The sequence below is a fragment of the Gossypium arboreum genome, chromosome 4 (assembly GCF_025698485.1).
Source record: "Gossypium arboreum isolate Shixiya-1 chromosome 4, ASM2569848v2, whole genome shotgun sequence".
NCBI classification, from domain to species: domain Eukaryota; kingdom Viridiplantae; phylum Streptophyta; class Magnoliopsida; order Malvales; family Malvaceae; genus Gossypium; species Gossypium arboreum.
The window spans coordinates 18,836,717-18,908,805 of NC_069073.1; the positions used below are offsets into that span (position 1 = coordinate 18,836,717).

General features: G+C 36.2%; 2 protein-coding genes, 1 long non-coding RNA gene and 3 other non-coding genes across 6 annotated transcripts; 1 reads left to right on the forward strand and 5 right to left on the reverse strand.

Moving 5' to 3' along the window:
* Window positions 1-23,020: 23,020 nt before the first annotated feature.
* On the reverse strand, window positions 23,021-25,299 carry LOC108470950 (protein VAPYRIN-like). The gene is made up of 2 exons (XM_017772485.2): window positions 24,089-25,299; window positions 23,021-23,771 (listed from the first exon to the last, which is right to left on the reverse strand). The coding sequence occupies exons 1-2, from the start codon at window positions 25,082-25,084 to the stop codon at window positions 23,352-23,354; spliced, it is 1,416 nt and encodes a 471-aa protein (XP_017627974.1). The 5' UTR covers window positions 25,085-25,299; the 3' UTR covers window positions 23,021-23,351.
* A 226-nt stretch (window positions 25,300-25,525) lies between these two features.
* On the reverse strand, window positions 25,526-29,211 carry LOC108472615 (probable methyltransferase PMT23). The gene is made up of 8 exons (XM_053027041.1): window positions 28,316-29,211; window positions 27,662-27,811; window positions 27,253-27,523; window positions 27,053-27,163; window positions 26,739-26,916; window positions 26,287-26,541; window positions 26,014-26,208; window positions 25,526-25,921 (listed from the first exon to the last, which is right to left on the reverse strand). The coding sequence occupies exons 1-8, from the start codon at window positions 28,775-28,777 to the stop codon at window positions 25,732-25,734; spliced, it is 1,812 nt and encodes a 603-aa protein (XP_052883001.1). The 5' UTR covers window positions 28,778-29,211; the 3' UTR covers window positions 25,526-25,731.
* On the forward strand, window positions 25,796-26,745 carry LOC128291763 (uncharacterized). Its single transcript, XR_008281629.1, has 2 exons — window positions 25,796-25,932; window positions 26,035-26,745. It is a non-coding gene; the product is annotated as an uncharacterized LOC128291763 (long non-coding RNA).
* Window positions 29,134-29,206, reverse strand: TRNAK-CUU (transfer RNA lysine (anticodon CUU)). Its single transcript has one exon. It is a non-coding gene; the product is annotated as a tRNA-Lys (tRNA).
* A 36-nt stretch (window positions 29,212-29,247) lies between the features above and the next one.
* Window positions 29,248-29,320, reverse strand: TRNAK-CUU (transfer RNA lysine (anticodon CUU)). Its single transcript has one exon. It is a non-coding gene; the product is annotated as a tRNA-Lys (tRNA).
* Window positions 29,321-67,387: 38,067 nt separating this feature from the next.
* Window positions 67,388-67,494, reverse strand: LOC128292059 (small nucleolar RNA R71). The gene has a single exon (XR_008282044.1). It is a non-coding gene; the product is annotated as a small nucleolar RNA R71 (small nucleolar RNA).
* Between the last annotated feature and the right edge of the window lie 4,595 nt (window positions 67,495-72,089).

Below are 72,089 nucleotides of genomic sequence, written 5' to 3' on the forward strand. Positions count from 1 at the left end.
TTATGGTGAATTTATAAAGTTGGAATAGGGGATCCAGAAATCGCTCAGGCCCTATTTCACCAAAACTCAGATACCCTATAAAATACAAAACCTTTACCTGTTTTTCTTATACCATATGAAAATAGACACAACGGGTTTTAATTTCATATATTATTCACCATCAACCCATGTCTCTACAATTTCTTGTGATTTTTCAAAATCCCGTTATTTCTGATACTTGAATCTGTTTTTAAGTTACTTTCACATTTTTCTTAGTTTTCATGTGATAGTTACTACTTAATCATACATACTATTAAACATGTATATCATCAGCCACTCTATTAGCTAATCACTAGCAAGTATTTACAAATCATTCATTGATCATATCATATCAAAAGAAACCAAGTTCCTATACATACCATACACAAAACGAAACGTCTAACTATACCAATATGATTTCTTCGATAGTGTGATCGGGTCTCCGACGTTTCCTTCGATCCCCGAGTGGCTTGATAAAAACTATAAGAAAAAGAAAATAAAGAGAGTAAGAACTAGGCTTAGTAAGCTTACAAGCAAATAAATTACAACATTCAACATAATGAATAATTATACATAATGTCACCTAGCCTCATAAACTTTCTTTACTTCACATTTTCTACCTTCTTCTTTACTCACTTACCTTCTTTCTTACCTGACCTTTCACTATTCATAAATATAATCTACCTTCCCTTTTGCTGATAATTCACTGTAATTTAACGTGTACAATGACCCGTTGAACCACTCGGAATACTAAGGATACTAGGGTCGTTCCTGTCTATCAATATCCTACCAATGCCATGTCTTCGACATGGACTTACATGAATTAATCCTGTCTCCAATGCCATATATATATATAATATGGGCTTACATGGCTCATTCTTGTCTCCAAAGCCATATAACTGATATGGACTTACATGGCTCATTTCATCTCCGTCTCGTCTGTCAACCCCAATATCTTAACATTCCTAAGGTTCAAACGGGCTTCCTAATGCTTTTCTCTCGTCACTTCGCCTTTAATTCGACTTTAAATATTCAAAGAAAATAAGTATATAAATGCTGAAAATTGACAATAATAATGTAAAATAAAAGAATATTGCATTTATTTACTGTAAACTTACCTCGATACAAAATGTAACTAAACTTTACAATTTAGTCCTTTAATTTTTCTTTTCCCCGATCTACTCCCGAATTTCGCTCTTCTTGATCTATAATAGCAAATTTAACTTATTTAATATTCACATTTATCAAAACAGTCCTTGACCCAAACCTTGGCAAAATTACATTTTTGCCCCTAAACATTCACATATTTTCACTTTTTCCCCAAGGCTCGTAATTAAACTTCATCCTATTTTCTTATGTTTTATGACATGCTGATCATTTTTCCCTTCTATGACAACATCAAATTCACACTCTAACATGTACTTATGACTATTAGGTATTTTTACCGATTAAGGCCTTTTACTCGTTTTCACTTAAAACCGAGTAGCACAAGTTGTCTAACATAATTTAAAACCTCATATTCTATCATAAAACATCAAAATAAACACTTTTCACCTATGGGTATTTTTCCAAATATGAACCCTAACTTAAATTATTGCTAGCATAAGCTTTATCGAGCTACCAAGACTTCGAAAACGTAAAGAACATTAAAAACGGGGCTTGGAATCACTTACTATGGAGCTTGAAAGCTTGAAAAAAACCCTAGCTATGGAGAACCCTTGAAATTTCGTGCTAATGAAGAAGATGATGAATTTTGTGTTATTTTTCCCTTTTTATTTCATTTAATATCCAAATGACTAAAATGCCCTTCCTTATTAAACTTTCAAAAATTCCATCCATGTCCTATTTTGTCCATGAACTTAGAAATTGGTCAACTTGTTATTTAAACCCTCCTAATTAATATTCCAAAGCAATTTCATACTAAAAACTTCTAGAATGCAAGTTTTGCAAATTATTCGATTTAGTCCCTAATCTCAACTTAAGCACTTTATACATAGAATTTCATCACGAAATTTTCACACAATCATGCAATCATATCATGAACCTCAAAATAATAATAAAATAAATTTTTATACCTCGAATTTATGGTTTCGCAACCACTGTTCCATTTAGGCCCTATTTCGGGATGTTACAATACTAAACGCATATGTAATTACCATGATATAACTTATAAATATACCAATTCAAATTATCACTAGCCATTCCAATGGCTAGATTACAAGCTATCATTTACAAGCCAACAATCGACCAAGTTAACTTATACATGCCATTATACCAAAATAAGTTTACTGTTTATACAAAATGAGCTAGTAGATAGTGTGATGATGCTTTGACCGATCTCCAACCTTTGCGAGCTTCTGAGCACTATAAAACAGAGAAAAGAAAACCTAGTAAGCATTTAATGCTTAGTAAGTTCGTATAACAGAAATTAAACTTACCAATAACATTCATTAAAATAAGCATTCAATAATATGCTTTCCCACAATTTGGCAATTTTCCTAATCACATACACTCAATTAAGCAAGTTAGTAACATAATTCACATGTACATCAAATAAACATGGATGAGCTCATCAAGGTATTTCAGAAGCATTAAAGACATAATTCTTTTAATCTCATAATTTCTTATATCAGGAATTTTATCCGTTGAATTATTAAAATAACGATGGATACTCAGGTAGTACACACAGGGTGTACAAAACTATAAACCGTTAATTCATAATCAAGGGTACCCATTAGGGCACAAAATCAGGGAGAACACTCTCGAGCCATATATCAGAATACTCAGATGAGCCATGTAACATGACACTTATCCAGGCTAAATAAGAAACTCATAAGAGTTTTAATCAGAGAGCTCATAGAGCTTTACAGGTAACTCCGAAGAGTTATTATCAGGAAGCACTGGATAAGGTAATAGAGAGTTCAAACTAGCGATGTCAAGAAGCTCATAAGAGTCTATATTAGGATGATCACGTAAAGCTGCGTTTGTGTCCGTATTGTATTCTGGATCATAACCGACCGAATCATGTAATAGGACACTCACAAAGAGCTGCGATAATGTGCAACACATGCAAAATCACTACCGATCAGGTTGCTCACAGGAACTATATAACAGGATGCTCAAAAAGGCTATAATAGGATTGCTCGTCTGGGCTATATTCTGTCCGCAATATACGCAGGACCATATTCAATGCGGGAAATCATATCTCCATCAAATTTCATTATTCAAACAGAACTTTTCATTTATCAAGCAATATCAAGCATGTGATTTAATTCATACTTTAAACATTTATATAATTCACCCAAATACAACATTGAATTCAAACATATTAACATATATAAATAAGTTACACGAACTTTCCTTGACACTTGTTGATATTCAAAAGTCTACTAATCCAGCACCTTTTCTTTTCTTCGATCTAACTTCAAATTTGAGTTATCCAGATCTATATAAATGAATTTAATTATTAATTTAATACAATTCACATTTGATTGGATTCAATTTAGACCCTAGGAAAAATTACCCTTTTGCCCTTATACTTTTCGTAAATTCCAATTTCATCCCTAGGCTCGAAAAATAAATTTCATGCAATTTAATCCTTATTCCAAGCCTAATCGAATTTTTCATATAACATCTACAGCACATGTATTTCAAAAAATTCAGAATTTTTCCATAACTTTTACATCTTTTCAATTTATTCCCTAAATTACAATTTCATGAAAATTCACTTTACAAAAGTTGTTTATTTATCAACAAGTTTTCATTTTCTACCATTAATTTCAAATTTTCAGCATATTCATCTATGGTAAAATTTCTATACTTAGATATATTTTCAAATTAATCCCCAAAATAGATAGATTAATCTATCCCGATCTCAAAATATAAAAATTACTAAAATGGGATAAGAAAACATATCTAATTCTCTCCTAGGGTTTCCATAAAATTTTGGGGATGAAGATGACAATAATATAATGATATTTCTTTTTAATTATTTATCAACCTTTAATTTTTTTCATTTCCAATTTCATCATTTTCTTTTTCTAATTTTCTATGGATGAATCACCAAAAATATCTACTAACTTTTCTTTAATGGTCTAATTACCATATAAGGACCTCAAGTTTTGAATTCCATAGCTATTTGATACTTATAGCTACTAGAACTCAACTTTTTGCATTTTATGCAATTTAGTCCTTTCCCTAATTTAACACATATTCGGTAAAATTTTCTTATCAGAATTTTTCATATAACATCCATATCATAATGCAGACCATGCAATAATATTAAAATAAAATTTCTTCCTAGCTCGGATTTGTGGTCCTGAAACCACTGTTCCCAGGTAGCCTCTTCTATACCATATGCCAAAGAACTTTTACTAAAGCCCCCTTTTTGTTTCTTAACTCTTTCATCTCACATCTAAAATTTTAATTGGTTCCTCACTGTAAGTCATGTCAGGCTGAATCTCAACTTCTGTTGGAGAAATAATATGTAAAGGATCCGAAGATACCGTCGCAACATAGAGACATGAAAAATGTTATGAATTATGTCAAGTTCTGGTGGTAATGCTAACCGATATGCAACAGGTCTGATTCTTTCAATAATCTCATATGGTCTGATAAATCATGGACTCAAGTTTCTTTTTCGGCCAAATTAGAGAACTTTCTTCCAAGGTGATACTTTTAAAAATAATTTATCACCGACCTGAAATTCTATTTCTTTTCGTTTAAGATTGATATAAGATTTTTGAAGATCAGAGGCTACTTTCAAACTATCTTGAATTACTTTCACGTTTTCTTCAGTTTCACGGACTAAGTCATCTCTGTGTATCTTGTTCTCACCAAGCTTTGTCCAATATAATAGAGTTCTACATTTATGACCATACAGAGCCTCATATGGTGCCATTTTAATACAAGGCTAGTAACTGTAATTGTAAGAAAATTCAACTAAAGGCAGATATTTTTCCTAGTTATCTTTGAATTCCAAAATACAACACCGAAACATATCTTCCAAAATACGTATAACACGTTCGGATTGTCCATCAGTCTGAGGATGGAATGCAGTGCTGAAATGTAATCATGAACCTAGGGCTTCATGCAATTTGTTCCAGAATCAGGACGTAAATTGAGGATCTCTGTTTGAAATAATGGAGACTAGCACTTCATGCAGTTTGACAATCTCAGAAACATATAATTCAGCCAATCTATCCAAAGAAAAATCCATACGTACCAGAATAAAGTGTGCAAACTTTGTCAACCGGTCGACGATTACCCAAATAGAATCTTTCTTCTTTGGAGACAGGGGTAACCCTGATATAAAGTCCATAGTAACTCTTTCCCATTTCCATTCTGGTATTGTAACTGGATGTAATAATGTCAAATTTTTATGCTAAAAATTTATTTTATTAGGTGGAACCATTCGGTGAGTTATGTTGGAATACCTACCGCTCTTGAAGATATACGACTTCTATTTGACCAACGGTCAAAAATGCATGTAAGTATTAAATGAAATATATACATATAACATAGTTGTTTCGTATTTAGTATTTAGTATTATGTATATAACTAATATCTTTATCACATTCATATAGTTTTAATGGAGTCCATACGAGGATCTGGCAATTCGAGCAGTAATTCCAGATGAATTCTTTCAAAATTTGAACATTTGGCATGTTAAGGTCCCATTAATCAAATACACTACTGTCGAAATGCACCAAACAAATAGAGTGTTGCGACAATTTAGATTCTGACAACCAATTCCCGTGACACTTAAAGTGCCCGATGATGAGCACAAAATTGACTTACGATAATCGAATACACATTTTTCGCTATTTTTCTTGGAATATATCAAAATGTGGAAAAATCGATATAAACATATACCTACTCGCGAATCGGTCATCGTTTCAAAGTTAGTATACGTGCAAATTATTGACGATCCATATATATGCCATTGTTTAGGATCCATGGCAAGTCATATTTGCTCTTGAAAGAGTAGAGGCGTCGGCAAATCCGTGTCGAAAAGGAACGATGGAGCCCTTTAAATCTAAGGAGAAGGGATGATAGGGTGGACCCATCAACAGTGCCCACATAATCACCGGGCCCAACGCCTCAAGCGAAGATGCCCACACCACAGCCCCTTCAGATTATGTCAAGTGCGTATCCTAGCCCTTATATGTATCATAACCCAATATGTTTCCTTTTCCAAGTCCTATGCCAGGTTGGAATGCATGGCCTGGTGCATTTCCTTTCCCGATTACTCTAACTCAACTAACGCTATATAAGCCATTGTCCCAAGAGGGATCGCACGAGGTACCATCGGAGAGCTCATCTAATTTCCAATCCCCATCGCCTTATTAGATTCAAACACCTCCGCCGTGGTGATGCAAACACCTCCGCATTCTTTGTTCTATCAAGGTGGGTCATTCTTTCAACACCCACACCCACAAGCAAAACAACCACAACCCCCGCTGAAAGTTGAACCAAGAAGGAATCCAGCACATAACCGTCGACCACCCACATGTGGCACTGATTTCGACTGGTACATGCATTGATTTTTTTAATATATTTGTAGAAACTAGTTTTATATTGTTTCATTTAAGAAAATAAAATTTGTTTTGAATATTTTAATGGTCAATTTGTAACACTAATAATCCTTATCCATCGCCAGAACAGGGTTACGAAGCATTACTGGACTTATAGAATAAATAAGAACATTTTATAACATTTTAATAAACATATCATAAATCAATCATAAAATACTTATATTTTCCCTTATATGAGCCCTCGAGACCCAATATGCACTTTAGAAGTGAATCGGGACTAAATTAGAAACTTAGAGAATTTTTTGCAAAATCTTAAAATTTTCTTAAGAGCAGAAGACACACGCCCATATGACTAGGTCATGTGGCTCACACGGCCATGAGACACACCCGTGTCTTAGACCGTGTGGGCATTTGATATGAGGCATACAGTCGTGCCCATACCCGTGTAACTCTCTAACTTAAGTCACATGGCCAACCACACGCCCTTGTGATAGGCCATGAGTCTGGTGCAGGGGTCACGCAGCCAGACCACATGCCTTTGTGCTAGGCCGTGTGCAAAAACCTGGGCATTTTGTTTTGAAATTTTAAGGTGCAGGGGACACACGGCCAGACCACATGCCCATGTGCCAAGCCGTGTGTCACATATGGCTAAGACAAACGCCCGTGTCTCTGCCATTGTGGACGAAAATAGGTCATTTTAAAGCCACTTTTCTCACCCAATTTTGGTATTAACTTATGCACGACCATATCTAACATAATACCTTCCATTCAAGCCAAAAATCAAGCTTCATATCTACCATATCATCATATATATTCAATATCTAAACTTACCAAGTTATTCATGTATACATATTTACATATTTAACTAAATTTTCTAACTACAACCATACCTCAATATGCCTTTTGATTAACTATCATTAATTCATTTTAAACTCACCTCATGCCTGATTAGTCCATACATATATAAGTTGATTAAAAACATAAACAAAGTGTAACTCCTAATATTTACACAAACCAACTTTACTTAAAATCATTCCAATCCCTATACATGCCATATAAACCATAGTATGTATGGAAAAATCTACCGGAGCAAGTTAGATAGTGCGATCTGATCTCTCGGCTTCTCAAAAGTCTACAAAGAACATTAGACAACACAAGTGAGCTTAAAGAAGCTTAGTAACTTCGTTGGCTTTAAACACAAATCTTACCGAACATACTATAACAAATTATTCAAACAAATCATTCAATATACAATTCCTACCAAACACAAGTTCAATCGATGAATTCACTTATTTTAGATCATTATCGATAATAACTTTAAATCTTCAATCATTAATTCCAAATGTCACTTACCAACTTTTGTCAAATTAGAGAACGTCTTACGGATATGAGTACATCGTATACGGAAACCCGAATGCTGCACAGAAGCACATAAGTGCTAAACGGAAACCCGTGAGGGTTGAACGGAAGCTCATAAGAGCTTAACGGAAACCCATAAGGGTTAAACTGAAGCTCAAAAGAGTTGAATTGAAACCCATTAGGGTTAAATGAAAACTCATATGAGTTAAACAGAAGCTTGTAAGAGCTAAACAGAAAGTAAACACGAAGTTTGCAACAAATTTTGAACCTTGATTTACTTGGGTAAATTTGCCATCAATTCTTCCTTTGCTGTATTTCGCCACAGAACGATTGTACTCAATCCTACGTTCCATTCGTTTTGAGCATTCAATTCAAATTCATAATTTTAACAACATTTTACTTTCAACATTAGATATAAATAAATAATACCATTCATCAATTTTATATTTAAACATTAAAGTTTAACCATACGAACTTACCTGGGTTAAATTGTGGAATTTGTAGTAGTTCAGGGACTATTATGCTAATTTCTCTTTTTCACGATTATCTAAGGGCTCTTGATTTGGAGCAAAAGTATGAAAATTAGCTTAAAAAACCCTCTTATGGCATTTTGCTGAAGTTTTAGAAGAGAAAATGTCTAGAATTCTCTTGTAATTTTAATTAATAAGTTTAATTTTACAAAATTTCCTATTTTACCCCTTGTTCACACTGATTTTGTTATTTCTTGTACATACATGTTGTCCCAGCCTTCTATTGAGTGTATAATTACCTTTTTGGTTGTCCCTTATTTACCACTTAAGCTATTTAATCACTATTTCTTTAATTAGCAAGTTTTGTACCTTTTTCAATTTAGTCCTTTTTATTTAATTACCTATCTAAACGTTAAAATTTTCTAACGAAACTTTAATACTAACTTAATGACACTCAGTAAATATTTATAAAATATTTACGACTCAGTTTATGAAATCGAGTTCTCGATACCTCATTTTCAAAACTAATTTACCTAATAAATTCTTCTAAAACACAAATCATTATTTCAAAAATCTTCCTAAAATCACATTTAACTTTTAAATACTAAATAATAAAATTTTCGAACTCACTCGTCGGATTTAGTGGTCTCGAACCATTGTTTTCGACACTATTGAAATTTGGGTTGTTACATAATTATTTTTGTATTTTATCCTGTTTAATAAAATAGAAGTTCTTTTGAATAAAACAATAGAAATAATGCAATATAGTTTCATTTAAGAAATTATCAACTATTTCGAGTTGGACATGTTTGAATTGTATGACCCAGGTTCTTACACCATCCGCACAACTTTTATTGGTTTGTTCTTTCTCGAATTTCTATATTATCACGTATTCTACTCAAGTAAAGTCGACTTTTTGGTTTGCGATGCAATTCTCTATCCAATAACAACTTAAACGGAGCAAGTGATACATATCGCCACTTACGTTCATCTGGGACCGGTGAGAATACGTGTCTCCACACATTGTATATGTATTATATTTTGTACACTTTGTTGACATAGCTCATAGGATCCAAATGGAAATTTTGACAAGCTGCAATTGCATGAGCGCATAGATAACGAAGTGCGTCAAACATCCCACAGTCGCAAGTCCTATTTCTCAGGTGTACACGATACTGCCCACCGGTAATACCTTAGTTCAGTCTGTCGAACTCTGTCACATGAAACCATAGGTTGTCGTGATCGTGACACACTATGTACATGGTGTTGGCCTGCGCGTTCGCCTTGTTAATTTCTTACAATACCTTCCGGCACTATACATGGCCTTTCTGCATTTGGCCTTTATAACTCGCTGCTTGCTTTGGAAATTGTGCTGCCAAATGGAAATATGTCTCCCACAAAAATAAGTTTATCAAAAAATGACGCATTCTTTTTAGAACTGAATTTATGCATTCAGCCAGGTTTGAGGTCATATGACCATATCGTACGTCGCTGTGGTATACTTGTACCTATTGATCGAAAGGTATGTTACAGAGGTAGTTTGCGCCTTGACCATTAACTAACTGCAAAATAGCCAACATCTCATGAAAACGGTCCTTATTGATCTCGTACCCTGTCAATATAAGTTGGTAGTGAAAAATACATACCACTCTTCCATTCAAAATAAACTGAATATTACAAACGAAATTATATTAGTGAAAATTAAATACCTATGTTGGTCACTTGTTTTCGTTCAGTGGTAAACCGATATTGTCCGTAGTAATTGGACGCAACATGCCTTGGATAAGATTGATGGTGTGTGTGATCCCATAGGCTTCCTTATAGTTCAATTATGTATAGTATTCTAGTTTCTCGATCCGATATAATGTAGATATCAGGTTGGGGGCAAACATGCCTCCTCAACCTAGAAAGAAAGAAATTTCAGTTGTCACTTGACTCCCCTAGTGTTATGTCAAACACAATTGGAAGGATTCTCCCACTGTCATCTTGTGCCACAACTAGCAATAGCCGATGGGTATATCAACCATACATAAAGGTACCGTCAATTTGGACCAATGGCTTGCAGTATACAAATGTATCCCGACATTGCTTAAAGCTCTAGAACAAAAGCTTGAACACTTGGCATCCACGGAGCAAGAGGTCGTTGTAGTACACAGGATCCGTTTCAAGGTCTGTTATGCAACCTGGGACGTACCTCTTCAGCACTTGACACCACTGCCACACCTCATTATATGAAGTATGTAACACCCCTAACCCATATCCAACACCGGGACAAGGGTCGAGGCATTACCGGAACTTTACACTTTCGGTATACTAACTCAGGTCACAAAATTTCATTTAAATTTAAAACTTTTCAATCATGAGCATCTCGTCTCTTGTATAGGACTTCGAGTCCTACAACATATCGGAAGGTAATGCAGGACAAATACAGGCATGTTTGATTAACCTTGGGCTTCTCAGAAAATTTTTTTCTTAACATAAAGGGACACACGCCCGTGTAGATTGGGCCATGTGGACTCATACGCCCGTGTATCTTGAGGCACGCCCATGCCCTTCAACCATGGGCAACACTGACTTATCAACACGGCCATGGAAACAAGCCCGTGCTGCCTACCTGTAGACGAAACTGTCATTTTAACACGGCCATGATGCACGCCCGTGTGGCCTACCCATGTACAACTTTGAGCTAAAATTTTAAGTGCAGGGGACACACGGCCATAGCACACACCCATGGAAGGGAACCGTGTGTCACACATGGCCTAGACACACGCCCGTGTGTACAACCATGTGGACTTTATTAGGCTATTTTCCAAGCCTTTACTCACCTGTTTCTACTACTTGTGTTTAGTGGTTACCAAGTTTGAGAGAAAACATAATTTTATGCTTGTAAATAACCTTAATGAAAATAGTTGTATGGAAACCTCATATCCTTGGTTTCATACATAAATGGTTATTTCCTCTTTAGTATCATGGGTTCCCGTGTTACATTAATCCATCCGAAATTGGCTCATTCATGTGACTCATTACCAATTGATAGCAACCCATCATTAGTAATTAAAACCATGCATAAAATCGTAGGTCATAGCCTACTTAAATTAAGCCAATTTTCATGGCCATATACAAAGAGATAAACATATTTCTACATGCCTTTACATGGCAATCAAATGACACATATAATAAAATACTCAAAAGTACTATACATGCCATTTAACAAAATAAACAGAGTCTTTATACCAAAGCTTGTTTAGTTGATAGTGTGTTGACTCTCCAATTGTCCTCCAATCCTTTCGAGTCCTCGAGCTCTGTGAGACAGGGAAAAAGATAGGGGTAAGCATTTACATACTTAGTAAGCTCGAATAACCGGAAAGTAAACTTATCGAGTAATTAGCATACATCCATATCTAAATCATGAAATCATCCATTATGAAATGATTTCCTATCACATGCACTCAATCAATGAGTTAGTCACATAACAAAGCATCATGTAATTTATATAGATGAGCTCATCATTCATCATCTTGTTAACATACATAATATTATCTCGTTGAGTTTCTAGGAAATCTCGATGGAGTACCCATTATCTGTCAATTCTTATGAATGATCATTTCACATATATGCACTCCCGTGAACCTCACATCCCATGGCAGGATTACCAATCCAAGCTAAATCCTTCATATGATGAACTCGTAAGGTGATGTCGGGTTACCAGTCCAAGCTAAATCCCTTATAGTGACAAACACCCTTAATGAGTTCGGATCTGAATTACCAGTCCGGACTAAATTCAGACCCTAATTGGATTATCCTTCAGGGCTAAATCCGTAATTCACACATATTCTTCGGAAGGCTTGATCATTCAAGGAACACCTATCCGAGCTAGATTCCTTTCCATATTTGAGATCACGGATTACCCGTCTGGGCTTACTGCAACACATGCAGGTTCTCAGTTCACATGTAAGACATGGTTTATCCATCGAATTCCTTTTTAACCTCAACCGAGATAGTTATCAACAAGTCATTACCAAAGGTGCATTTCATGCATTTTCATACCATCAATAAATGCAAATATCATGCATTCATAAATCATACAATTATGTATATTAGGAGTTTAATTTAAGTTATCCAAACTTACTTGGTATTCTTTTCAGGATTGTGTTTCGATTATTCCGAAACCTTGCATTTACCACGATTGACCTCCGGAATTTGTTCCTCGAGGTCTATAACAGCAAAATTAACTCATTAATACACTACATTATGCATTTCAAGTTTAATATCTACCCCTGTTCCAAATGACCATTTTGCCCCTAACCTTTCACATTTTTACGACTTAGTCCCTAGGCTCGGATAATGAAACACATGCACTTTCTATCTTACCCAAGCCTAGCCGAACACTTTTCCTTCTTATGGTAGCCCACATTATCCATTATTTTCTCATTTCTACCACACATTTACATTTTTTGCAAAATGGTCCTTATAAGGGTTTCTCATGAAAATCAACTAGAAAAAGATGTTCAACACACATTAACCTTTCATATTCCTCCATAGTCCATCAAAACACAATCAACTCATGCATGGGTAAATTTTTAAACATGAACCCTAGCATGAAATATGGGTAGAAATGGAGAGATCAAGCTACCGGGATTTCAAAAATACAAAGAACATGAAAAACGAGACTCGGGAGCACTTACTATTGAGCTTGAAAATTGTAGAAACCCTAGGTATGGTGTCCTCCAAATTTCGACACCTATGGGAAGAAGATGAGCACATTTTTGCTCCATTTTTCTATTTTTGTCCATGCAAGCCCATTTTTGTCTAAAAATTTAGAATTTGGGAAAATTGCTCTCCAAGACCTTCTAATTCATAATCTAAAGCAATTTCATAAAAATTTCTTCTAGAAACCAAGTTTTTCAATTTATTCAATTTAGTCCCTAATTTCCAATTGGACATCTTATACTTAGAATTTCTTCATGAAACTTTAACAAATGCATATACTTATATTCTAGGCCTCATAATAACCATAAAATAAATATTTTGATGTCGGATTTGTGGTCCCAAAACCACTATTCTGACTAGGCCCTATTTCGGGATGTTACAAAGCGTCCCACCCACTATGCGTATTTTCCAACCCTTTCTGCTTAGCTATCCAAGCCTTACAGTAAGAGGGCGTGTGTAACACCCTTAACCCATATTTGTCATTAAAACAGGGTTACGGAGCATTACCTAGCAAACAGAACAATAAACCATTCAATTCATACATCAATTCAAATATAGTCTAATTTCATTTAAATACATTCATAGTATCCCTTAATCGAGCCCTCAAGCCCTAAAAATACAATAGAAATAATCAGGGACCAAATCAGAAACATTTGAAAAGTTTAAGAAAATGTTATAAAAATTTAGACTGCAAGGGTCACACGACTAAGACACACGCCGATGTCTCAGGCTGTGTAACAATGAAATAGGGACACACGACAGTGTCCCGGCCCGTGTCCGTACCCGTGTAACTCACTGACTTGTGCCACACGGCCAAGCCACACACCCGTGTTCTAAGCCGTGTAACACTCGAAATGCAAACTTAAAAACCTATAAGGGACACACGACCGTGTCGCTTGGCCGTGTGTCACACACGGTTGAGACACTCGCCCGTGCCTTAGGCCATATGGACAAGAAATAGGCCAATTTTAAGCCATTCCTTTCACCCAAATCAACCTTGAACCTATAAACCAAAAACATCTATGAACAAAACACCAAAACATGACAAAACATGTATAATAGGACCACTTTCAATATACCATAAATCCATACAACCAATATGCTATTTAGGCACCTCAAGCACAATTCATCAAATTCACCCAAAACATATGCATAATTGATCATTGATTTGGCATTTATATCTAGCCTATTTCCATACCAAAACTTACTTTAAATGACCACAATGAAGCTTCATCATCACATACCAAGTTTGGTCATAAAACCTTGCATGAACTTGACAAAATAAACATCAACCATTTAGCATCAAAGTACCACAAACATACCAACCATCATGGTATGAAAATACCATTAATTCCACACTTCAAAACAACATTACAAGTCATAAACATGAACTAGACCTTAAACATAAGTCCACCTATACATGCCATTATAACCATGACCCAAAACGTCAAAATCTACCAATATTATAGCTTGATAGTGTGATAGATCTTCGACAAGCTTCCAACCCGATCAAGCTTCTGATAATCTATAAAGTAAGGAAAAAATAACTATGCAAGCAATGAATGCTTAGTAAGCTCGTATAAACTTTAAACATAATATTCCATTTCAACAATGAACTTTATAGATTAAATATAAACCTATACCTATACCTCAAGGTTTATCCATTACATAATCATCAATTCATAAATGAGTAAGTCTATCAACATCATATGTATTTTTCATTCTTAACTTAATATGATTTTATAAACATTATACACCATCATTATCTTTTTCATAAAACTATGAATTATTTCCTTTACTTACTTTCCCTTCCATTTACTAAGCATAAACTTAAATAACAACATCAACTCACTAATTAGTATATTTATTCACATCATAGGTAAGTTCATCCATAACATACGTAATTTCTCATATATAAGCACATCATTCAATTCATCAATCCCTTTTTTGTCATATCACATTTCAATAATGAACTTACCATTTCATTATCTTTTCTTACCCATTTCATTTGTATAATACCAAAAATAAGCATTAACATCAATAATAATCTCAAGCTTGACAAAAGCCTAATCACCATCATCAATACACAAGTTAGTGCATTTATGTACACAACTCATTCGGAGTCAATCACATGATAAACCATTTTATAAGAAAATACACTTTTTGAATCATACCAACTTTTCATGAACATAAGCATATTCCCATTTTTTCCATTTACCATATCATTGTATATCATTAATATTAAACATGATATAATGTAACTATAGCTTAGCATAAATCTAAGCATCATCCACAATCTCAACTGTTGAATTTATTTATGTTTAGATCAATATTCAATAAATAACAGATCTTTCAAATTCATTAAACAGATTACCTTATCGAGATTTTCCATTCGAAGGATGACTTACGAATAAAAGTACATCGTCAACAAAAGCTCATAGAGCTAGTCCACCCAAACACACCAACAGAAGCTCGTAAGAGCTGAATAGAAGCTCAAAAGAGCTGATCCACCCGAATCACGCCAAATAGAAAGTATAACGCGAGAGTTCGCAACGAATACTGAACCTCAGTTTACTTGGGTAATATGCCGATATCTCCCTCCAATACCATCAACACTCCAAACCCCCGTAATAAACCAAAACACAAATGTAGTTTATCCCACGTTCAATTCAAAACAAACATCAAAATTAAATATTATAACTCAAATAATGATTCATTTCCAACAACGGAATATATATACATATATACATCACGTCATACCATTCATGATTTTAAATAAATATTAAAATTTTAAATGTACGAATTTACCTGGCCAAATCATAGAAATGTCAAAGTAAAGAGGCTATTTGGTAATTTTTCATTCTCCTCAATTTTTTCCATTTGATCTTTATCTAAATTAATAATTTCATTCAATTTATTAATTTAGAAAATAAAAATATATTTTATGTAATTTAGTCATTTTTATATTTTTACAAAAGCGCCCTTAGATTTTTACTTTTATTCAATTTAGTCCTTGAGCCTAAAACATACAAATTAACCATTTTTATTGCAATTTCCCACTAGCCGAATATTCATAGTCTCCAATTCAGCCCATTTTTGCAATAATTTCACAAAAAAATCCTTGTACATTTATTATTTTAGCAATTTAGTTCCTAATTGATAAATTCATCAAAAATCACTTAACAAAATACTTTTAAATAACAACTAATATTTCAAATTCATCATTTAACATAAAAAATAAATAGATTCATCAATGAAAACATTCAAAATCTTTAATAGTTTCAAAATTGAAAATACAAGCTAGCTGGACCTAGTTGCAACGATCTCAAAAACATAAAAATTAAAAGAAACAGGTAAAAAATAGCTTACCCTTCATAAAATTTCCCATGGCTGAACTTGAATACTCTCCTATGGAACTTTCGGCACTCAATTCTCAAGTAAGAAGATGAGCATATTTGTTTTCTTTTAATTTATGTTACTAATTTTCTAATTTACTTTTTAAAAACTAACCAAAATTCAAGCATTTACTTAGCCACAACTGTCCACTAATAATATAATTAGTATAATTGCGATATAAAACCTCCCTAATTTAATACTTCATCCATTTAATCACTCAAATTAAATAGTGATCCAATTTTACATCTTTTACGATTTAGTCATTTTTAATTAAGTAACTATCAAAACGTTAAAAATTTTCAATGAAACTTTAATACCACCTTAATGACACTCCGTAAATATTTATAAAAATATTTACGGCTCAGTTTATAGAAACGAGGTCCTGATACCTCATTTTTTAAAACCACTTGATCTTAGGGTCTTACCACTTGAACTTAATAAATTGCTTAAATAACATAAATTATCAAATCAAAAACCTTTTTAAAATCACATTTGACTCATAAATATTAAATAATAAAATTTAAGAACTTATTCGTCAGATTTGGTGGCCTCAAAACCATTTTTTCTGACACCATTAAAAAAAGGCTATTACAACGTGTACCTCAATTGGCTACGAATATTGGCAATTAAGACCGACACAGAAGTCCTGCAATTCACCTTCACCATTAGTAGTATTAAGCCAGCTATCATATCTGAATCCATCTTGGGATGATATTGTGGAACACCTGTCAACGAAGTACGTTAAATAATGCAACATTAAGTAATAACAATATTATTCAAAAACCTTAAACATCTAGTGATACTGTACCAGTAACACACATATGTGGACTTTTGTACTTCTTTATCTGCCACAACCTTGTCTTTTTACTAACCAAAGCAATGATTTTCCATGAACATGTACCGTCTTGCACTGAACACTTGGCCTCAAACTTCTCGGATTTGGATTTAACCACATAGTAGTTAACCCCGTTCATGATGCTATATTGTTTCAATGCACCAAGAAAACTATCCTTACTAGAAAACTCCTTACCAACTTCCAATTCACCCGAATCCAACGATGAACTTGTACGGTCATGTCTTCTGTGTGGTAGATCTGGAAACTCCAATGCATCATCTGTCGATAGATCGACATTATGCATGTGGGCTGGAGGCAAGTACGCCGTAAATCATGGATTTTCTTTTTCTTCCTTTGAACCCCCTTCACCGTCTTTAGGTTCAATTGGAAAAGGCTCTGGTTCAGAAAATAATGTAACTTTTGCACCATCAGAGTCGAGCTCTAGAGGTGGATCCATATCGGACTCATCATCCAACCTACCATCATCTGCAACGCACGAGGTCCCTTCACTGGTGGATATCGTAGGGAGTACATCATCTCTTCTTGTGGATATTTCATAACGTATTTCCAGCATCGAACATCGACCCACCGAGGTGTATGTCCTATCCATTAACCGAGTATTATGCAAGGGTTGTGTATTCCATACTGCCACCAAACACAGGCGTTTCTGTGTTCTGCCTCCCACTAACGAAGTGTCGGGCAGAAGTCGTCTATTCCTCTTGAGCAGCAGTAGATGTTGAAGTCGCAAATACTTCATTTGGAAATGAAAATTGTACATATAAACTCAAGATAGGGTGATCCACTAGCTGGAGGAGTTTGCTTCATTGCCACCAAACTACGACCACCTTTGATATCAAATGAGTCATATGTCACGGGATCAATGTAACAGCCCAATTTTGGGCCTAGTCGGAACAGTGGTTTCAGAGCCACTATTTTGGGGCTGGAGAAATTATTTTTAATGTTATTTTATGTGTTATAGCATGATCATATAGGTGCATGAAAATTTTGGTGAATTAATTTTAACGTTTGTGAGCTTAATTGCGAAAAAGGACTAAATAGCATAAAGGGACAAAGTTATGTTTTACTACCCAAATGTGTTAAATAGCTAGAGAAACATAATTTGAGGTCTTTAAAGTGCAAATATACCCTTAAATATATGTTGGACGACCATAGAGACAAAGATAAGACATTTTTCAAGTTAGGTGGAATTTGGTGGCTTATTTGACTAAAAAGAAAATAAAATAAAGAGGGAATGATATATCTTCTTCTCATCCCTTTCTCCACCAAAAATACAAGCAAAGAGGGGCTTTTTGAAGCTTTAAAATTTCAGCTAGTTTATCCTCTTTCAAGTAAGTGCTTTTGTGACTTTTCTTTATGATTTTTACATTTTTGGGACCCCTAAAGCTTAATCTAGCTATTGAGGGGACTATTTTGCAAAATGGTTGAGAGTTTAGGGTTTTTCCATGAAAGCATGTGTGTTGTTAACTGAAATTTTATGGAATAATATGAGTCTTGGTTGTGTAATAAACAACTTTTGTGAAAGGATTTTCATGGAAAACACCTAAAATGGCCATTTTGTAAAAGTTATAAAATAGATAGTAATTGTGTGAAATAGTGGAAATTTTGGGTTTTCATAAGAGTAATAATTGGTCGGTTAGGCTTGGATAATAAGGAAATTCGATAAAAATCGATTTCTGGGCCTAAGGGTAAAATGGTCATTTTGTGAAAGTCTAGGGGTAAAATGGTCATTTTGCCAAAAATGTGAATTTTGATTGTCCAAATTTATTTAGTGATTAAACGAGAGAATTTCATCATGTTAGAACAAGAAAATCGAGATTTGGGCTTAAACCGAGAAAGTGCATGGTTAAGAACAAAAAGAGAATAATTAGCCGAAATTGCATTTGAGGTAAGCCTGTGTGATTAAATGAGCATGATATTTATGTCATTGTTATTATACTTGAAAATCTATCTTGCCATGATTGTATTAAAGTTTAAAGTTTATGTTGATGATATTGTATATGAGAAAGTGATGTCAAATGTAAATAACATTTATGTGTTGATTGAATGCTTGGAGATTTGATGGAATATGATATTCCATTGAAACGAGTAAGTTATATGTAAATAATACAACTACATTGTTATTATATGTGTTTAAATTGATATAGCATGAATTGCTTGGTTGTGGAAATGATTATGTATGATGCATATTGATATAGTAGAATTCTCGTTGAACCTTAAGAAACAATTCGGATGTTCATGCCATGACATTCTGGCTATTTGTGTGCTAGTGTAAGACATGTCTGGGACATGCATCGGCCTCGAGATGTAAGCTAGTGTAAGACATGTCTAAGACATGCATCGGCTACGAGATGTGTCAGTGTAAGACCATGTCTGGGACATGGCATCGGCATTATACCCTATGTTTGAGGCTTAGTGAATATTCGATAGCTTTCCGAATAGTTCAACGGTGAGAGTTACGGTTTAAGCTAAATGAGAAAGATTATGACTATATTGTGAGTGGTACAGGTACTTATATGAAATTGATGAGATGTGAATTCAATTCATGTTATATAATTAGTAAGGAATGAATATGAGCATGTTGAGTAACACAGGTATGTATGTCAAGCTCATGAGAAATGATTTCAGTTTATGATGCACATTTGGTGAAGATGTAAATAGGTAATTCATGCCTATGAGAATGATTTTGTGATAATATTGTGATTATAGGTCTATATTTATGATGTATGAATATGTAACCTTACCAATGTAGTGAAAATGAATTAATATGGTGTGATAAACTTAGTATCGTTAATTTACACTAAAACAATTTTGGACAGCAGCCATAGTCCGACTTTGAAAATCCACCAAAAATTGTGGAAATTAAGTTAGAGGCTGAATAAAATATGAAATTAAAGCTCTATGAGTCTAGTTTCACATAGAAGAAACGATGTAAGTAAAAAAGTTTCATATTATGAAATATTTAAATTGTTGTGAGACAAAGTCAGAATGACTTTGAAATCCCCTGTTCTGATTTGAGAAAATCATTGAAAATTGTAAACAAATATTTATAGGTTATAATTTATATGCTTAGAATTCTTAATGAGTATATATAAATAGAAGGGAACATCATCCGAGTCTCGTATTATGAGATAATTATAGGAGACATGAAGGCTTGAAAATAGCCTAAATGTTGGCCACACGGGCTGAGACATGGCCGTGTGTCTCAACTGTGTGAGGGACACGGCCTGGAGACATAGTCGTGTGGGCCGGCAGTGTGGTTCGATGTGCATGCTGACGGCATAAACAGAGAGTTACATGACCTGGGGACACGGGCGTGCCAATGGCACACGGGCGTGTCCTTATGTCCACACGGGCGTGTGACCCTGTTTCATGGAAAAAAATTTTAAGTTTTCCTGAAACTTCTCAAATTTCTCGGTTTAGTCCAGAATCAATTCTGATGAATGTTTTGGGCTTCGTAGACCCAAATAAGGGACGACATGCATGTGTTTGAAAGGTTTTGAATTAAAAGAGAATTTATGGCCCGGTTTTCACATGAATGTATATGTTTAAGTCCGGTAATGCCTCCTACCCTGTTTCAGCGTCGGACATGGGTAAGGGGTGTTACAATCAGCCGAAGCACAAAATTAATACTTAATAGACGAAACTCTCATTGGAGTTATTCCAAAGATTTTGCGCCTAATTCTTTTACGAAATTCTGTCAAATCTATGTTTTGGTTAAAAACCAGTAGCGCAGTGTCCTCCGATAAAAAAAGTATCGTTCTCGGTGTCACGGGCCTCACCATCATAGTAAATAACAACACTAATACGTTCACTCATATTCTATTTCTATTCTGCTTAGCCTCTAATTTTTCTTACTGCAACTTATGCAACATGAGAATGAAATTTGATTCATTTATAGCCTAAGGCCAAGCACGAACTATTGTAGAAAAAGAGTGTCCATGCAAAAGCTTTTTTCAGTAATTTTGCTGACAGTGCATCCTACTTGAAGCGTTTTTGACACTATTTTTTTCAGAACCGTCTTTTCACAATTATTTTTCAGGAACTACTGTAGAAAAAGAGCGTCCATGTAGGAGCTTTTTTCAATAATTTTGCTGACAGTGCATCCTGCTTGAAGCGTTTTTTACACTATTTTTTCAAAACCGTCTTCTCAAAATTATTTTTTCAGAAACTACTGTAGAAAAAGAGTGTCCACGTGGGAGCTTTTTTTAGTAATTTTGCTGACAGTGCATCCTACTTGAAGCGCTTTTGACACTATTTTTTCAGAACCATCTTCTCAAAATTATTTTTTCAAGAATTACTGTAGAAAAAAAGCATCCACGTGGGAGCTTTTTTCAATACTTTTGCTAACAGTGCATACTGCTTGAAGCGTTTTTGACATTAATTTTTCAGAACTGTCTTCTCAAATTATTTTTTCAAAAATTACTATAGAAAAAGAGCGTCCACGTAGGAGCTTTTTCAGTACTTTTGCTGACTGTGCATCTTGCTTGAAACGTTTTTGTCATTATTTTTTCAGAACCGTTTTCTCAAAATTAATTTTTTAGAAACTACTATAGAAAAAAAAATCATTCTTGTCAATATAATTTTTTCAAGACTCAACCTTAAACCATTTTACAAAAACCCTAAAACCTAAACACAAAATTATTTTTAAAAATCCTAAACCCTAATTTAACTAATTTTTTAAAAATTCTAAACCCTAATTTAATTAATTTACTTAAAACCCTAAAACCTAAATTAATTAATTTTTTAAAAAATTCTAAACCCTAATGTATTTTTTAAAATCCTTAAACCCTAAACAAATAAATTCTTAAATTATTTTAACAAAACCGTAACCCTAAACTACTAAAACTCTAAAACCATAAACTTTAGGTACTAAACATGCAAATAACCCTAACCCTAAAAACATGGACTCCCTAAAGAACGCATTTGGCTGAAATTTCCCCTTAAAATGCTTCGAAGTGGACACGTTTTAGTATTTTTGGTCAATTCCAGTAAATAATAAATAAAGTGACCCATTTTAGTAAATAAAGTAGGAAATAGACCTTTCTTGGCAAAATAGTCAATTTATTTACCCATCCAACCCATTTAGTACAAGGAAATTGACAAGTCTATAAATACCCCGCCTATTTCTCTTTTCTTCTTTCTCAAAATCAATAAAATTTTCATCTCAATTGTTTTTTAATTTTGTAATTTTTTATAAAAAATATTTTTAAGATTTTGTGAAACTAATTATTATTTTGTGATTATTTGAACCATGAAAAGATTAAATTATTCGTATTCAACATAATTTAAAATTTTTAAAGGCCAATGAATAGAGTGTAGATCGCTTGAAGATTATTGACTTATATGTGACATTTGCAATAATAAAGTTTAATATGATACTAGAGTTGTTTGCCGCCTTACTGGAAAGATATATACAAACTCACTGAACTTTAGACTTATTGATGTCACGATATCTTTAAAAAATTAAACGTAAGGTATCCTTCAAAAAAACCTATTTTAAAAATTAACTTGTATACATGTATATATATATTTTGATGAAATATAAGAAGAGGACAAAGCCTTAGCAACAATACGATTAACGCGACTTGATCTCAGACCACAGGACGGTGAACACCCTACCTATGAGGCCAACTAAATAATAAATGCAATAAGAAAAGATTATATTTAACATTAAATTTAGTAGCTTAAAAAATTCTAAATTTATTGCTAAACATATTTATGATATAGTTAAAACGGTGGTTAGCAATTTTGTCCGAATACACTAAAATATTTACTAATTTGATTATTAATGGATATTGTTTAAAACGTAAATCACTACATAGCTTGGTTCTAGTTGCACTGGTCATAAGGTGAGTCGTAGCCCCTAGGGTCTCTGTTTCCGTTTCTGTGAGCTTTTTCAAAAACCCATTGGGGATAGGTACTTCTATTGCTAAATTAAACTGCAACTATCTCTATCTCTATGTTTGCTGTTATTGAATTCAAGTATTTTTCTCAGGTAAATACCTCCTAACCAGAAGAGGAAGAAGAGCAAGTTCCTCTGTTGAGAAGAAGCTGTGAGATATGATCATAACCCATAATTTTAGCCATGTATAAAGGAGAGATCCCAGTTTTGGTCTTAGCATTTGCATTGGCTCCATTATCAATCAATGCTTCAACCACCTCTACATCCCCACCTTCCACGGCCATATGCAAAGCGGTGTGGCCCTCATTGTCCTGGCGTTCTAAGTCCAATCCCATTTCTACAAGCACCAACACCACATCCTTGTGGCCTTTTATGGCCGCTACATGCAGCGGTGTCAAGCCGTATTGGTCTTGGAAATTCATGGAACCACCATTTTGTAAAAGGGCTTGCAGCCGCCTCTTGTCTCCATATCTTGCCGCCATCAACACTTCCTTTCCACGTTCCATAATCTCCACCATCTCATCCTGCCATCATCAATAACAACTCACTTTTCCACTAAAAAGCTTCCATTGAATTTTCAAGGTGCCCAGACGTTAAGATACTTGATTATTAGTATATTATTATTAGTATATTTTATAAAAATGTTTTGTTAATGCTAAAAATATAACAATTTCGATATAGAATCATAAATGCAAAATTAATTATTTTCAAAGGTGTTAATTACAAATGATTAGCGTTATAAAAGAATATTTCCTTCCATGAAACTATATTTTTTATATTCCCAAGTTTTTGATCGAGAAATGGAATTCCCTGCCAAATTTGAAAAACCAAAACTACTTACATGCCCCTTATCACGAGCATTATCAAGAGCTGAATGGCCACGATCGTCGCAAATTCTGGGGTCCGCATCCAATTGTATCAACATTTCAATCATCCTACGGTTCCCATTAGCTACAGCTCTGTGAAGTGCAGTCCTCCCATCATTGCTCTTTGCGTTCTTCTCCGCACCCGATTCTAACAACATCTTAGCACACTCGATATTTCCCTTAGTCGCCGCCAAAAGCAATGGCGTTCTGCCTTCTTTGTCTCTCCCAGCCAACGTCTCCCGTCTCCCCTTCCTTAACAACGTCTCAAGGTCAGCCGTCCGATCGAGTGCTACTGCCACGTGTAACTCATTCCATCCTTTAGATTCCCACCGTGGGTCCACCTGATAAAATCCCACATTGCTGTTATTTGCATCTTCTTCTTGATCCTCACGCGAGCCTGTCCTTAAACCCGCTTCAAGCAGCAAATTCACCATGTTCTCCGAATTGTTATCCAACTGAGTCGCGACTCGGAGGAGTGACTCAGCTTCTTTCGTAGATAAATCATACAAAACCGATTTCTGCCGCTTGATAATGTTCTTCACTGCCTCAAAGTCCCCGCGGCTAACAGCTTGTTGGAGAAGAAACGGCCCAACAAAGGCGACCTTGAGCTTGATGTCCTGAGTGGGTCGAGTTGATAGCCAAGAACTGACCGAGCCGGACTGATTTGAGCCATAAGAGTCGAGGTCGAAAGGGGCAGTTCTGATGAGGAAACGATCGGAATGAGAGCGAGGAAAAGTGGGGGGGATGTGGTCTTGGGGTTTAAGGATGATTTGGAGGGCAATATGGGAAGAAGGAGGAACGAGTCCACTGGGGGGATTAACAAGGAATTTATGAGGTGAAGAAGTCTGGACTTTGAAAGCAACTGGGGAAGAAGGGCAAAGGGATCTTAAAACAAGGTTAGAACGGCATTTGGTGTTGAGAATGAAGTTTATGCGTACTTCTGCCTCTGAAATTTCAACCAAATTTTCCATTGCAGATGAAGTTTATATATGTTATTGCGAATAACTAACCAAGGTGTAATTTAGCGGTGAAGGAACAGAGATATAGCAGTTGAAATTAAGGGAAGTGTCGACTGAGAATTGTTTAGCTTGCATGTGATCTTTGTTTGGGGACGATATTTGTTGTCGTCTGACGCTTAGTTCCCACCTAAGCTTGCATGTGATCTTCGACAAAATGAGTCGTCCTTATCAAATATATTTTTAATATCTTTTAGAAAAGAGAAGTTTATATCAGACAAAGAAATAGAAATTGCTTTTAAATAATAAAATTGTGCCAATCAATGCTAAACCATTGTATCAGTATTTTTTTAAAAAAAAAAAAAGATAAGATGAGCTTGAGGAATTTTATATCAAGTAAAAACAAATAAATTGTGAGGGAGACAGCACAACCATATTCATATTTAAAAAAAATAATAATAATAATATGTAGATATTTTTTTATTCCTTCAAAGATATAGAACAAAATGTCCAAATCCCTCTATTGGATGACCTTTTCTATACGATTTACACCAAATATTAGAAAAAAAAATGAGAGGTAAATGTCAAAAGTCTAATCCTTCTTCCTTGCAAATCGAAGAATAAAGTGGGAGTTGAAGTACCTTGGTCCGTGTACCTTGCATTTAGTATTTGGGACGCCAAAACCCCTTCTTCCCAACAAGAAATTGGCCTTCATAAAGGCGTGTCGACCACTGTAGTGATCGCAGTACTGGATTCAGCTTCTGAATGGTTTCCATGGTGTCTTGAAGTAACAGATATCCACCAGGTCTCAGTATGCGATCCATTTCCACAGCTACATCTATAATGTTACATCTGACAGACAGGTTCAAAATCTCGCATCACCATTCTACATTATTCACTCTTTTTCAAGTACAAATCAGAGCAATAGATCATTACTTATATACCTCTCTTGACGGTTTTTGAAGAGAAAACTGGAATGCAGCAGATCATATGTTCGAGGGTACGTACTCAATGACTCGCACCAGTCATGATAGATTCCGATCAAGCCCCTTTCGAAAATAATGGACAAGGTATCTTGTGCATCAATTGGTACAACATTCATCACCCAGAGAGGAAGCTCATTAAGTGCCGCCGCAAACCTGTAAAACCACAATGCCTATGGTGTAGTAAGATTTCTTTATGACAGAAACCTGTAAAAACATAGTTCTATTTCTTACCCTCCATAACCAGCATTCATATCCATCACATTTCTTAAACTAGCCCAGTTTATAGCTAGAGCATCAAAATAGACATCAGATACAAGTGCAGCCCAATGTTTGGTGTCCTCATTGAATATAGCTTCGGCATCTGCTTCAGCTGGAAGGCTTTGAGGCTTATTCCTAAGCCTGTGGGGCCATGGTGAGGGCCAGCCAAGCAAATTACCGTTGCTATCAACTGGAAGTCTGGAAGTACAATGCCTAAGAGGCTTGTACCTGTCATTGTGAATTAGAAATCTCAAGAAGCAATTTCAACATAAATAGAAGGTAGCATCTTTTATGCCAACATTATTTTAGGACAGAACACTCTGTCTACACATAACAAGTGGCACACAGAGCTGTGAACATGTTGAAGCATGCCTTTCGAGTGTAAGCAATGTAATAATATTATATACTAGATCATAAAAGATTACCATGAGACTTCCTTCTTAGTTTTCTGATCACATAATGGTGGACGTTTTGTTCTGTCGTGTGCATAACAGGAATATGAGGAAGGCTTTTGATATATTACAAGCCCAATTTCAGTTGAATCAAAATTGTCACGTTTAGCCACAACCTTCCAGCAGATTGATTGTGTCAAAGCCACCATAGCTGTAATATATACAGAATACCAGAACAACATGGCACATTCAGATTCCACTAACAAAACGGTGAAAACAAACAAGAGAGGAAAGGCAAATAATTTTGGACTTCCCCCCTTGCAGAGACCAGGGAGTTGTATCCTCACACTTCCAAACATAACGATCTCTCTCATCGTTTCGATAAACTGGTGTAGCAGACCATACAAAGAATCCCCCAGGCCTCAGAATCCTGTTCAGCTCCAATAATGGTTTCCCACCTGCTTTTTGCATTTAAGTCTCAACAATTACATCATAAGATAGAAAAAGGAAAACTGTAACAATGAAACTAAACATAATAACATGGTACCATCCTCTTCCCAATGAACTCTGCATCGTGCACAATGTATCAAGTCATATGCATCGTCTGGAAATGTCAACTTTTTTGAACCGATGACAGAAAGTGTAGCTGGAATTCCCCTCTCTAAAGCAAACTGTATCTGAGCTTCATGTTCATCCTTGGGGGCAAATGACATGGTAACCACATCTCTGTCCAGCAAATAACCACCAAAGCTAGCAACGCCACACCCAACATCTAAAACAACCCTAATGTGCTCTCCCCATTTAATGGCCGGTACTGTCTACAGAAAACCAAAAAATGAACTAATAAGAAGGTATTTATGGAGTTGCAGTCTTCAATCAAGTTCAGACCAAAACAGATGAACAAATGAGTAGTGAAGTGTTAATATGCAAAAGCATAGGAAAACTAGATTTGATACCTCTGTAATGAAATCAATATAGGCAGTAACCCCATTCTTAAATTGAGTACCACCTCCAGGGAAAACAAAATAATCATCGGATTTACGCACCCAATTCTGTTCTTTCTTGTATTCTACAAGCTTAGGATGAGGAACGTTGCTATACCAAATCTGTGGACGTGTAAGAAAAGTCGTATCACCAATATATTTAGTGAGTAAAAGCAAGCTTAAATTCACTCAAATTTTCAAAAAAAGGAAAAAAGAAAAATTAAGATTACTATCATAAAAACCCAACTTTACATGTCATTTAGCTCTTGGAAACTTACACAAATGAATCAACCATTCAAGAGCTGATATTTATTAAATAAATAAATTCCCATAAAAGAAAGTGTTTAACTTTCATTTTTGTAGAAAGAAAGTCACGTATCTTTTATCGACAACTTTATTAACATATTACAACATGATATGACATCATAGAATTTTCGTTTTTCAGTTTAATAAATCACTCGGAATTCAAATTTTAGGAATAATTAAACCTAATATCAGACTTTTAAAATGATTTAGAGTCAGTGATTGAAAATCTAATAATAACAACCAATTAAAACAGATCCAGGAAAAAAAAACAAAATCTTACCAAAAATAAAAAGTAGTAGTATCAAGCAAGCTCAAGCTCACCATGTCCCTGCTCTGAGGCCATTGAACTGGAACCTTATAACCTTTAGGCAAAGGCACCAAACACCTTGGAGGCGGCTTCGGACAATGCCTTTCCCTGTGTTCCAAGTGTTTCTTGGATTTCAATTGCTTAATCGCTTTGGAATTATCCAAACAGGGAATATAATCCACCGTCACGGATCCTAATCTACAGGCTCTCCACCTTATATTCAAACTGACGTTTAAGTCGAGGTGGTCAGCTGGCTGGGTTTCGAGCTCCGGTTCCGTCGGGAATTGAAGGGATGAGGATCGTGAAGGAGGGGGAGGTGAAGATACGGAAACGTGGATGTCGGAGGGGAGAGAGAAAGCGAAAAAGAAAGGGCAAGAGGTGTAGGTTAAAAGGAGGAATGCAAAGGAGATGAGGAGGACTGATGCAAGGCAAAGGAATGAATATTTTCGTTCACTCAACAGCACGGATATCGGCATTTCCTCGTCTTTGCTTTTGTTTGGATGGGAGAGAAATTACAAAAGGAATGAAAGAATGTTTGTTATCATTCAGAATTGAAAACGTATATTTATTTAGTTCTGTTTTGTAATAGTCAAAGGTGCTTTGATTCGTTCAGCTGCAGTCGCTGCCTTTTTTCGTTTTGTTAAACGGAATTCAAACAGAACGAACCAAATAAATAACTGAAGTATCGGGGCCGGACGATGAATAAGAATAGTGGGTTTTATGACGGGCTACTATGCTATTTTGCCTAGCTTATAAAAACGTACAATTATTAGAATATAAAATAAAAAATTTGCCAACCTTGGGATTTCGAACCCCACGAAAATAGAAAAAGCGCCCACCGTTGGGCTCGAACCCATGACCACAAGGTTAAGAGCCTTGCGCTCTACCAACTGAGCTAGATGGGCTACTACGTTATTTTGCCTTCCTTATCAGAAAATTAAAAATGCGCCCACCGTGGGGCTCGAACCCACAACCACAAGGTTAAGAGCCTTGCGCTCTACCGATTGAGCTAGACGGGCTACTATGCAATTTTGCCTTGCTTAGATTATAAATACATAAAATTATTAGAATATAAAATAGAAAATTCGCCCCCTTTGGAGTTCGAACCCCAAGACCACAAGGGTAAGAGCCTTGCACTATACCGACTAAGCTAGACGGGCTACTATGCTGTTTCACCTTGCTTACATTTATAAATACGTAAACTTATTACAAGATAAAATAAAAATGCTCGCACCCACGACCACAAGGCTGGTTAAGAGCCTTACGCTCTACCGACTGAGCTAGACGGGCTACCATGTTCTCAAAGTATTTAGTTTATTTATTGATTATTTGAAATGTGTTCCATGGTTGTTTTTATTACAACAGGCACTGATTCAACTTTCTTATCATTCACTTTCGAGTCTAACACTTAAGCTAAGTAGGCTTCATAACCTTTCTTTACATATTTCCGTACTTTCATTACAGATATCACATCTGGTAGTCCATTCCGATCACTGGACTCAATTCGAATTATCTTATACACCTTAAATCAATGACTTTTCTTTTACAGTTCACAACAGCATCGTGCAATGTTAACCAGTCCATCCCCAAAATTATATCAAATTCGTCGAAAGGCAATACCATTAGATCAGCAGGAAAACAGGTATCTCGAATCATTAACGGACAGTTCTTGCAGACTTTATCAACTAAAACACTTTTGCCTAAAGGGTTCGATACTTTAACTATAAATTCAGTAGACTCTACAGGCAAATTCTTATTGTGCACTAAATTCATACAGATATAAGAATGCGTTGATCCAGGGTCTATCAATGCAATCACAAAAGCATCATAAAGAATGAAAGTACCAGTAATCACGTTTGGTGATGAGGCTTCCTCACGAGCTCGGATAGCATAGGCTCTGGCAGATACTCTAGCCTCAGATCTAGCAGCAGTATCTCCAGTAGCTCTTTGATCACCACTTGCATTTCTTGTGTTTCTGGAAGATCTACCTCTAGCTGAGGTGTTACTCGGTCTCGGACTCTGCAAATTCTCTTGCTCAGCAGGTTCAGAACAATCTCTTATAAAATGATCCAGCGATCCACATCGGAAACAGACTCTGTCATTCAATCTACAATTCCCCGGATGTCTTTTACCACAGTGTTTACATTCAGGTCTCTCAGATCGAACATTTCCAACACTTGCAACAGAAGTAACAGGGGCTCTGGTGTTCAAATACGATCTAGCTCGGTCTTGGTTCGAATGGCCCGCATTAGTATTTGAGTGGTTCTGACCATCTCGGAATTTTTTTGATCCAGACTGAAAGGATTTACTGGAAGAGCTCTTTCTAGCATCTCTAGCTTCAGAATCAGCTTTTCTTTTCTCTTTAATTAATTCTTCAGCTTTACATGCTCGCTCAACGAGCACTACCATTTCTTTAATTTCCAGATTTCCAACTAATAGACTGATACCCTCGTTTAATCCACCTTCAAACCTTTTGCACATTATTGCTTCATTTGATACACATTCCCGAGCATACTGGCTGAATCTCACAAATTCTCGTTCGTATTCAGTAACGGACATACGGCCCTATTTAAGCTCGAGAAACTCTTTACATTTCTGATCAATAAATCTCTGACTAATGTATTTCTTCCAAAATTTAGCTTGGAAGAAATCCCAGGTAGCCCGTTCGCTTGGAACCACAGATATTAAAGTTTTCCATCAATGATACGCCGTATCTCTCAAAAGTGAAACGGTGTATTTAACACATTATTCTGGGTTTAGAGACATTTCATCAAATACCCGTATTGTATTTTCTAACCAAAATTCAGCTCTTTCAGCATCATCATTCATTGTAGCTCGGAATTCTTCAGCCCCATACTTTCTAATCTTATCAACCAATGGTCTATTTAGCGGAACCGAATTCACAAAAGTCACGACAGGAATCTGAGAAGGATTAACCGGGGGTGGAGGTTGTTGTACAGTCGGATTGGTTCAAATGTATTCGGTGAACCATTCATTCATCATCTGATAGAAGGCTTGCTTAGCCTCACTATCACGACTACTCATAGCCGATCGTGAATCATCTTGTACAGCCCCTTGCGCGAGAGCAGGCACATTGCTTTCAACATCGTCAGCTACAGCTCTGTCGGGATCCATTTGCTATATAAAAACACATCTCAAAGTCAGGAGTCATCACACTATCACAGATTCAAATATATGGTATGTATAGCTAGACTCATATACACTATGGTAGTCCTAGAACCGACTAAACCATAGCTCTGATACCAATAAATGTAGCACCCCTATCCCGAAACCGTAACCGGAATAGGAAATGGGAGTCACCGGACAGACAGAGCGTTTCAGAGTAACACAAATTCACATATATAATATAATATCAATTGTAACGCCCCGTGCCCGAGACCATTGCCGGAGTCGAACACGAGGTGTTAACAGACTTATTTCATTGTAAAACACAGTTCATTTAAAATTTCCAGACAAACTGGCTAACTGCGTCACTGTCACCTTAAAAATCATATCTCGAGTTCCAAAACTCGAAAACCAGTTCCGTAAATATTTCCTGAAACTAGACCCATATGTCCATCTACAAATTTGTTTCTAGAATTTTTGGTCAGGCCAATTAGTACAGTTTATTAGTTAAAGTCTCCCCTGTTACAGGGTTTGACTACTCTGACCTTCATGCATTACGACTTAGATATCTTCCTGTACAGGGCTTCAATACTTATGCCGTTTGTTTCTAAAGAACCTAGACTCGAAAAGGAATCTGTACATATAGGGCATGACTTCTAATTATCTCTGGTTAATTTATAGTGAATTTCCAAATTCAGAACAGGGGATCCAAAAATCACTTTGGCCCTGTTTCACGAAAACTTAAACATCTCATAAAATACGGCTCATATGATCGTTTCGTTACTTTCATATGAAAATAGATTCATCAAGGTTCGATTACATAATTTATTCATTATTTAATTCTATTCTTACTATTTTTAGTGATTTTTCATATTCACATCACTGTTCTTTGTCAGATTCTGCTTTTAAGGTAGACTTTACCTATTTCATAATTTCCATGATTCAACTAGCCCTTTAACATACCTAGCACAAAAATATGATCGTGATTAACCATTCCAATGGCTAATCATTTCCAAGCCTTTCCACACCTCTCAATAACCATATATATACAAAATGATTATAACGCTATGCTCAAAATATATAAGCCATTTTCGCATGGCTATCCAAATATATACAATACCAAAGTACTTGACTAACAACAAAAGGGTAGTCCTATACATGCCATTTTCAGAGTTCATCTAAAGGAGTACCAAAAGGGCTTTGATAGTGTGGATGACTTCGACTTTGACACTCTCGAGTCCGATAGCTGACGAACCAAAATCTATAAAACAAAGAATCAAAGAAACGGAATAAGCATTTAATGCTTAGTAAGTTTTGAGTAATGAAATCATGCACAACTGAAGTATAGCATTCATATGACTAAACGAATAATTTCATATACACATATTCTCACAATCATACCTACTTCAGATTTCCAACCCTTATATTCATACATAAGGAATCAACTTGACTAAAAGCTGGAAGCTTGTTGATCGATTGAGCGAATACTATTTAGAAGGAATCAATTATTCCAATGTATATACGAAACATACCTCATCGTTGGGATTTTACGAGCGTATTAATTGAAATTATTACAGCAAGATCGCTTATTCCCAAACCCAAGTATCTTCGGGATTTAGCCGGATATAACCACTAGCACAAGGCCTTCGGGTCTTAGCCCGGATATGGTCACTAGCATAAATGCCTTCGGGACTTAGCCCGGATATAGTCGCTAGCACAAATGCCTTCGGGTCTTAGCCCGGATATAGCAACTCGCACAAATGCCTTCGGATCTTAGTCCGAATATAGTCACTAGCATAAAAGCCTTGGGACTTAGCCGGATATCATTCAATAACCATGCACATATATCAATAAATCATGACACATCCATATTTCATTTTCATTACCAAAGCTCAAACACAAGACACTTATCACACTTACTAATTTCGGCTCAATAGCCACATACAAAGAGCACGATTTTGATTGGCTTTATAACATGATCTCTATACACATTCGACTACCTGTCATAGGTATAAACTAATCACCTCAATATATAATTAAAGTAGAATCATTATATCACCGTTTATTTGTCATACTTATATGTCATGACCTAATCGAATCATAATCTAAGTTCCATTACTCGAAAACTTACCTCGAATGTTGTCAAACGATTTCAACGTCTATTCGATCACCTTTTCCTTCCCTTTATCGGATTTAGTTCCCCTTTGCTCTTGAGCTTAATTTAACAAATAAATTGATTTAATCATTTTAAACATCAAGGAGAAATTCAAGGTACTTAGCCCATGTATATTAGGCATTAGAGTCATATATGTTGAAATCATGAATCAAATTCAACATATTAGCCAATATTCTCCTTTAGCCGATTTTCTAAGTCAAGATAAAGCCATCAATATGCTTACCTATAGCCGAACGTACAACATCAATCTATGTATTCATTCATGTGGCCGAATATGCATGTCTATGTTGAGGCCGATTGTATACTTAATACATTCTACAAGTATGGTCACTTGTATTGACTAAACACCATTTTGTTTCAAGTTCAAAACTCGGCTAATACACATATATACACTAGTAATCAAATACTAACATTTGCACTTCACCTTAATAGCTAGCTTAGCAAACCTTAATTTAACATATAATTGTTCATAACATAATTAAAGCATCCTCTCCATTCCATCAATTCAACACATGCATTACTCAATAATATTCAAAATTATATTCGGCCTTAGTACACAACTTACTAGCCGATTTTTCTCCATCTAGCAACTAATGCACATATGTGCTCATTTGCTAGACTCTAATTCACCTAACTACCATTTATCTCTTCTATTTACTACCATGGCCGAATGTTACATGAAGTTGCTAAGACCTACCTTTTTCAAATTCTCACACACACTCACATCCAATCCTTTTTGTTGAGCACTCAAACTCTATCATCTTCATACCTCATCAACACAACATCAAACACCAACCAAGAAGACAACACCTATGGCCGAGTATCATCTCCCTCACATAGCAAAGATTTAAACCATGGGCTAGGTAGAATTCAAGCTAACAACTAAAAATATGCATAAATCTCATGGAGCAACATCAAACATACCTTAGCCTAGTTACATGCATGGTCGAACCTCTTCAACCTTTCTTCTTCCTTTCTCCTTAAAATTTTCGGCCAAAGATGTTAAAGGATGAACATTTTTTTTTCTTTTCTTTGTTTTCATCACCCTTCATCCCCTTATTTTATTACTAATTCTTTTATTTTATTCTTTCCAACATGAAACATTAACACACCATTTTTATAATATGCTATGACCCATAGCATGGCCGGCCACTAGCTCAAATTTTTGGGTAATTTGACATGCAAACCCATCATTTCTATAACATCATTAATAGGCCACTTTACATATTTGCCTAGCACATTTCTAAATTTTCTCACATAAGTCCTATTTACTAAAATTCACTTACAATTAACAAAATTCAAATATGAAATTTTCACACATGCATATATACATATAATAAGCATCAAATATGACAGTTAATTATTTTTATGACTCAGTTTTGTGGTCCCGAAACCACTTCCCGACTAGGGTCATATTAGGGCTGTCACATCAATACATAAAAATTCATCCACAATTCATCTATTAATATGGCCTACGAGACCTAAAACGTACATTTATGGAAGGTCGGAACTAAACCGAACCCATTCAGAAATTTCAGAACTTAATCAATATTTTCAAAACTGACCAAGTCACACGCCCATGTGACTAGGCCGTGTAACTCACACGGGCACAAGACACACCCATGTGGTTCAACCGTGCCAAAAAGAGGTCCTATACTAACTTTTTAACATGGCCAACAGACACGACCGTGTTCCATGACCGTGTAAAATTTAGCTAGCTACTGACTTTCTCACACGGCCACAAGGCACGCCCGTGTTCCCTGGCCGTGTGGCACAATACAAGCTTGGTTTAAGCTAATTTGCCACCCTTTAAGGGTCCAATCCTACCAGCATTAATAAGCAACATTTCTAACCAATACCATGCTTAAAGATGACCATTTCATATTAGAACATAACACATTTCAAAACATGCATCAAAACTATGCACAAAACTTAACATTTGCTAGCCAATTGACATGGCATAACATATATATACAATTCAAAACTTAATACATAGACATTCTAGCCTATACATGCCATACTTAGCAATATTTACACTTTCAAAGGTACCAAAAAGAGCTTGATAGTGTGGTGACAATCCTCGACTATCCCGAGCCTTCAGTAGCTACGATAACTGTAAAACAGACAGAAATCACACAGAGTAAGCTACGAAGAGCTTAGTAAGTCAAGTACAAATTTCCAACTATTATAGCATAAAAATAATAGTAAATGGCTAGATTTCACAACCATCTCATAGAATATTTCCTTACTTCATAGAAACATAATCCTTTTCTATTCAGAAATCTAGTATGATACAAACGTACCTGTATGAATTATACATTTCATATCTCATACTTTATCATCGGACAATCTAGAAATGGAATAAATATTCACAGACAAGTAAAATACCGACATCCCAGACATGGTCTTACATGTAATTCAGTATCGATGCCTCTGTCCTAGACAGGGTCTTATACGAAAACAGATACGATGCCGATGTCCCAGACATGGTCTTACACGTAAATTTCAAATCGATGCCTGTGTCCCAAACACAGTCTCACACGATAATTCAGGTCAATACCAATGTTCTTTTATCAGGCTCTCAAGGCCGTCCAATGCAGATAACAGTTTATAAACACAGAATTTAATCAACTTAACACATAAGTGTAGTTTGACTTACCTCGTTCGGATTTCGGACAAAAATGAGTCGACTATTCGACTACTTTGGACTTCCCTCGATCTAAATCTGATTTTCTTTGTTCTTGATCTAATTAAATCCAAATTCAACTATTTAATCATTTATTTCATTCAAAAATAATCCATGAACACGTATTTAGAGTACTTTGCATTTTAGCCCTTTAATTTCAAACTTTGACAATTTAGTTCATTTTTCACCAAATCACAAATATGCAAAAATTCACCAAAACTATAGCTTGGCAGAATATACATGGCTTCTATACAAGCCCAACTAACACATTTAATTTAGAATTTAGTCCTTCAAAACCTCATTTTCACAAATTAGCTTAAATAGCTCATTTCATTAAAAATTCAAGAACAAAACATATAACTCATCTAACAAGCCTTCATAATTCATCCAAAAACATCACAAAACTCATGATATCAACAATGGCATTTCATGAAATCTTTAACAGAAATAGAAATTCAGACATGGGCTTTGAAGAACAAGAAGCAACGATTATAGAAATGTAGAAATTACCAAAAACGGAACAAAATGAACCTTGAATCAAGCTTGAATCATGGCCGAATGCTTCAAACACCCAAAACCTCTCTTTTCTTTTTATTTTCAGTGGAAAATGGATGAAATAAATGGATTTTAACCTTTGTTTTATTTAATATATCATAAATTCACCTTTTACCATTTTGCCCTTCATTAATATACCTTAAAACTTACCAACTACATGTCCATAATTGTCCACCATTTAAACAAATGTACAATTGACATGCAAGGACCTTTATTATAAAAGCCAAGCCAAATAGGTGCTTTATCATCTAGCACTCAAGTTTTACACTTGTCGCGATTTAATCCTTTTTCATAATTAAGCACAGAAACAGACAAATTAAATCACATAAATTTCACAGATATAAATTCACATATCATAGACACAGAAAATAATATTAAAATATTTTTTGAACTCAGATTTGTGGTCTCAAAACCACTATTCCGACTAGGGTCATAACCGGACTGTTACATAAACATACTAAATAAACTTCCCAAATAAAAAGTTAAAGAAATAAAGAGGCTTTATTACAGCCCAATTCAAAAACCAAAGTGATTAATTAAATAAACGTAATAGAAAAAAAAAACATGTGCAGTTGTGTGGTCGTCTCCAAGTCCCTCTACGACACCGATCCACCTAACGCTGGGGATTACCTGCACAGTTAATAAACGGGGTGAGTTTACGAAAACTCATGTCTAATCCCCTCCTAAACTAAAAAAGTTAATGAATAGACAAAATTCAAAATCAGTCTGGGCTGGAGCCCATTACAGTAACAGAACTATGTGTGTGGGCCTAAGCCCAGTACAATTTCACTTGGGTCTCAGCTCTCATCAGAATTAATTGCGCCTAGCCCATTCTTAATATCAGTAATAGTTGGGCATAACCCATTAACAGAATCAGGTGGTCCTAAGTCCAGTACAGAATTAGTATCAGATGCAGATATGTAGACAAATTTCCAGCCCAGTCCAACGAACACACCACTCGTACCACCCAACTCACCATGTAGGGATAAAATCGACTCACCTAGCCAACACGCCAAGCTTAGCACCAATTGCGGCACTAAGTCAACAGGACGGCTTAATGCTGTAAACAGGACGGCTCAACATCGTGGACAGGACGGCTCAACACCGTAGATAGGACGACTCAACGTCGTAGACAGGAAGACTCAACGTCGTAGACAGGACAGCTAAAGGCCGTAAATATCGTAGCAACGCTTCCAGTAACAGAATGACTATAAGCCATAAGTATCACAGAAAGGCTGAAAGGCTTATACAGGATGGCTACAGGCTGTACACTTCCTCTGTCCATAATAACCCAACCCCATGCAATATGTCATGTCATAACTATTACGTGCATGCAAAGTCATACTTAGCACAATCATATATGTAAATCATAGGCACATCAGTCATACGGAACATAAGGGCATAATTTTCATTCTTTCATACAGGGGTATTACAGTCATTTTACACTACAAGGGTATTTCGGTAATTTTACAAATCGGGATCTTAACGACCCAACAGAAGGTCCACCATCGCCTCGAGCAACTTAAGTAACCTAAACAAACATAAGAATGCAAATGGGCCTAAGACCCATAACTCAGCCAAGTGGGCTCACACCCTCGTATGGCCCATTTAGCCTAAATTTAGATTGGCTATGTGACCTACATTGCCCAATCCAATATTTATCACTTATCGCAGATTTAATCTGTGTAGGGCCCACTAGTCCATTGGGCCAACACAGCCCATTTTTGCCCAACGAAGCCCTTAACGACCCATGCCATGCACACGACATGATAGGCACAACTACTTCCCACCTAACGGTTAGATTTACACAAGTGGGCCCTCGATTCCCCCCAGCACACGAGAACGCTCGTGGCGGCCTCTATAGTCTATCGCCCATGATTTGTGGGCTTGGCTCGCCCCACGTGCGTTCTCACACTCGTGAGGGCCCGAATGCCAAGGTTTTGACTTTTCGACTTTTGTCGACTTCTAACAAAGAAGGGCGTGAATACACACCTGTTTATGAGAACGCGTCGAAGTCCACGATCACCAACCTTGGTTAAGCAGGTATGAAATAATCCCTCCTAAAACCAGTGATCACCAACTCATCTTGTTCGCTTTATTTAAAGGCAGCTTCTCACCAATTCTCATGTTAGCTTCCTAATGTGGGATTACTTTCAACCATTAGGAAAATTCCTTATTTTTATATGACCACTTCAACCACAGAGTTCCAGTCTAACTCCACCTCCTACACAGCTCAAACAGCAAAATAAATACCCCATTGCACATCACAAGACTTGAACCTTAGACCTCATAATTGCGCAACACGCCACCTTGCCACTTCACCACAAGCTCTTTCTGTGTCACTAATTTAGCCTTAATTAATTATAAGGTCTATAGGCCAAAGTCCAGGTTCCTTTAAAAGAAAAAAAAATTGCAAGAGCCAAGGCTTGAACCCCAGGCTCCCTTACAACCTTAATGATGCCACAACCACTAGACCATATGCTTCCTTGTGACATTTATTTACCACAATAATTTAGAAGGCCTTCATTCAAGCACCAAGGGTTTTATTCGCTGAAAACCAAAATTTTTGCTAAAGCGCAGGTTTGAACCCAAGGTTTCTCCAACACTTCTCAGGGCCATTAACCACCAAAGAAGACATTCAATTGTGTCATTTCCTTGTACAATTAAATGCTTATATACAACCTTCTTACGGACCCATACTCAAGGCCCAATCTTCGAGGCCCAAATTTGGGGCTTATAGAAAATCCACCAAAAATTGTGAAAATCAAATTAGAGGCTGAATAAAATATAAAATTAAAGCTTATTAAATCTAGTTTCATATAGAAGAAACAATGTAAGCAAAAGAAGTTCATATTATGAAATATTTGAATTGTTGTGAGATAGAGTCAGAATGATTTCAAAATCCCCTATTTTGATTTGGGATAATCATTAAAAATTGTACAAAAATAATTATGGGTTATAATTTATATGCTTAGAATCTTTAATAAGTCTATTTTCAAAAAACATAAAATAAAATAAAAAGAACATCATCTAAATTCTGTATGAAAAGATAATTAATTTTAATAAATATGGGTCGAACTATTGGATGAGAGAAATAGGGTGACTTTAAAGAATAAACTGTACTTATTGACTAAACCAAAAATTATAAAATTTTATGTAAAAATATATGTGAATCTAGTTTCTGGAAAAATTAGCGGATCTTAATTAGGAGTTCTGTAGCTCCAGATATAAATAATTTAGTGACTGCAACTCAAGAAAACAAGTTGACTTAAACATAAGAAAAAGCACAAATATTGTGGTATTACCTTGAGAATCAAGTTGATAAATTACTTATTAAATTCATACGGTCTTACTAATCTATAAAGCTTACTCCCTTCCTTTCCTTTTCTTTAGTGTTGACAGGTTAGCTCAGGGTTGGAGATCGTCAGAGGCAGCACCACACTATCAAACTATCACCTTTGAAATATTGATATATATATATATGTTAAGCGCCTTCAAGTGAGTGGCGTGTATAGGGACTTGGTTTTTTTATGATATGTGTTAACATGACTAGCCAAATGTATTGGCTTATATTGAGTTATTTGTATATGGCCTTGAAGGGTGGTTCATATTGATTATGGTTTGTGAACCTAACTATCTATGTTATGTTCTAATGCTTGTGATGTGATTATGCTTGTTGGCCATATATGGTTGGTGTTATGAAATATGTGCATGATGAATGTTTTATGACCAATCTAAATGGTCATGGCCATGAATTAAATGTGTAATATGTAAATAAAGATGTGAAGGATTAAGGGTAGCATAAAGGCTTGAAAAATAGCCTAAGTGTTGGCCACACAGGCTAAAAACACGACCATGTGTCTCAACCGTATAGGGGACATGGCCTTAGTACACAGGCGCGTGGCTTGGCCGTGTGGTTAAACTTATTTACTGATGTCATAGCAGAGAGTTACACGGCCTGAGGACACGAGCGTGTGACCCTATTTCATGAGAAAAAAATTCTAAGTTTTTCCCAAAACTTTCCAAAGTTCTCGATTTAGTTCCGGACCTCTCCCAATGTATGTTTTGGGCTTCGTAGACCCAAATAAAGGACGATATGCATGCGTATAATTAAGTTTTTTAATTTAAATGAAATTTTATGGCCGATTTTACATGATTGGTTGTGTTTAAGTTCAGTAATGCCTTGTACCCTGACTCGACTTATGACACGGGTAAAGGGTGTTACATGACCCTTTTTAGGTCGCATGTTGGCCTTATAAATGGCCTATTTTTGTCCACACAGGTAGAGGCACGGGCATGTGTCTCATCCGTGTGTGACAAACGGTTATGTTACACGGCTGTGTGTCCCCTAGGGTACCTTATGATTTGAAGTCAGTATACCCTATAGTTTTGACACAGCCTAGACACACAGGCGTGTCTATTGGTTGTGTGTAGCACACGGGCTGGCACATAGGCGTGTGGTCGGCCGTGTGACCCAAGTCAGTAACCCCCCTTAGATTTCACATGACCTGGCACACGGGCGTGTCCTCGGTCGTGTGGTAAAAGTTAGTATGTATGCCTTGTTTTCACATGGCCTATGACACGAGTGTGTCTGGTAGCCGTGTGAGGCACATGGATTGTTCACACTGGAGTGTGACTCTTATATCTTTGAAAATTTTCTATGTTTCCCAATGTTTTTGAATGTTATCTGTAATAGTCTAATTTAGACCCTAATAGAAACGGTGGTTTTGGGACCAAGAATCTGAGTCAGAAAAATATTTAAATATTATTTTTCGTGTTTATTATATGTGAATTTGCATGTTTGAAAGTTTCGTATAAAAATTTGATTGTTTATGTGCTTAATTTAATAAAAGGACTTAACAGCGTAAAATGAAAACTTGATAGTTTAATGTATAAGGGCTGAATTGTTGTTGTCTTTTTAAATGGAAGTACTTATGTTGTAATTAGGCCATTGGCTATATGAGTGGATGGTTGTAGGCATGTTTTATATGGTTTTGTAATTAAAATTTTAAGGTTAAAAATGTAAATAATAAATGATATATATGATATATTATAACATAAAAAAATAAAGCCATGCATTTTGTTCATACTTGTGACCGAAACTAAAAAGAAAGAAAAGAAACTAAAGCTTGGTATATTCAACCATTTCTCAAGCTTGATTCAAGGTTAGTTTGGTTTCGGTTTTTGATAATTTTTATGTTTTTTAGATCGTTGCTTCGAATACTATCCGACCCATGCTAGAATTTCTGATTTTGATGAATATTTTGAGTTATTCCATTAGTGAATATTTGTGTTTTGTGATGTTTGATGATGAAATATTAAAGATATGTTTTAGATTAACATGTTTTGTATTGGAGTTTTTGAAGATTTTGAGTTATTAGGACTAAATTGAAAAAATAATAAATTGAAGGACTAAAATGAAAAATAAATGAAATATATGGACTAGTCTGAGTATAAGGAAGATTTGGCCTAACTATGATGTGGTGAGATTTTGTGTATTTTGTGTTTTGTGCAATTAGGACTAATTTGTAAAAGTATGAAATATTAGGGGTAAAATGGTAATTTTCCCATTTAAGTGTAGTTGGATTAAATTGAATGAAATTGTGTTTGAATGAGGTTAATTTGAAATTATATAGATCAAGAACAAAAGAAATCGGACTTGGATCCGGGAAAAGCAAAAATAGTCGAATAGCTGATTTATAACGTTCGTCAATATTCGAGGTAAGTCTTTAAGCAATTAAACATCATTTATATTGAATGTAACTTGGTTTAATATGCTGTTTTGGAATCTATAGATTCATAAAAGAGATATCCGAATATGTTTAAGCATAGAAATATTGTATTTGAGTTTAATTCGATTGAGTTATATCATTTGAAAGTACGTATAATCTATATGGAATATCTAGAGTTTTTGTTATATGAATTGTGTATGAGATAGCTTTATAATAGTGATATTCAAGCTTTGAGCCTAGCAAGCCTTGTACTGGTGAATTTGATTGGGCTTTATACCTAGCAGGCTTATTGCTGGTGAATAAAAAAATCAGACCTTGAGTCTAGCAGGCCTTGTGCCAGTGTGTGATTCAGGCTTATGCCTAGCAGGTTTTATACCGATGATTTATTTTCAAGCCTATGCCTATAAGATTTCTAGTTGATGTGGGAATTGAGCAAGTAAAATTGAGCTAAATGACCTTGTATATTCGGCCACATAGGTATGTACATATGTGATGTTGTATTGGATTTTGAATATTCGGCCATGAAGGTATGCACAAATGTGATATTATATTGAATTTGTATATCCGACGATATAAGTAAGTACATATATGATGTTAAATTTGATCTTTCATATTCGGCCATATAGGTAAGCACATATGTGATATTATATTTGATCTTGTATATTTGGCCAAATGAGTGATGTTGGTATACGAAGTTTAATTTTGTTTTGTGAGTTTGTGGAAATATGTGGAAATATATTTGGATATATAATGATATTTGGTTTGGTTTAATTAAGTTGATAATATTATTGAAATGTTTATTTTTTATGACTTACTAAGCTAAGTTAGCTTACTTTGTGTGTTATGTTTATTCTGTTTTATAGATTTTGGATTCAAGTTACAAGCTCGGGGATTGTCAGCAAAGTCTTTCACACTATCGACTATCTTTGGTATTTTAAATAGCAAACTTTTGAACCTATGGCATGTATAAGCTAGATTATGTTTTGGAATATTGTATTTTGGTCTGTGTTTAATGAGAGCCATGCGAAAATGGCTAAGTTGATTATTGAATTTATGTTATTTCGGGTATAAATTTTAAGTGTGCTATGCATGAATCATGATGGAGTGAATTGAATATGACCTTGGTGATTTGGTTATGTGATTAATTTAGATGATAAAAATATAAGTGTTAAAGGTGATGAAGTTCAGTTAAGATATTTATATATATATAAATGGTATAAATGATAAGAAGTGAACTTGTGGTTTAACTTATGTGTGATATTTATGGTTAATGTATGTGGTTATAATGTTATATATATTATGAACGAATGGCATATGTGATTTGTATTATATCTTTTGGAAATGGTTTGTAAATGGTTGGTGAACTTGATTATGGTTGATAAGTTTGATATAAGCATTATATGTGAATGGACATTTGATGATATATATATAAGTTCGAATATGGTAAAGGTTATTTATGACATGTTATATCTTATAAAGGTTTTGTAATTTAGCTTAACTGTTAAGTAAGATGTTAATTATATTTATATGTACATGTGTATGTAAGTGTAATTGAATGATGTTGGTCAATATGATTTGGTTAGTAATGGAAGTGTATTTGTGTATAAGATGTTTATGTGGTTGGAAAAATAGGTATAAATAGTGAAGTTTAATATTGAATAGGTATTAGATATGTTTTGTTATTAAATATGATTTTTGTTATAAATGAGAACGTTTAGAAATGTACTTAGGTTCTGTAATGCCTCGTGACCCTAATCTGGCGATGGATACAGGTTAGGGGTGTTACATTATCGATTTAGTCCCGAACCTCTTTTAAGCATGTTTTAAAGTCTCGTAAAACATCATAAGGGACATTGTGAATGTTTTGAATATGATTTGATAATGTGTTAACTATGTATGTGATATGTTTATAATATGTTATGATTAGTTCAGTAATGCCTCTTAACCCTAGTCTAGTGACAGATATGGGTTAGGGGTGTTACATTTAAATTTGTATCAGAGCTACGGTTTAGTCGATTCTAGGACTAACGTAGTGTGTGAGAGTATAGATATACATGCCATATATATAAAATACGATAGTGTGATGATTACTGACAGTTAAAATGTGTTTATCGTATAGTAAATGGATCCCGGTCGAGCCGTAGCTAATGACGTGGAAAGTAATGCACCCGCTCCTTCTCAAGGGGTAGTGTCGACTGATTCTAGGCCAATTACGAGTAGCCACGAGGGAGATGCTAAGCAAGCCTTCTTCCAGATGATGAATGAGTGCTTCACTCAATATATTAGAACTAATCCAGCTGCTCCACAACCTTTACCCCCGTCTAATCCTCCACAAGTCCCTGTCATGCCACAAGCTGTGAATCCGATACAATTGAGTAAGCCTCCGGTTGATAAAATTAGAAAATATGGGGCTAAAGAGTTTCGTTCCACTACTGATGATGATGCTGAGAGAGCTAAGTTCTGGCTTGAAAATATAATACGAGTGTTTGATGAAATGTCATGTACTCCTGATGAATGTCTTAAATGTGCTGTTTGACTTCTGAGAGATACGGCGTATTATTGGTGGAAAACATTGATATCAGTGGTTCCGCGAGAACGAGTCACTTGGGAGTTCTTTTGGATTGAGTTCAGAAAGAAGTACATTAGTCAGAGATTCATAGATCAGAAACGCAAAGAGTTTCTTGAGTTGAAATAGGGCCGTATGTCTGTTACAGAATACGAACGAGAATTTGTGAGGTTAAGTCAATATCCACGAGAATGTGTCTCGACCGAAGTAATAATGTGTAAGAGATTTGAAGATGGCTTGAATGAAGATATTCGATTGTTAGTTGGAATTTTGGAAATTAAAGAGTTCGTTGTGCTTGTTGAACGAGTGTGTAAAGTTGAGGAACTCAGGAAAGAGAAAATAAAAGCCGACTCAAAAGCTAGATATGTACAAAAAAGATCAACAAATAAGTCATTTCATTCAGCATCAAACAAGTTTTGAGATGATTTTAGTTGTTCGAAGGCTACTGAGAGCTCTAGACGGGATCGAAACAAACTGCCTGTGAGTTCAAAAGCCACTTCTATAGGTAGTGTCAGTAATGTCAAACCAAATCAACCTGAGTGCAAGCATTGCGGTAAATGATATACCGACAATTGTAGATTGAATGACCGAGCTTGTTTCAAATGTGGATCACTAGATCATTTCATTTGTGAATGCCTTGAGTTGGTTGAGTAAGAGATGGTGTAGAATACGAGGTCGAGTAATACGACAGTTCCAGATAGACCACTCAGAAACATGAGTAATGTGAGTGGCAATCAGAGAGGAACTAAAGAAACAACTGTTAGATCCGAGGCTCATGCACTTACCAGAGCTTATGCTATCCGCGCTCGTGAAGAAGCTTCGTCTCCAGATGTTATTACTGGTACTTTCACTTTCTATGATACTAGTGTTATGACATTGATAGATCCTAGATCGGCTCATTCTTATGTATGTGAAACTTTAGTATCCAGTAAGACTTTGCCTGTAGAGTCTACTGAATTTGTGATTAGAGTATCAAACCCCTTAGGCAGATGTGTATTTGTTGTTAAAGTATGCAAGAATTGTCCGTTGATTATTAGAGATTCCTGTTTTCTGGCTGATCTAATGTGACAGCCCAAAATTGACCCTAGTCGGAAGGTGGTCTCGGGACCACAAAACCGAGGCATAAAAATAATTAAAAATTTATTTTGATGCCTATAATATGTGTGTGCTCATGTATGACATTTTATGATGATTGATTTAGTGTTATAAGGGTGAATTCCACAAGAAAGGACTTAGTAATGAACTTTGAAAGTATGATAGGAAATGTGTGATGACTAATTAAAGCATGCATGCAAAATAATGGACTTGCATGTCAAATTCCCCTTTATAGGTGGTGGCCGGCCATGACAAGGAGGATGGGCTAAACATGTCATGAAACATGTTTTGTTGGTGCATTAGGGTGAAATAATAAACAAAGGTGTATGGGTGATAAAAAATGAAAAAAAATGTGTGTGAGTGTGGTAATCCCCCATTGCCGTGAGTTGTAGAGAAGGAAAGAAAAAATTTTGTTCATCCTTTCTTTGAGCCAAAACTAAGGAAGAAGGAGGATTTTTGCTTCATGCTTGGTTTGGAAGAGATCTAGAAGGAGATTTGGCTAAGTTTGCATCAAGATTAAGGTATGTATGAGGTTGTGTTAGGAGTTTCATGCATGCTTTGGTTGCTAACTTGATGTGCATGTTAGCCATGGCTCAAATCTTTGTTAAGCCATGGAAATGGTATTTGGCCAAAGTTGTTATGGTGATAAAGCCATTGCATGCTAAGTGTGAAGCTTGATGATGATGCATGCAATGATGGATTGTCTACTCTTGAGTAAGATTTTGAGTTTTCTCTTTGTTTTATCATGATTGAAATTGAAAAGGAGCATGATTGTCATATTCGCCATGATGCATTCTTGAGCATGATTCATGCTTCTTGCATGTTAGTTAAAATTTGTGTTTTGGATGGCTATGGACACCTTGAAAATTCGCCATGCTCATATATGCATATATATGATTGCACATTATGTTTGGTTATGAACTAAGTGATGAATATATTGGTTTAAAGAAGAAAATGTGGAAGAATGCTTGTGAAATTGCAAGCACAATTCGGCCTAGCACACATATAAGTGCTTGATGCTATATTATAAGTTTTGAGCCACAATGTGCAAAGCATTAATTAGTAAATTGCATGCTGTTTTTGTGAGGTATTAAGTGCAAAATTGACCTCAACATGTACATGAATATTCGGCCTTGGGTAGCCTATTGAAGGCCTTAGCATTTCCTTGATGCTCAAATAAATTGTATTGAATTGCTTGATGTAGTATAAAATGTGCATGACCATTGTGTATTCAAGCTAAAGAGTGGCCATATGACCATTTAAAATCCTTGTCATATTCGGCCATAAGCAAGCACAATGAGGTTTTAATAAATTGAATTTGTTTGAATTAGCTCAAGAGCTAAGAGGGCCACAATTGGACAAGGGGAAGGAAAAGGTGATCGAATAGCCAGAAAAAGCCGTTCGACAACATCCGAGGTAAGTCCTCAAGAAGTGACCTTACTTGAATTATGTAAGATGAAACATGGATGTGTATGATTATTGATCATGTGTGTATGAGTATTTGAATTCCACCGGGCTAAGTCCCAAGGCGAATATGCTAATGATTATAATTGTGTTTGAGCCTTAGTAACGAAAATGAAATATGTATGTCCAATGATTATTGATGTATGTGTGCATGAGAAATTGAATGATATCCGGGCTAAGCCCAAGACAATTATGCTGAAATTTATATCCGGGTTAAGACCGAAGGCAATTGTGCTAGTAGCTATATCCGGGCTAAGACCAAGGCATTCGTGCAAGTTGTTAAATCCGGGCTAAGACCAAGGCATTTGTGCAAATCGTGATATCCGGTAAAGTCCCGTGAGGCCTTGGTGCGGGTTACCATAACCGGGCTATGTCCCGAAGGCGATTGAACGAGTACCGACATCCGGATAAACTCAAGGTATGTGATTTGAAAATTATGAGCTTGCTGGAAAATTTCAGCTAATGCACTTGTGAAATTTCCCAATGATAAGGTAAGCACGGTGTGTGCTTGCGCGCTAGGAGTAAGCGTATGAATATCCGCTCCTATGATGGAGCGAGTTATCGGCCTTAATGAAGCCGTTATTTGTGTATGAACATAAGAGTTGGGATGGTGAAGTAAGTATGATTATGTGAATGTGCATTAATGAAATGATGCATTTAACTATGTGAATGTATTGCTGTAATTAGAGTTGATTATATTCCTTGAGACTTACTAAGCATAAAAATGCTTACTCATTGCTTTGGCTCTCGGTTTTCTAGATTTCGCTCGATAGCAATCGGATTCGGGATCGTTGAAGTCAAGTCATCCACACTATCAAGCCTCCATTTTGGTATAAATTTTGGTTGAACTTGAGATGGCATGTATAGGACTACCTCTTGTTTGTTAAATATGTTGTAATGTAAGTATGTACGGCCATGCGAAAATGGCTCGAAAAGGAAGCATGAACTTAGACTAATTGTGGTTTGTATGTATATATTTGGTGTCATGATGTGGCTATGGATTGGAAATGGGAATGTTGGTCATATGATCAGCCATTGGCATGGTTAAAATGATCATATATGAACCTATGTATGGCAAGACTAGTTGGTTCATGGAGACTACCAAATAGGTAAGACCTACCTTAAAACAGATGCTGCCAGCTGCAGTGGCGTGAATGTGAAAAATCACCAAAATTCATAGGAATGGAATTAAATAGTGAATAAGCTATGTAAATGAACCTTGATGAGTCTATTTTCTTATGGAAGAAACGAAATGGTCATAGGAGTTACAGGTTAAGAGATATTAAAGCTATTGTGAGACAGGGCCAGAATGGTTTCTGGGTTCCCTGTCGCAACTTTAAAATTTACTATAAATTATCCAGAAAGAATTAGGCGACATACCTTATATGTACAGATTCCATTTTGAGTCTAGTTTCATTTGAAACAAACGGCACCAGCATTAAAGGCCTGTACAGAGAGATATTCAAGTTATACCGCGCGAAGGTCAGAGCAGTCGATCCCTGTAACATGGGTGACTTTAACTAATAAACTGTACTAGTTGGCCCGACCAAAAATTCTAGAAATAAATCCATGGATGGATATATGAGTCTAAATTCAGGGAAAATTTACGAAACCAGTTTCCGAGTTGTGAAACTCGAGATATGATTTTAAGGCGACGGTGATGCAGTCTTCCAGCCTGACTGGAAATGTCAAATTGGTGGGCAAACCATGTGAACTTGGCTTGTTAACCCCTCGTGTCCGACACCGGCAATGGTCTCGGGTTCGGGGTGTTACAATTTTATTGGTATCAGAGCCACGGTTTAGTCGATTCTAGGACTACCGTGATGTGTTTGGGGTCTAGCTATACATGCCATTAAATGATGAATCGATAGTGTGGGGATTTCTGACAATTTGATTTTGTGTTTGTTATTAGCAATGGATCCCGATCCCAACCGAAGCGATAGCTGATGGTGTGGAGAGTGTGGCGCTGCTCCCACGCAAGGGACAGCGGCGGACTCTCAACCTATGGCCAGCAATCTTAATGACGAGGCTAGGCAAGCCTTTTATAGTGTGATGAGCGAATGGTTCAATCAATACATTTGAACCAACACTACTGTTCCACAACCTCCGTTCGACAAATGCAACCCCGCACCTACAATACCTCCGGTGACTGACCAAATAAGGTCAAGTAAGCCCCATCGATAGGATTCGAAAACACGGGCCACCGAATTTAAGGCTACGGATGATGATGATGCCGAAGCGAGCTGAATTTTTGGTTAGATAACACTATCCGGTGCTTGATGAGCTATCCTGTACACCCGATGAGTGCTTAAAGTGTACCATCTCCTTGCTACGCGAGTCCGCCTACTATTGGTGGAGTACTCGACTTGTGGTGCCTAGAGAGCAAGTGACTTGGGAATTCTTTCAAACCGAGTTCTGAAAAAGTATATCATCGAGATTTATCGACCAAAAGTGGAGGAATTTCTTGATCTTAAGCAAGGTTCTATGTCCGATATCGACTACGAACGAAAGTTTGTGAGGCTTAGCAGATGCTGCGAGAATGCATTTCGTCCGAAGCTATTATGTAAACGCCGAGGATGGGCTGAATGATGATATAAGGATGTTTGTTGGCATTCTCGAGATACGAGAGTTTGGAGTACTCGTTGAGCAAGCTTGTAAAGCAGAAGAGCTTAGAAAGGAGAAACAAAAAGTGATGTGGGAACTGGAGAATTCGAAAGAGGTCCTCGGAAAGTCTCTTCAACAAGCATCGAAGGATTTCGAGATGATGTGAGCCGGTCTAGAGGCGTTTGGGCTTTTCTAGACGAGGACGCGATCGACCCCTGTGACCACACGAGTCACTTCGATCGCGATGGTGGAAATGATCGCCGAGAGAGGCGAGTGTCAACATTGTGGCAAATGGCATTCGGGAGCTGTTGGTTTCGTGATCACTCCTGCTATAAGTGTGGATCGGCCGACCACTTTAGGAAGGATTGCCCGAGGATGCTTGAGCAGAATGTGAGTCGAGTGGAAACTCGGGTACTACCATTGCTCGAGGTAGGCCACCTAGAAATATGGGCAATGTCGATTGGCGGTCGAGAGGATCTAGAGATGCTACCATCGGATCCGAGGCTCGTGCTCCTGCGAGGACTTATGCCATACGCGCACGCGAGGATGCCTCTCCGGATGTCATTACCGGTACTTTCACTCTTTTCAATACAAATGTGATTGCTTTGATTGACCCCGGTTCTACTCATTCATATATATGTGAAACCTTAGCATCCAAAGAAGACTTGCCTATCGAGTTCATCGAGTTTGTAATTCGGTATCAAACCCTTGGGTCATTACGTGCTTGTCAACAAAGTGTGCAAGAAAAGTCCCCTAGTGTTCCGAGGTTCTTGTTTTCCGTGAACTTGATGCTTTTGCCGTTCGATGAGTTCGACGTTATTCTTGGTCCGGATTGGTTGACCATGCACGATGCGGTTGTAAATTGAAAGAGCAAGACTATCGATTTGAGGAGCTCGAATAACAAGATAATCTGGGTTGAGTCTACGGACTTAAAGGAGTTGCCGGTGTAATATCGCGATGTTGGCCCAGAAATATGTAAGAAAAGGGGGCGAAGCGTACCTTGCGTACGTGCTCGATGACAAGGAATCAGAAAAGAAACCCGAATCTGTGCCCGTGGTTTGTGAATACCCGGATGTTTTCCCCGAAGAATTGCCGGGCTTACCACCTGTTCGGGAAGTAGAATTTGGCATCGAATTGGTACCTGGTACCATTCCAATTTCGATAGCTCCGTATCGTATGGCATTAACGGAGTTAAAGGAATTGAAGGTCCAATTGCAAGAATTGACGGATAGAGGTTTCGCTCGACCGAGTTTTTTTTTCTCCATGGGGCGCACCAGTATTGTTTGTGAAAAAGAAGGACGGAAGCATGAGGTTGTGCATCGACTATCGTCAACTCAATAAAGTGACGATAAAGAATAAATATCTGTTACCACGAATTGACGATTTGTTTGATCAATTAAAGGGAGCCTCGGTGTTTTCAAAGATAGATTTAAGGTCGGGGTACTATCAGTTGAGGGTCCGAGAATCGGACATACCCAAAACCGCTTTTAGAACGGCACGGTCACTACTGAATTCTTGGTGATGCCGTTGGGGCTCACTAATGCCCTACGGTGTTTATGGATTTAATGAATAGAATTTTCAGACCATACTTGGATCGGTTCGTAGTTGTATTTATCGATGACAATTAGGTCAATTCGAGAGATGAAACCGAACACCGAGGCTAGTGTTGCAAATCTTACGAGATAAGCGATTATCGCAAAGTTCGGTAAATGTGAATTTTGGTGAAAGAGGTTAGTTTTTTGGGGCACGTGGTGTCCGTGATCGGTGTCGGTGGACCCGAACAAAATTTCGCCATAGTCAATTGGAAACCTCCAAGGAATGTTACCAAGTTTGGAGCTTTTGGGGCTTCCGGATACTATCGACGATTTGTGAAAGGTTTTTCGATGATAGCTGCGTCGATGACGAAACTACTCTAAAAGATGTTGAGTTCGAGTGGTGAACATTTGTCAAGAAAGTTTCGATCGACTAAAAACTTGTTTAACCGAGGCCCAGTGCTAGTACAGTAGTGAGTCCGGTAAAGAGTTTGTCATATCTGATGGACGCATCCTTGCTTGGGTTAGGTTGTGTGTTGATGCAAGAAGGTCGAGTTGTGGCTTACGCGTCGAGACAACTAAAGCCGCATGAGAGAAACTATCCGACCCATAACCTTGAACTAGCGACCATAGTGTTCGCCTTGAAGATATGGCGGCATTACTTGTTTGGAGAAAGGTGTCATATTTATTCGGACCACAAGAGTCTAAAATATTTGATGACTCGAGCGATTTAAACTCGCGACAAAGGCGTTGGCTTGAGTTGTTGAAAGACTATGAACTCGGCATTGATTATCACCGGAAAGGCCAACGTGGTGGCCGATGCTTTAAGTCGCAAGGCACCGCTCGCTTTGAGAGCGATGGATGCTCATTTATCCGTTTCACCCGAGGAGGTGCTAGTAGTCGAATTAGAGGCCAAACCATTATTGATTCATCAAATACTTGAATCTCAAAAGGTCGACGCTGAATTGGTCGCTAAGCGAGCGAATGTGTTTCGGATGAAGAATCGAATTTCAGATTGACGACAATGACCGCTTGACGTTCAAGGGTCGATTATGTATTCCAAGGATTCGAACTTGTTTCGATGATTTTGAGCGAGGCTCACAAGAGTCGAATGTCAATCCACCCGGGTAGTACTAAAATGTACAATGACACAAACGCCAATTTTGGTGGCCGGTATGAAATAAGACATTTCGAATTTGTTTCAAGGTGTCGATATGTCAACAAGTGAAAGCGGAACATCAAGTGCCATCGGGATTACTTTAGCCAATCATGATACCGAATAGAAATGGGATCGAGTGACAATGGATTTTATATCCGGATTACCGGTGTCGGCAAGTAAGAAAGATGCGATTTGGGTCATTGTTGATAGACCGACCAAGTCGCTCATTTTATCCTGTCGACAGATTTTTCGCTCGATAAATTGGCGTAATTATCGTCTCCCAAATTATTCGATTGAATGGGGTGCCTATTTCTATCGTGTCGGATAGAGACCCAAGATTACGTCGCGATTTTGGAAAAAATTGCAAGAGGCTTTGGGTACCAAGTTGCATTTCAAGACCGCCTTTCACCCCCAAACCGATGGTCAATCCGAAGCGGATAATTTAGATACTTGAGGATATGTTAAGATGTTGCGTCCTCGAGTTTAGTGGTTCATGGGAGCGGTATTTGCCGTTGATTGAATTTGCTTACAACAACGACTTTCAATCAAGTATTAAGATGGCACCCTACGAGGCCTTATGCGGTCGTAAATGCCGACGCCATTGTTTTGGTGAGCTCGGTGAAAGCAAGATTTTCGGTGGATTTGATTAGGGATGCTGAGCAGAAAGTGAAAGTAATCCGTGAAAGTCTCGAAGATAGCCTCCGATCGTCGGAAGTCGACGCGGACCTAAAGCGTAAGGATATCGAGTATCGGTGGGTGATAAAGTGTTTCTCAAGGTATCGCCTTGGAAAAAGATACTCGATTCTACCGTAAGGGCAAGTTGAGCCCGAGGTTCGTTGGGCCATATGAGATATCCGAGTGAGTCGATCCGGTGGCATATCGTTTGATTTTGCCCCGAACTCGAAAAGGTTCACGATGTCTTTCACGTTTCGATGCTTGACGCTATAGATCCGATCCATCGCACGTGATTAGTCCATCGAAATTGAAATTCAAGCTAATATGAGTTATGAGGAAGAACCGATTCGTATCCTATCACGAGAAGTGAAAGAGTTGTGAAACAAGCGGGTTCCGCTAGTAAAAGTGTTATGGCTCAAGCACGGGATAGAAGAAGCTACTTGGGAGACCGAGAACTCTATGAAAGAGCGATATCCAAACCTATTTACGGTAAGATTTTGGGGACGAAAATTTCTTAAGTGGGGAGAGTTGTGACACCCAAAATTGACCCTAGTCGGAAGGTGGTCTCGGGACCACAAAACCGAGGCATAAAAATAATTAAAATTTATTTTGATGCCTATAATATGTGTGTGCTCATGTATGACATTTTATGATGATTGATTTAGTGTTATAAGGGTGAATTCCACAAGAAAGGACTTAGTAATGAACTTTGAAAGTATGATAGGAAATGTGTGATGACTAATTAAAGCATGCATGCAAAATAATGGACTTGCATGTCAAATTCCCCTTTATAGGTGGTGGCGGCCATGACAAGGGAGGATGGGCTAAACATGTCATGAAACATGTTTTGTTGGTGCATTAGGGTGAAATAATAAACAAAGGTGTATGGGTGATAAAAAATGAAAAAAAAATGTGTGTGAGTGTGGTAATCCCCCATTGCCGTGAGTTGTAGAGAAGGAAAGAAAAAATTTTGTTCATCCTTTCTTTGAGCCAAAACTAAGGAAGAAGGAGGATTTTTGCTTCATGCTTGGTTTGGAAGAGATCTAGAAGGAGATTTGGCTAAGTTTGCATCAAGATTAAGGTATGTATGAGGTTGTGTTAGGAGTTTCATGCATGCTTTGGTTGCTAACTTGATGTGCATGTTAGCCATGGCTCAAATCTTTGTTAAGCCATGGAAATGGTATTTGGCCAAAGTTGTTATGGTGATAAAGCCATTGCATGCTAAGTGTGAAGCTTGATGATGATGCATGCAATGATGGATTGTCTACTCTTGAGTAAGATTTTGAGTTTTCTCTTTGTTTTATCATGATTGAAATTGAAAAGGAACATGATTGTCATATTCGCCATGATGCATTCTTGAGCATGATTCATGCTTCTTGCATGTTAGTTAAAAATTTGTGTTTTGGATGGCTATGGACACCTTGAAAATTCGCCATGCTCATATATGCATATATATGATTGCACATTATGTTTGGTTATGAACTAAGTGATGAATATATTGGTTTAAAGAAGAAAATGTGGAAGAATGCTTGTGAAATTGCAAGCACAATTCGGCCTAGCACACATATAAGTGCTTGATGCTATATTATAAGTTTTGAGCCACAATGTGCAAAGCATTAATTAGTAAATTGCATGCTGTTTTTGTGAGGTATTAAGTGCAAAATTGACCTCAACATGTACATGAATATTCGGCCTTGGGTAGCCTATTGAAGGCCTTAGCATTTCCTTGATGCTCAAATAAATTGTATTGAATTGCTTGATGTAGTATAAAATGTGCATGACCATTGTGTATTCAAGCTAAAGAGTGGCCATATGACCATTTAAAATCCTTGTCATATTCGCCATAAGCAAGCACAATGAGGTTTTAATAAATTGAATTTGTTTGAATTAGCTCAAGAGCTAAGAGGGCCACAATTGGACAAGGGGAAGGAAAAGGTGATCGAATAGCCGAAAAAGCCGTTCGACAACATCCGAGGTAAGTCCTCAAGAAGTGACCTTACTTGAATTATGTAAGATGAAACATGGATGTGTATGATTATTGATCATGTGTGTATGAGTATTTGAATTCCACCCGGGCTAAGTCCCAAGGCGAATATGCTAATGATTATAATTGTGTTTGAGCCTTAGTAACGAAAATGAAATATGTATGTCCAATGATTATTGATGTATGTGTGCATGAGAAATTGAATGATATCCGGGCTAAGCCCCGAAGACAATTATGCTGAAATTTATATCCGGTTAAGACCGAAGGCAATTGTGCTAGTAGCTATATCCGGGCTAAGACCAAGGCATTCGTGCAAGTTGTTAAATCCGGGCTAAGACCAAGGCATTTGTGCAAATCGTGATATCCGGGTAAAGTCCGTGAGGCCTTGGTGCGGGTTACCATAACCGGGCTATGTCCCAAGGCGATTGAACGAAAGTACCGACATCCGGATAAACTCGAAGGTATGTGATTTGAAAATTATGAGCTTGCTGGAAAATTTCAGCTAATGCACTTGTGAAATTTCCCAATGATAAGGTAAGTACGGTGTGTGCTGCTTATGCGCTAGGAGTAAGAGCGATGAATATCCGCTCCTATGATGGAGCGAGTTATCGGCCTTAATGAAGCCGTTATTTGTGTATGAACATAAGAGTTGGGATGGTGAAGTAAGTATGATTATGTGAATGTGCATTAATGAAATGATGCATTTAACTATGTGAATGTATTGCTGTAATTAGAGTTGATTATATTCCTTGAGACTTACTAAGCATAAAATGCTTACTCCATTGCTTTGGCTCTCGGTTTTCTAGATTTCGCTCGATAGCAATCGGATTCGGGATCGTTGAAGTCAAGTCATCCACACTATCAAGCCTCCATTTTGGTATAAATTTTGGTTGAACTTGAGATGGCATGTATAGGACTACCTCTTGTTTGTTAAATATGTTGTAATGTAAGTATGTACGGCCATGCGAAAATGGCTCGAAAAGGAAGCATGAACTTAGACTAATTGTGGTTTGTATGTATATATTTGGTGTCATGATGTGGCTATGGATTGGAAATGGGAATGTTGGTCATATGATCAGCCATTGGCATGGTTAAAATGATCATATATGAACCTATGTATGGCAAGACTAGTTGGTTCATGGAGACTACCAAATAGGTAAGACCTACCTTAAAACAGATGCTGCCAGCTGCAGTGGCGTGAATGTGAAAAATCACCAAAATTCATAGGAATGGAATTAAATAGTGAATAAGCTATGTAAATGAACCTTGATGAGTCTATTTTCTTATGGAAGAAACGAAATGGTCATAGGAGTTACAGGTTAAGAGATATTAAAGCTATTGTGAGACAGGGCCAGAATGGTTTCTGGGTTCCCTGTCGCAACTTTAAAATTTACTATAAATTATCCAGAAAGAATTAGGCGACATACCTTATATGTACAGATTCCATTTTGAGTCTAGTTTCATTTGAAACAAACGGCACCAGCATTAAAGGCCTGTACAGAGAGATATTCAAGTTATACCGCGCGAAGGTCAGAGCAGTCGATCCCTGTAACATGGGTGACTTTAACTAATAAACTGTACTAGTTGGCCCGACCAAAATTCTAGAAATAAATCCATGGATGGATATATGAGTCTAAATTCAGGGAAAATTTACGAAACCAGTTTCCGAGTTGTGAAACTCGAGATATGATTTTTAAGGCGACGGTGATGCAGTCTTCCAGCCTGACTGGAAATGTCAAATTGGTGGGCAAACCATGTGAACTTGGCTTGTTAACCCCTCGTGTCCGACACCGGCAATGGTCTCGGGTTCGGGGTGTTACATCTAATGTTGTTGCCATTTGACGAATTTGATATAATTTTGGGTATGGATGGTTAACGTTACATGATGCTGTTCTGAATTGTAAACAAAAGACTATTGATTTGCGATACCAGAATTATGAGATTATTCGGATTGAGTCTAATGATCTGAATGGTGTACTCGGCAGTGATATCTTTGATGTTAGCTCAGAAATATGTGAATAAGGGTTGTGAAGCTTACTTTTCCTATGTGCTTGATTCTAAAGTGATCGAAAAGAATATTGAATCAGTACCAGTTGTGTGTGAGTATTCGGATGTGTTTCCTGAAGAATTATCGAGTTTGCGGCCGATCTGAGAGGTAGAGTTTGGTATTGAGTTAGTGCCGAGGAAAACTCCGATATTGATAGCTCCGTACAGAATGGAACCGACTGAATTAAAAGAATTGAAAGCTCAGTTGCAAGAATTGACAGATAGAGGTTTCGCACTACTGAGTTTTTCTACCTGGGGTGCACCTGTTTTTTTTGTGAAAAAGAAAGATGGAACTATGAGAATGTGCATTGACTATCGACAACTCAATAAAGTGACTATAAAGAATAAATATCCCCTACCACATATAGATGATTTGTTCGATCAGTTGAAAGGGGCTACAATGTTTTCAAAGATTGATTTGAGATCGGGTTACTATCAGCTATGAGTGAAAGACTCTGATGTGCCAAAAACTGCTTTCTGAATGAGGTTATAGTTTTTGGTTATGCCTTTTAGACTAACAAATACACCTGATGCTTTTATGGATCTAATGAATCAGATTTTCAAACCATATTTGGATCGATTTGTAGTTGTGTTTATAGATGACATTTTGATCTATTCTCGGGATGAATCTGAGCATGCTGAACATCTGAGAGTAGTGCTACAGACTTTACGTGATAAGCAGTTGTATGTGAAATTCAGTAAATGTGAGTTTTGGTTACGAGAAGCCAGTTTTCTAGGACATATAGTATCAGCATCAGGTATTCGGGTTGATCCGAGCAAGATTTTGGCTATACTAGACTGGAAACCTCCGAGAAATGTATCAGAAGTCTAAAGTTTTTTGGGACTCATTGGTTATTACAGACGATGTGTAAAGGGTTTCTCTATGATTGCAACCCCAGTGACGAGACTACTTCAGAAAGATGTTAAGTTTAAGTGGTCAGAAAAGTGCTAGAAAAGTTTTGAGCAATTGAAAGCTCTATTGACCGAAGCTACAGTGCTAGTTCAGCTAGAATCGGGTAAAGAATTCGTAATTTATAATGATGCATCGTTGAATGGTCTGGGTTGTGACAGCCCAAAATTGACCCTAGTCGGGATGTGGTTTCAGGACCACAAAATCGAGGCATAAAAATAATTTAAAATTTATTTTGATGCCTATGATATGTGTTAATTTGTGTGTGACATTTTTGATGTTTCGATTTAGTGTTATAAATGCGAATTTCACTAGAAAGGACCTAGTAGTGAACTTTGAAAGTATGATGGGGAAATGTGTGATGACTAGTTGCTCATGCATGCAAAAATAAGGATTTGCATGTCAAATTTCCCCAACATAAAGTGGCCGCCATGGCAAGAGAGGATGGGCAAAACATGTCATGAAACATGTTTTGTTGGTGCATTAGGGAGAAATAATAAACAAAGGTGTATGGGTAAGAAAAGAATGAAAAAAAAATGTGTGTGAGTGTGGTATTCCCCCATTGCCGTGAGTTGTAGAGAAAGAAAGAAAAATTTTGTTCATCCTTTCTTTGAGCCAAAACTAAGGAAGAGGGAGGATTTTTGCTTCATGCTTGGTTTGGAAGAGATCTAGAAGGAGATTTGGCTAAGTTTGCATCAAGATTAAGGTATGTATGAGGTTGTGTTAGGAGTTTCATGCATGTTTTGGTTGCTAACTTGATGTGCATGATAGCCATGGCTCAAATCTTTGTTATGCCATGGAAATGGTATTTGGCCAAAGTTGTTATGGTGATAAAGCCATTGCATGCTAAGTGTGAAGCTTGATGATGATGCATGCAATGATGGATTGTCTACTCTTGAGTAAGATTTTGAGCTTTCTTTTGTTTTATCATGATTGAAGTTGAAAAGGAGCATGATTGTCATATTCGCCATGATGCATTCATGAGCATGGTTCATGCTTCTTGCATGTTAGTTAAAATTTGTGTTTTGGATGGCTATGGACACCTTGAAATTCGGCCATGCTCATATATGTATATATATGTTTGCACATGATGTTTTGGTTATGAAGGAAGTGATGAATAAGTTTGTTTAAAGAAGAAGATGTTGAAGAATAATTGTGAAATTGCAAGCACAATTCGGCCTAGCACACATATAAGTGCTTGATGCTATATTATAAGTTTTAATGCAGGAAGGAAAAGTCATAGCTTATGCCTCGAGACAATTAAAGCCACATGAAAAGAATTACCTGACACACGATTTAGAATTAGCAGCTATCGTGTTTGCGTTGAAGATTTGGAGCCACTATCTGTTAGGTGAGAAATGTCACGTTTATTTCGATCAAAAAAGGTTAAAATATTTGATGACTTAGAAAGGTCTGAATCTATGACAGTGAAGATGGTTAGAGTTGTTAAAAGATTACGAGTTAGTGATTGACTACCATCCGAGAAAGGCCAATGTTGTTCCTGATGCTTTAAGTCAAAAATCTTTGTTTAATCTTCATGTGATGAATATGCATTTGGCTTTATCTGATGACGGCTCGATTGTAGCTGAGTTGAAAGTGAGACCGTTATTTATACAATAGATTTGTGAAGCTCAGAAAGTTGATAATGAATTGTTAGCAAAACGGACTCAATGTGATTTGATTACTGATTCAGACTTTCAAATTGATGCTAAGGGTTGTTTGAGGTTCGGAGACTGAATTTGTGTTCTGAGAAACTCAGAGTTGATTCAGATGATTTTAAATGAAGCTCATAACAGTCGGTTATCTATACATCCGAGAAGTACAAAAATGTAAAACAATTTGAAACAGTTTTACTGGTGGCCTAGTATGAAGCGTGATATCTCTGAATTTGTTTCGAAGTGTTTAATATGTCAGCAAGTTAAAGCTGAGCATCAGGTACCATCTGGGTTACTATAGTCGATTATGATTCACGAGTGGAAATGGGATAGAATTACAATGGATTTTGTTTCAAGTTTACCTCTGTCACTGAGTAAGAAAGATGTGGTCTGGGTAGTGGTTCATAGACTGACTAAATCTGCCCATTTCATTCTGTTACGCATGGATTGTTCACTCGATAAGCTTGCTGAGTTTTATGTCTTTGAGGTTGTGAGATTGCACGGAGTACCTATTTCTATTGTTTTAGATAGAGATCCGATATTCACATCGCAATTTTGGAAAAAGTTGCAAGATATATTAGGTACGAAGATACATTTTAGTACTACTTTTCATCCACAAACCGATGGTCAATCTGAACGGATTATTTATATACTCGAAGATATGTTGAGATGTTGCATTCTTGAGTTTAAAGTATGTGGGAACGATACTTACCATTGATTGAATTTGCCTATAATAATAGCTTTCAATCGAGCATAAAAATGGCACCTTACGAAGCTTTGTACGGTCACAAATGCCAAACACCTTTATATTGGACTGAGCTCAGTGAGAATAAGATACACGGGTTTGATTTGATCAAAGAAACTGAACAAAAAGTGAAAGTGATTCGTGATAGTCTGAAAGCAGTGTCAGATCATCAGAAATCGTATGCAGACTTGAAACGGAAAGACATTGAGTTTCAGACTGGAGATAAAGTGTTATTGAAAGTTTCACCATGGAAGAAAATACTCTGATTCGGTCGTAAAGGCAAATTGACTCCGAGATTTATTAGGGCGTATGAGATTATTGAGCGTATTGGGCTGGTTGCTTATAGATTGTTGTTGCCGTCTGAGCTAGAAAAGATCCATAATGTATTTCATGTATCTATGCTTCGACATTATAAATCTGATCCTTTGCATGTGATCTCTCTGTTTGAGATTGAAATTAAGTCCAATATGACATATGAAGAGGAACCGATTCAGATTTTAGATTGTGAGGTTAAAGAATTGAGAAATAAGAAAAGCTTTTTAGTGAAAGTATTATGGCATCGGCACGGGATTGAAGAAGCTACGTGGGAGCCCGAGGATGTTATGAGAGAACGTTAACCAAACCTATTCGCTGGTAAGATTTTCGGGGATGAAAATCCCTAAAGGGGGAGAGTTGTAACAGTCCGGTTTAGACCGTAGTCAGAATAGTAGTTTTGGGACCACAAATCTGAGTCAAAAAAATATTTTAATATTGTTTTCCGTGTTTACAGTATGTTATATGATATGTGTGAAAATTCCGTGAATTAATTTTATCGTTTGAGTGTCCAATTTGACAAAAGGACTAAATCACAAAAAAGTTCAAAAGTTGTGTGCTAGATGATTAAGTGTCGAATTGCTTTGATATATTAAATGTGAGGTTCTTATGTTGTAAATGGACCCTTGGATTAATGCATGGACAAAGTTAGACATGAGATAGTGGATTATTAATGTTATAATTAAGGTTAAATTGGTAAATGGTTTACTAATGTGCATTAAATAAAACAAAAAATTAAATTAGCTAATATGTTCATCATCTAGCCGAATTTGAAGAAAGAAAAATAGCGATTCTAAGCCTTCAAACATTCAACACTTATCTTGGCTAATTGCTATGTGATTTTTTATCCATTTTTGATGATTTTTATGTTTTTGTGATTGTTGCTTAGTACTCTAGCTGGCCTATGCTTGAATTTTTGAATTTGATGATGATTTTGAGACATGCAATGGATGAATCCATGAGTTTTGTGTTGTTAATTGATGAAAAAAGAAAGATATGTCTTGGGTTAATATGTTTTGTATTGGGATTTTTGATGAATTTGATTATTATGGGCTAATTTGTGAAAATGAGAAATTAAAGGGTTAAAATGTGAAATAAGTGAAAGTTATGGGCTTTTAGAGACTATATGAAAATTCGACTAAGCATGAGAAATGTGAAATTATGTGTATTTTGTGATTTTATGAAATAGGGATTAAAATGTCAAAATGTGAAATTTTAGGGGATAAAGTGTAAAATGCCCTAATTATGTGTATGTGGATTGAAATGAATAAATGTGTGATTAAATTAGTGAAATCTGAATTTATATAGACAAAAAACGAAAGAAATCAGAATTAGATCGGGAAAAGTCGAAGGTTGCAGAATAATCGACTCGTTTAGCCGTTCTCATTTCCGAGGTAAGTTCATATGCAAATAAATGTATTTCAATTGAATAATATATGTTTGATTGTTGTGAAAATGTATTGAATTGCTATGAGAGCTAAATAATTGAATCCGAGAAAGTATCGACAAAGTTACGACATCCAAAATCCCCGTACAAACCATAGGAATAGTATAGGATACATATGTCATGACATAGGATTTCGAAGTGTGATAAAATGTAAGATCACATCTGGGAGGTTGGCATCAACTTGAGATTTACTTGTAAGACCATGTTTGGGACATCGGTATCGTATATGGTTTCGTGTAAGACCCTGTATGGGACAGTGGCATTGATATTTGATTACATGTAAAATCACGTCTGGGACGTTGGCATTGTACGAGCTTTCTGAGCTATCCGAGTATCCTTATTGCTTTCGAACGGTTCAACGGGCATTATTGAGAAATAAATGATCAAGTGAATGTGCATTCGATTCAGACACGTACAAAAGGTATATAAAATTTGGCAATGAGAAGAATGAATATGATCATTTAAGATGTGAGCTATATAAAAATGTGATGTGTTTATAAGCAAGTGATTATGAACAATTGAGTTATATGAGAAATATGGTCTTGCAATTGGTTTATAATTGTTTATGTGATAAGTTTATTTGTATATGGCTTACTAAGCTTTAGAAAGCTTACTTTGTGTTTGTTTTTCATTGTTTTATAGATTATTTGAAGCTACCGTAAGCTCCAGGATCGTCAAGGATCATCATCACACTATCAAACAATATTTTGGTACTTTTTGAAGTTGTATATATTAATGTATGGCATGTATAGGCTAGTGATGTTATGATATGTGTTAAGTGTATTTCTTGCCATGTGATATGGCATGAATATGATTGAGACTATGGCATTGGTTTTAGTATAGACTATGTGATGGAAAAATGATATAATTGATGTATATATATGGTCTTATATGAACAGCCATTTTGGTATGATTGGGTAGTTGAAATGGTAGGTTTTGATATGATTTTGAGTTTGATTAAATGTTGTTTAAGACAAATAGATTGGTATGATATTAGTTCATGAAATTGGTATGTTTCGTTATGAAATTGAGTATTAAATTTATTGGTGATATTGAGGATTGAATTATGCATGTTTGGGTATGGTTTTGGTAGCTATTTGGTCATGAGTTATGCTTTGGTTGATGCTTGTTGAGATGTGGCCTATTTTTGTCCACACAGGCAGAGACACGGGCGTGTATCTCAGCTGTGTGCAACACACGGTTATGTTAAAGTTAGTGTACCCTACAATTTTGACATGGCCTAGACATATGAGCGTGTCTATTGGCTGTGTGTGGCACACGGACTGGCACATGGGCCTGTGGTCGGCCGTGTGACCTATGTCAGTAACCCTCCTTAGATTTTACATGGCCTGACACACGAGCGTGTCCTCGGTCGTGTGGTAAAAGTCAATATGTATGCCCTGTTTTCACATGGCCTGTTACACGAGTGTGTCTGGTAGCAGTGTGAAGCACACGGCCTATTCAAATAGGTGTGTGGCTTTTATATTTTTGAAAATTTTCTATGTTTCCCAAAATTTTTGAATGTTATCGGTTTAGTCTCAGACCTTTTCTAAGCTTGTTTTAAGGTCTCGTAAAACCTTATAAGGGACATTGTGAATGTTTTGAATATGATTTGATAATGTGTTAACTATGTATGTGATATGTTTATAATATATTATGATTAGTTCAGTAATGCCTCTTAACCCTAGTTTGGTGACGGATACAGGTTAGGGGTAAGCATCAACGAAACAACCATATAGCATAACCTCAACAGTTCCAACTCCAGTGTCATATTATACTTACTCATGTATTATTACCAGTTCTTTTACATGGTAACATATTCACTTAAAAGCATATATCCTATTACACATATAGTCGCCTAACGTTCAAACATATATCACAATATTCAAAACATCTTTACAGATAAGTTGCACAATAGTCACATACTCATTTGGGAATACATCACATTACACATATATACATTTTAAGATAATTTGGCACTTAAGCTATGAAACATAAAAGTGAGCTTTATCATCACTGATAATTTGGCACTTAAGCTATGAAACATAAAAGTGAGCTTTATCATCACTCATCGGATAAGCAATCTCCAACACACCAAACATAGACTCATCGAGTCAAACATGTCCCAAAAGTGAAGCATAAAGCTAACACTCCTTATTTCCTCTCACATGTCCTGTTGAATGAAGCTTAGCTAACATTCCCTTATCTGTCCAACATGTCCTAGGGCCTCAATGCCCAAACTCACTATACATATAGGTAAGTACTCACAATCCTATGGCATGCCTACTATATCCAACGGTTTCAAGATCAAAAGGCCAAAATATTCGAAATCAAACACATATCACTTACTGGAAACATGAAAATATACAGACTTTTTCATGCCCTTTTTAACCTAAATTCATGCAGTTTCGTAGTAATTCTTCTCGAAAAATACATAATAATTATAAAAAAGTTAAATTTCACTTAAACTATTAACATATTTAATTTTAATTAATTTTATAATAAATTTTCATAAATTTTAATTTATTTTCAACAAACTGCACAAAGAGTGAAAATTGGCTTGACAAACACTGCTAGAAGCACAAAACCGTGAAGTAATTTTTGAAGCATCGAGGTGAATTAATTTTTCAGCCTAAGACGGTCCAAATTATGAATATTAATTCATAATATAATTAACTTTAATTAAATCCAACTTATTTTGGGTTAAAAAATTATTATTAATTATATTATGAAATGAGGCCCAATTGTGCTAAACCGAAAGACTGATCTAACTGAGCAAATAGGCTACCCAAAATCACCCAACATGCTGACCCACTCAGATCAAATTAGCTTATTATTTGACCTACAAATCAACCCTTGAAGTTTCCTTGAAATTGCATTTGAACCCCTCCACATTCTGTGCTTTTAAAGATTCACCCAAGCTAAATTTAGCAAATTTGAATAAGTTTGAAACATTCAAACTTGCCACATGTGTGGTCGGCCAAAAAGGGGCATATGGCTGCTTATTTATTTTTCTTTTTTTAGCAGCCAATCCCACCTATAAATACCCTATTCACCTATTCATTTCAACACACCTCTCATTCCTCACATCTCTCTGTCTTTCACTCACTTTTTCTTATTCTTTCCCATTTTTCTTTCTTGTCCCTTACTTGCCGATTTCCCTCTTGGAAAAGATCCCTTCAACCACCTTGGGTAGCAACATTCAAGTGCTTGTGGAAGCCTCAGTTCAGCAAGAACGAGCAGAGAAGGAGGGGCGGAGCAAACTAGTCAGACTTCGAAGAAACACCAGATTTGGTTCTAGTTTCCTATCCTTTAACTTTTATTGTTGTTGTTATGAACATGTCTATGAATATTTGTTATGTTGTTATTCTTAGTTTAATTAACATGGCTTAAATTTAATTCGTGTTAGGTTGATTGCATTTAGTCTATGTAAGTTATTAAAATTATGTTTGTGTTATAGGTCTTGATAAATTGTATGATTAAGTAAAATCATGATTATGTTGTACTTGCATTATAAGTGTAAGGTAACTAATGAATTAATTATTAATCGTGTTGAAATTGTAATTAATTGACACAATACTTAATCAGTGCATGTTTAATCTTCTAAGGTAGCTGAGGATTAAATTAGCGACGGTATTAAACAATACATTAGCCTTACATAACTTACAAGATTATTGTGATTAATCTGTTTCAGTGTAGGAATATATTGTTACCTCACTTAATCTTTTACTTTCTTAATTAAATTGATTAATTGTTTGAATTGACATAGTAATATGTTCAAGAGATTAGTTAATTTAGTAATTCTGTATGTGCTATAGTTAACAAATTACCAAGTTGCTGTGAATTTATTCATAACAACATGAACATTGTTTTAGTAATATTCAGTTAAGAAATTTGATTGATCTAACACAATTATGTCATATTGATTAAACTTATTTTTCAGAAATCGTGCTTTGGAATTTTTACCTTTTAATTTTCTTAGATAAAATCTAATTTTATTAAACCCTTTTCTTTCAAAACAAAAGATTTTCCTTCACCAAAGTCTTTTTAATTGCATTTCATAAATATTTTCTTACACAGTCCTTGTGGGAACGATAACTCGACATTTACTTTCCACTTTATTACTTGATAATATTTGTGTACACTTGCATATTTCCATCATTCCAAGTTTTTGGTGCCGTTGCCGAGTTCTGTTTAAAAGTCATTATTTGTGAATTTGAATTTTTCATTTTGGTTTATTTTTCTATTCAATTTTAACTTCATTAATTTTTCTGTGTTTGTTTCAGGTGTTTATGAGTATTGATTGAGTCATTGATTTACTCCCTGTAGATCCTGAAATTGAAAAAACTTTTTGATAACGAAGAAGATAAGCAATTCAGAGAAGGATCGAAAAGATAAGCTACGAATATCATAATCAAGGAAATAAAGCAAACCCTGCTCAGTATCCTATCCTTATTGCTGATGATAGGGATAGAGCTCTAAGACAGTATGTCATGCCAGTGTTTCATGATCTTAATCCGGGTATTAGGAGACCCGAAATTGAGGCACAACAGTTCGAGCTAAAGCTAGTTAGCAGAAAGATTCCTCATGAAGTATTTCCCGCCTAGCAAGAATGCTAAGTTGAGGAACAAGATCACTACTTTCCAAAAAATGGATGACAAGTCCTTGTATGAGGCATGGGAAAGGTACAAAGAATTATTATGGAAGTGCCTTCATCAAGGAATCTCGTATTGCATCCAACTTGAGACATTCTATAATGGTCTCAATGCTCACAAGAGAATGGTAGTGGATGCTTCTGCTAATAGTGCTCTCCTTTCTAAGTCTTATAACGAGGCTTATGAAATCATTGAGAGGATTTCTAGCAAAAATTATCAATGGCTAACCAATCGAGCAGTGGCAGGAAGACGAGTCGCTGGAGTACTTGAAGTGGACGCTTTCACTTCACTTGCATCTTAGGTATCCTCAATATCATTGATGCTTAAAATATTTACCACTAATTGACTTGATAGTTTTGCAGCACAACCACCCAATCAATTTGAAAATATACCCTATGTTTATTGTGGGGAAGAACATTTATTTGAAGAATGTCCATCAAATCCAGAATCCGTGTATTACATGGGTAATCAGAGCCAGAACCAAGGAAGACAAGGACTACAATCCAATTTTTATAACCCATCTTGGTAAAACCACCCTAACTTTCCTGAAGTAATGGTCAACTATTTAACGTCACAGTAATAATGTGCAAGTGTACACTATCGATGCAAGTATAGTAGATAGACGTGAGCCTGGCAAATATCGATCCCACAGGGTTAGGTGTCTTTTTTCTATTAATGTCGGTGTAATAATTAGATATAAAAGAGATGAATTGTGAGGATAGTTGTCTATGCAAAAACTTGAAACCAATAAAATAAAATATGATAATGATAAATTGGGATCCCCGACATGAATCTTTAGCAGAATACTAAGTGCTCACAAGGTATAAAAGGATAGGTGATTATCGAGGCAATAAAATCCAATGTATATCTTACCCAACGTCACTCTTATACTTAATCTAAGAATTAAACATGCACATTAACTCCACCTTCTGATGATGGCAACATGGCACTATTAAGAACAAGTGGATTAGATTCCTCTAATCCTCACTCAACTTCTGCTGTAATGCTTGTTAGCTCGAACTGTCACTGCACTTTCCAGTGTCAGTGACTGCAATAACACTTCCGTGTTAAGAAACATTCAAACCCTAAGGCTAAACAATAAAAGCAAGATTTAATAAGATAATATTTAACAAAGAATTCATGTGTACTTCCATGCAAACAAAAATAGAGAATAATAACTAGCATTTAGAAAAAAATAAGAAAGAATCGAGTGGAGAATACTATTCCTAGACAACTTGACTGAATCTCTCTGTTCCCTCTTATCTCGCACTTAGGTCTCTGCTTTAGAAGCTAGTTTGCATCAATTTTTTACGTTGGCTCACCCGGGAGAGGCTTAAGCTGCCATAGCCACAAGTTAAGGTAGGATGTAGAAATTGATGATCAAGAAAAAGCTTTCTCCTTTTCTTCTTACGTCAATCTTTTATGTCCTCCTCCAAAAATACAGGTATCTTTTCCTTAGAATTATTCTGTCCTTGTACGTACTGGTTGGTTATACCAGACTGGATAGCTTACGTAATTTTAGTTAGGTGCGACAACAATTTTGGACGCAATTTGAAATTAACTCATGCAGTGACATTAATGCAAAAAGATAGCAAAATTAAGGATAAAATAGGCTAGGATTCATTGAATTATAAAATGCAATTTACTAAAATGAAAATGCTAAAATATATGCTAAGGATAACTAAATGGGAACGATTTAACTAATAAGGTAGGGGGAAAACCTATGTTCTTTCTAGTGCTATCAAGTAACCAAGGGGTTGGAACCAATAACACTTATGCACAACCTAGAACGACCCAACCACCTGTTTTTAGCCAACAAGTTCAGAAACCAACTCAAGCTGAACTTCCAATAGCTTAGAGAACCTATTAAAGGTATTTATGGCAAAAATGATGCCACTTTAAGAAATTTAGATAATCAAGTGGGTCAAATTTCTACTGAACTTAGGAATCGACCACAAGGTGCTCTGCCTAATGATACGAAAATCCAAGAAATCCAGGAAAAGAGCATTGTAAAGCATTGACATTGAGGAGCAAAAAGACATTAGAGCCCAATGATCGGGTGATTTCGTGATAGGTTTTAAATATTTATAATTAATCGTTCTTGAAACTAACTATTATCGTGATGTAGGCAAGTGTACCTATCGAACAGTAGTATAGTTTTAGCAAGATCCGATTGTCGAACCCAAAGGAACTAAAAGTACTAGTAATGACTGTCTTTTTATTATCTAGCCTAAGAATAATGAGGTTTTGTTTGAACTAATTAATTATCTAAACTAATAATTCACAGAGAATGGAATTGGGGAATTTCTTTTGGGAAAATCGATTGAATTAAGACAATACCTAAGGAAAAATCCACCTAGATTGTACTTGTTATTCTGGCTCTAAATCGGACGATTTATTCACTTAACTTGCTCCGTAGAGATCCCTAAGTTATGTTATTATCCCTATTCAAGACTAATAACGTCTAATCCCTAGATTGAATAATTGAGACCTTTCTCTAATTAACACCTTAGGGTTGTATTAACTCGATCTATGGATCCCCTTATTAGGTTTCACCCTAGTCCGGCAAAATCTTGCCACCCTATGTCTAGGCGCACAAACAACTCCGCTTAATTATGACCAATGTACTCTTAGACAGGGTCTATTTTTCCTTTGAATAAGAGCTTATCTTGAATCAGTATCCTGGGATATCAAAACAAGAATTAAAAACACATAATTAAGAACAAGTTAAATATTTATCATACAATTCAGAAAATAATAACAAGATTCGTCTTAGGTTTCATTCCCCTTAGGTATTTAGTGGTTTTAGTTCATAACTAAATAAGAAAACATCTCAGAATAATAAAGAATACAAAACATAAAGAAAACCCAAAACTCCTGAAGGGGAAATTGAGGAGAGATCTTCAGTCTTTATGATGAATCTGGCTTCTGAGATGGATCAATCGGCTTCCTTGGAGTAATTTCTTACTCCCTTCCTGTGTGTCCCTTTTTTCTTCCTCCTCTAGGGTGTATTTATAGGCTTTGGAATGCCTAAGAGCCCTCAAAATTAGCCTTTTCCGAATTGGACTCAACTTGGGCTCGGTAGTGACACGCCCGTGTGACACGCCCGTGTACGATTACTTCAGGCCATGCTTGAGCCTGTCAAATTGACACGGCCGTGTGGTTTGCCCGTGTGAAGAGGTCCAGGCTGTGTTGATTTCGTACGTTGGCCTATTTTCTCTGTTTTTGGCCCATTTCTCGTTCATTTCGCTCTCTTATGCTCTTCTAAGTATAAAACATGAAATTAAAGCATTAGGAGCATCGAATTCACCAATTCTAATGGGAAATCATCCATAAAATGCGTTAAACATGGGGTAAAAATATGTATAAATTATGGTTTATCACCCAACACTGTCGAAGTTGAAGAAGAGCCAGCTGATGCTCAAAACTCAGTGGAAGTTCAGCCGAGTGTTAAAATTCTAGCTTAACAGGAACCAGAATCTGCAAAATCTAATAAGGTAACTTTTGAACCAATCAATTTTGATAAACTAATAACTTCGTCAGATGTAGAATTGCCACAGATGATAATTTAACTAGTTCCAGTAAAGAATCTTCCACCACCCTACCCTCAAAGACTTCAGAAGCAGAAGCAGGAAGTCTAGTTCAAAAAATTTCTAAACGTACTCATGAAAATTCATATCAACAATTCGGTTGATAGGAGTACTTGAACAAATGCAGAATTACGTCAAATTTATGAAAGATATCCTGTCCAAGAAACAGAGACTTGGAGAATTTGAGATAGTAGCCTTGACGAAGGAATGCAGTGCATATCTTCAAGACAAACTACCCCCAAAGTTGAAGGATCCTGGATATTTTTCCATACTTTGCAACATTGAAGCAACATATTATGGTAAGGCACTATGCGATTTGGGTGAGAGCATTAACTTGATGCCCATGTCCATATTTAGAAAATTAGGCATAGGTGAAGTTAGACCTACTACAGTTACAATACATTTAGTAGATTGATCCTTAGCACATCCAAAAGGAAAAATCGATGATATATTGGTACGTGTAGAAAAAAAATTTTTCCTACTAACTTTGTTATTTTAGACTTTGAAGCAGAAAAAGAAGTGCCAATCATCCTAGGAAGCCTTTTCCTAGCAATTGGAAGGACCCTTATTGATGTGCAAAAGGGCGAGCTTACTATGTGTGTTCAAGATGATTAAGTAACATTTAATGTTTTTAAGTCTATGTGATTTCCTAACGCAGTTGATGATTGTTCTATAGTATCCGAGTTAGAGGAATTAATGATGGAAAAGGAACTCAACTATGTTGAGGACCCATTGGAGAAAATTTTGACATCAAACCCTCCAAGTGATGAAGACAAGGAAGAATACTTAGCTTTGCTAGAAGCTAATCAAAGGGGATTTAATCTGCAATCCCGCTTTGAATCTTTTAAGTTAGAGATTAGAGATCACGTTCAACCAAAAGTGTCAATTGAGGAGCCACCTAAATTAGAAATGAACGTACTTCCCTCACATTTAAAATATGTTTATTTAGGTAACGCTTCTCCTTTTCCTGTGATTATTTCAATGGAGTTAACTGAAGAGCAAGAAGAGAAACTTATTCTAGTATTGAAAGAATTCAAGAAGGCTATCGGATAAACTATAGCCGATATTCATGGA

What these genes read in the sequence shown, in the direction of transcription:
- LOC108470950 (XM_017772485.2), bottom strand. Translation starts at nt 25,084, where the DNA reads ATGGAAAATTTGGTTGAAATTTCAGAGGCAGAAGTACGCATAAACTTC. An exon ending in ATGCTCGTGATAAGGGGCAT is followed by an intron (nt 23,772 to 24,088) that starts GTAAGTAGTTTT and finishes TGATGATGGCAG; the next exon opens with GATGAGATGGTGGAGATTAT.
- LOC108472615 (XM_053027041.1), bottom strand. Translation starts at nt 28,777, where the DNA reads ATGCCGATATCCGTGCTGTTGAGTGAACGAAAATATTCATTCCTTTGC. An exon ending in GGCCTCAGAGCAGGGACATG is followed by an intron (nt 27,812 to 28,315) that starts GTGAGCTTGAGC and finishes ACACGTCCACAG; the next exon opens with ATTTGGTATAGCAACGTTCC. An exon ending in ACTAAGAAGGAAGTCTCATG is followed by an intron (nt 26,542 to 26,738) that starts GTAATCTTTTAT and finishes TCACAATGACAG; the next exon opens with GTACAAGCCTCTTAGGCATT.